Source organism: Miscanthus floridulus, chromosome 3 (assembly GCF_019320115.1).
Source record: "Miscanthus floridulus cultivar M001 chromosome 3, ASM1932011v1, whole genome shotgun sequence".
Taxonomy (NCBI): domain Eukaryota; kingdom Viridiplantae; phylum Streptophyta; class Magnoliopsida; order Poales; family Poaceae; genus Miscanthus; species Miscanthus floridulus.
The window spans coordinates 149,183,943-149,254,576 of NC_089582.1; the positions used below are offsets into that span (position 1 = coordinate 149,183,943).

The window sequence follows — 70,634 nt, forward strand, 5'->3', positions numbered from 1 at the left end:
ATTACGATTAAAAGGCCAAGATCAAGCAATTTTCTAAAGGAGACTTAGCCTCGAAATAAAATCACCGATCAGGGCAGAGCAAGTTCAGCGGAAGGTCACCCAACTGGGAAGGGCCTTATCGGATCAAATGTTACGCGCTTGGTAATGCTTGTATTTTGGGGATACTAAGAAGAAAAGGGAAATTCGGCAGAGCAATCAAATGGGAAATATTGAAAGAATATTACCCTAACATTTGGATTGGTACTAAACAACCAATTTGCTCGGTCATCAGTTTTAGTAGCCGATGCCGGAAGGGTATCGTTGCTAGCAAGAAAGTAAACCCGAAGGGGTGAAAACTGGTACAATACGTATCGATTGTGCCGACAGAGTGATGTGCACAATATGAAGTACAAAACAAAGGAGAAATCACTCAAGACGAAGAAATTGTTTGCTAAATACTGCCTATTACAGGTTATGGGCCAGAAAACACTTTGCCTACTATGTCATCGGCTAGGGTATTGAAGGTCATAGAGTCGGCGGCGCTAAGGAAATCTTCAATTAGACGCTCATGATCCCCAGGGTGCACCGCATCCGGGAAACCTTGAGGAAGAAGCCGAAGATTGTGGCCAGAACGAGCCTATGCGGCAGCCAACACCGCAGTAGCACCATGACGAATGCCATGAAGAGCGACCTCCCTGACGCAATTCGGGATGTCATACAGGCGAACTATTGGGACGGCACCTCTGGCGTTGACAAATCCTACCGCGTACTCTGCAGCTAGTTGAAGGCTCTCTAGTTGGGCAGACAAATCTGAAAGGTTCGAAAGGGAGATGATCAGAATCCTGAAGGTGAAATTGAAAGAAAACGAAGGTTATGATATCTCACCCATAATTCTGGCCTCGGCTTTGGCCAATTTGTCATCCACTGAATCAGCCATGGGAGGCGATCGGCGTCGAGCCATGGCCAGGGTTGATTCTGTAAGAGAGAGACATTTGGCAAGTCCCTGGCTGTGATTGTCGATGGCAGCAAGCAGATCATCATTGCCAATCCGCCACCTTGGGTAGCAAGGAAGCTGGCGATAAGCTGTTGATGAGGAAGACCCCAGAGGCTGAATGGAGTCAGCCCTATAACCTGAGGCAGTGGGCGCATCATGAGCTGCACCCTCTTGACGATGAAGGCGCTGGCGTGATGATGCATATCCATCGAGAGCCCCCTCGGCAGACCTTGTGTTATTCTCCATGATCTCAAGCTTACAGAAAAAATAGGGACTATACTAAGGATGCCGAGGGATTGAGACGAAGCGGGTTGTTGCTCGACCCTCAGTCGTAGCCCGTATATATAGCTCGGGGAGGCAAAATTAGTTTCGTCAAAGGTATGGAATTGAAATCAGAGATAGAAATGGATCGACACTCTAGGAATTCAGGGGATGGATAACCGAGAGATAACAGATTCGAACTTATCACTTTCCTAAGTTACGAAGCATCGTGGGGCGGATGCAAAGAATTTGCATGGATCAGAGATCGACCCCACCAAGGCTTCTTTTGGATTGAAGGGAGTTCGGGTCCCCACAAGGCCGAGGATCATCATAAGCCAAGTTACATTGGCCCATTAGTAAGATTATGCCAAAGAAAAGGAAAAAGGTGCCTGACTAGCAGATACCCATCTGATTTCTCTAGGAAACCGCTGGAAAGAAGCTTGTGTTTTTCATGATAAGCATTTGATGGAACAAACAAGGGAAAAGTGTCCACACATTCTAGCCCTTGCAAACACTAGAATAGCTCTGTGAGCCTGGTGAGAAGACGCAGGTAGCTGATTCTCTTGCTCGACAAGGTGCTAGAATGAGCGACACAATCACCCTACGCACAAGAATTCTTCTAACCACTCAAGATCTTTATCACAAAGAGATAGGCCATGGAGGGTCCAGTGGAGTTGGGAGCACTTGGAAAGAAGGATGGAAGAGAAACATGACTGAAACGGTGGGTTGCTCTCACCAGGGGCGGGTAAGCGTTTTATAGCCGGCCCGAGAAGATGAATCCAAATGCCCATGAAATAGTGGTACTCTTGAAAAGGTTTTGAGGCACAGGCTCGTGAATGGATGCAAGCGGCGACAAACAGTGGGCCTCGGATCAAGGTTCTCTACCCGTGACTGTGGACCAATAAGGGATGCAGACATAATAATTTTAGAATAAAATTACTTTTATCCCAAAATTGGGGGGCATTTGTTTACACCAAAATTTGGAAGAAGGATCTCAGAAGCATGAGAGCTCCCAAGATCATGACAGCAGGGGATCAGCTGCGTGCAGATCGAAACCAGCTGATTTGGATACAACGCTAAAATCGGCTTTCTTCAGATAGCGCCAGCAGATAACAACGGAGGCTATGATTGGCACTGAGACGAGACATGCTGGACTCTACAAAAAGGGAAAGATTAGAGTCCAAGTTATCTTAAATTAAGAATGTTTTCATTATGCCAAAGATTGTATTGCGTCGTACTCGAGCAGGATTCATTTTTAGACTCCGGGTATAAATACCAAACCTCGGCTATTGTAAAGGACATCAACCAATCAAATACAAGTCAATTACTTTTTTTGGCTCCGGCCACCACTTAGGAGTAGAAGTAGGGTAGATCTCGGTGAGTTCTTCAGTAAGTATGACTGCATCGATCCGGTCGACCTCCACTGCTTATCTATAAGTACCGTCATAGTTTATACCTCTATTCGTATGGCTGCATCGATCTGATCGACCCCCACTATGACTCTGGTATAGGCTAGTTATCGACTCTTGTCTAATTCAAGTATGGCATGTGTGATTCTGCCTCACACCCCATTGCTTGAATTAGATCAAGGTCAAGTTATCGGCTCTACCTTAGTATGGCAGTCTTTGGTAGATTCATTAAGTTACCGATATTGCATATTGCTTTCATTGTTTATCTAATTAGAGCAATATCACTCTGCCCGATTGAGATTGATCTGGATCGGCCTTATATCTTGTTTAACTCATCGTTTGCTAATCTAAAACTGATCTAATCTATATTTTAAACGATGTGTTATGTTTTTATCGGCTGATTTGCGCCAATCTTAATAGTGCATAGCGTGTGGTTAAGGCATATTCGATCTTGAGTAGATCTATTAGTTAATGAAAACCGTTCCATGGCCCATCATCACGGCCTATGGGATTCTACCTCTCACCCCACTGTTGGCACCATAGAGTGGGGATCATTGGTTGGTAGACCCGTTCCTAAGGAGGCATGACCTTAACTGTGCTATGCCTAAATCGACTGTTTAGCTGATATCGAATGCTTTCACGAATTGTTCACATTACGAGATCATTGAAGTAGAGATAAGTTGAAAGACATGTTAGCCCCATGATCTTGTTATTATATTACAACCTGCATGATTCTACCTCATGCCCCACTGATATTAGTAATGAGTTAGGGTCGTCGAGTCTATTGTTGTTCCTACGGCCTGCATGATTCTGCCTCATGCCCCACTGGTCATGGCGATAGATGAGATCTAACATGTTTATTAGATTTATCTTTATGAAATGGTTAAGTGATGTTGAATTGTTTCTTTATACAAAGAAGAGTTCGGTAACTAATAATCATTGGCTCAGTACAAACCGATCACTGTTGATATCTTATTGCTATTGATTAATATTTGCTTAAATAACATTTATCCTGAATGATAACCGATTCTTCTTATACAACCCCATGAGCTTTAACCGATTCATTCTTGCGAATATGCTGGGATCGACTATTTAGTCGATCTCCTCTCATATCGACTCTCAGAGCCGCACATTCGAGACTGTCTGGCAAAACTGGCACGTTCCACCCTTAATTACTGATGAGCTTTCTCTCCTTGTCAATTATAGGGTCAAATTGACTGGCATGTCTCGGGTGGATTGCATAGGATCGACCACCCTTGCGCTGAAGCTAGGTGGATCTACTCCATCGAGTGGACTCTTCCGGCTTACTGCGTGAGACCTCGGCATAGAGATGAAAATTTTATGTCGACACCAATCAACTGGTCGACGACGAAGTCCATGAACCGAGCGGTCCGACTAGTTGATCGATGGAGAAGCTCGAGCACCAGGTGATCCAATCACCTAGACAATGATCCTGCAATACAAGCATGTAGAATGGGTAATACATGATGTAAAGATATATGAACTTTGAAGAAAAAATAGTGTATGTAGCTTGGCGATTAGTTGGAGCGAAGATGTATGTAATATAAATCGCCCGAACAATTAGTGTGTAGCTGAGTCTCTAGCCCTAACTAGCCTGTTAACCATAACGTGGAGCGCGGAGCCTGTGCACGTGTAGGAGGAACAAGCGTCGCAAAGGAGCCTCTACTGACCACCCATAACGCAGAGGGCAGACGCTCGTGCACATGTAGGGAGGATCCGGAGACAGGGCGGTCTCTGGAGGCGTCCAAGCATCAACAGGACAGTTCGGGGGTTTAGAAAATCGTTTGAAGAGCAAACATAGAGAAAACAGTTCGGAGAAACATTATGGCGATATACGGAGATTGGAGAATATTTAGAAGAATATTAAAACGTCACTTAGCTTTAGGCAGAAAGTCTGGTCGGCGACGTATGGCGTTATCTGGTCGGCGTGAGGATGAACGTCTTTAACCTAGTCGGCGAATCTGCCCCTCTGGCCATGTTGGTAAGCGGCGGTGGTGTTGGTGAACCCAAAGGATAGGGCCGTAACCCCTATAATTTCTCGAGCAGCTTCCGATAGATCTGATCGATTGATGCGATCAGATCATCGTTGTTGATCTACCTCCTCTAGTAGCGAGGAAGCGGGCGGTGAGTTGTTGATAAAGGTGACCACGAAGGTGGTTCCGAGATGAGATCTGTAGTCACAGGTGCTGATGTAGCCAGCAATGAATCATCATCGTGGACCGACATGGATCTCCACGAGATTGATGACGAGAATGCACTGTTGATTTGAGGTCCATCTGGCTCACCATGGATCAAGCGCACACCCCTACCTGGCGTGCCAACTATCGACAAAAGATGCTCGGCAGTCCACCGAGGGGTATCCCATGATGGTACATTTGTCGTAGAGGTGAGCGAGATCAGGAGCGAGATGGTAATACAAGCACCAAGATATAAGATTTAGATAGGTTTAGTCGTCAATATTACGTAATACCTACATCCTATTTTCTGATGTATTGCATTTAGATGTATGGATCGTTGTGTAGATGTATGTATCTTGTCCGCTAGGGGACCCCTGCCTCTCCTTATATACTCTAGAGGGGCAAGGTTACAAGGAAAGTATCCTATTTGGTACTATATAATATCTTACGGTAAACGCCTAGCAGCGCCGTACACGCCTTGATCTTGTGGATTGAACCACCTCCAATGGTGCGGCCCATGTCTTGTCTTATGGATACCGGGGGCCATACCCCCACATAAGGCCACTGGTGAGTTGTCGTTGCTCACCCGCTATCGCTACTGCCTTGTTGTTGTTGTGGCTCACAAGAACACCATCGCCATTGCCGCAGGGTGCCCGCCGTCGTGGAGAGGTCCTTCTATGGCGTCTTGGCTCGTGCAACCGCCGCCCATCTTCTCGCGTCGTACCCTAGGTGAGCGTCGGCCTCGTAGATAGGTCAGCGTGGGACCCATGTGGTCGGCCTAACCGCCAGTGCCACTGCTCGCCGTGCTGGCACACGCAGGGATGGACGAGGACCTTGCCGTTGTAAAGAGGAGAAAGTTCTGAGGGTTCCGTTGCAAAGTCGTTGTCTGTAGAAATAGTATGTGTAGTGTTTGCGCTATTGTTTGGTAATGCGAGGGCATTTTTGCAAGAATGGCAGCGCGCGTGGGATTTCTCGCCGTGGGTCGCCTCGCGCTACAGGCCGGCCTCACGTGGGCTACGCCTGGGGGGCGCTGTGCGCTCGCGCACGGACGCGCGCTGCATCGCGTGTGGGCCGCATTGGGCTGAAATCAGTTTAGTTTTTTTGTGAATAGAAATAGCTTTTCATTTATATTTTAGAGCTGATCTTTGGTAAATTATATAAAATCATGTAGGTATCCAAAAAATTGTGAAACCAATTCTGTGAAGTTCCTAAAATTGTGCTCTATATGTTAGTGTATCTAGTTCATATATATACTTGTCGATATTAGGAGCTATTAAATCATTTGAGAGTACTTAATATAAATAGGTTAATTATTGTAGGAATTTTTGTTCTAGATTGGTGATAGCAAAAAACCTAAAATTTTTATAGGAGCATCGTGGTATTATTATGTGTTCACTGTAATTTTTGTAGCTTTAGAATAAACAAAACATAAGGGTAGTTAAATGCTCTTTTTTCAAATATACATTAAATCATTAGTAAAAATAAAGATATATCCTTCAATTGTAATGCTAGGTGTTTGTTAGTTGAACCCCACACTTTACTTGGTAATGATGATAGTTAGCTTACTGCCTTAGTCATTAGAGCTAGCTTAGTGGCTTAGTAGATGTATTCTTATTTTAAGAGTTGTTGTTGCCAAAATCCTTAGTGTTGCATCATCATCGCATGCCTCTAGAGAACGAATTGGTGGAGGTCGTGGCCATCAGAGATCACGAGTTCAAGGATGTGATCGAGGAGTACGAGGAGGAGGTTCTCATACAGGAGCAAGCCTCGGAGCCACCATTGACTGACTTTGCTGACACCGCGCCTGCCCAAGGCAAGTCCCTGTGCATAACCCTTATTTTGAACGATCACTAGATATATACGTGATGTGATTTACGTTATAGGATTTATATTGAAACTACACGCATAGATAACCTACATATGAGTCCTACTAGCATAGGTCGAGTAGCTGCTATGCTTAGGCTATCGGTAGCATGAGTAACCAGCCGTTACTCACAATAGGTGATTATTGTTATCACTCTCATGATAAAATGGTGAAAAGAAATGGAGTCCGAGCAGGGATATGGTACGAGTATTGGTGGGTGTAAGAGGTTGTGTCCCGCAACCAACGGGACAAAGCTTGGTTACACTGTTTTCTCTGTCCGTGTCGGTTAAGGACCGGCCATTGTATTGGATTCTAGTCAGGTCATAGACTTATTATCCTGAGCACATACTTGCTTATATGAGCGGGAAGGCTCGTTGCCTCTCTTATCGTGGGTTCTGGCTTTTTTTGGATCGACTGATGGAGGCAGGGATGGTGGAGGTCTAAGCACTACACTAAGTCCAGGACTCAGGTGTGGGGGCTTGGAGTCCAAGTTTGGACGGGGACCTGGACCCCTTGACAAGAGAGTGGTGGGTTGGTCCTGCTTGTGCTTGTGGTACAAGTGGGGCATGTGTTTTAGGGCACCCAGCTAGGCTACATTGATTCACGAATCGCCGTGTAATACGGTACCACTTGTCTACGATCTAGCACTATAGTAAGAACTAGAAGATGAAAGGGAATGAATGGATCTAATTGCTCAACTCTTGATTGAAAGTAGAATAAGTGCTTACATAGAATGGTTAGCTAGCGAACTAATCATGACTGCTAATAAAATACATACATAAGGATTCACTACTAGTAATGTTTTTTTTGTAAAAAGGAAACCCAGCAAACCATAAAGCTTATCATATCCTTTAGAGTCGAGAAATTATTCCCACTAGTCGGGTACGTCTTGCGAGTATATTGTGTACTCAGGATTTGTTGACCCCTGTTGCAGGTGTAGCTTGACGAGTAGCTGTTATGTGGAGGATTCTTCTGGTGGACATAGACGGATCCTTGTATCTTATCGTTAGACGTTTATTGTAATTCCGCTATTTAAATTCCGCACTCTAAACTTGGTATTGTAATAATGTATTTCTAAGAACTCTCGTTGTATGAAATGGACTAAGTATTGTAAACTCGTTCTCATTATTAGATCCCGGAGGAAAAACGTAGATTGTTCGAGTTCTTCCTTGGGGTGTGCTCGACGAAACCGTCCGATGTAGCCAGATTTCGGGGTGCTTAGTGTCTGGTGGAAGACGGGCGCCTCCAAAAGCGTGCTATTTTGGGCGTTTCTGCCACACCAGGGTTGTCGGGTCCTTCTTCTCCTTCATGCGGGTCCCATCGATCCTATAGATGTCAACAAGGATGGCTCCATGTCGCGGGCCTGTTCGTCACTGGTGCCATGTGCGGGCGTCATCTGCCGGTCATGGCATTCCACTCTGTCCCGACGACGTCGTGGTGAACTAACGCGCCTATGAGCGTCCGTACGAGGATTAGGTAGAACAACATCGGCACGTCCGACACTGTTCTTGATGTGAATCCCTAGGTATGGCCCGTCGTGGCCACGGGTTATATCGAGGCGTGCCAGCCTCTTCTCTGGCATCAGAGTTTTGACCTAGCCCATACGCTTGGACCTGGAGTGGTTGGCGGCGGTATGGGTCCCCGTCGGACGAGACGGAACCCGCGTCCTTGAGGTCGGGCGAGACAGAGCCCGCGACCTTGGGGTCGGGCGAGACGGAGCCCGCACCCAAGGGGTCGGGCGAGACGGAGCCCACGGCCTCGAGGTCGAGCAAGACCTTTTAATGTGTCTCGAGTCATCCGAGGAAGTCAGCGTGGGCGCTAACTTCCTTGCTCTGGGTATCTCTACTATTGATACCCGACAGTATGCGATACCACACTAGATTGGAACGTGGAGAGGAGAGAGCATGGTTGGGGATGGAGCTACAATAGAGAGAGGGAGCATTTAGATGGAGCCATAGAGACCGACATGTGGGATAGTTGAGACATGTTTGGACCTAGAGGACACAATGTAACAAGTTTAAGGACCTAAAAGCAAAACTTGGCTAGGTGCCAGTTCAATATAAATTCGGGTATCAGAAAGACACATTTTAAGAGTTCAAGAAGGTAGATGACACTACGAGACAACTTTAAGAACCGCTCATGTATTTTACTCTTTCCATATAATTCAAGATTCATTAAATGTCTACGAACAAAAATGTCAATTTAGAATAATGTTGTTTCGGTTCGTTTACATATGTCATTGTCTAAGCTTTCATTTCTCAGGAGTCATGTGACAAGGTTTTGCACAACTTGCACGCATGCATGCAACGGAGGGTACTGCACGCATGGACTCGCAGCATGCAAGCATGGCGCCATATGTTCTTGCATGACAGGCCGTGTGGACTACCACCACGTACTGCCGGTCCACGTCCACCCTTCATGCACACGTACAATGTACATGCAATGCACAGACAAAGGAAACCTCCCTCCCTGCGCAGTCCTGCACTGCCACTGCACTCTGGTACGTGCACGCCCGCAGCCAATGCAAGTAGCCAACTCGATGCATGTTGAGTGTCTGTTCACAAGTCACAAGCTGCATATGCATACGGAGTACAAGAATTGTACTACGTAGTATACATGGCAATCGCCATGGAAACAAATTAAAGCAATTCATATCCGGCCGTCAGAGAATCGACCTGAGCACCAACCGAATTGAATTCCCGGCCCGGCTCGATCCGGCACGCTACTTGTTGCAACTTCTAATTCTAATATAATTCGCGACCTGATACATCCACATGCATATCACAATTCACACCCACCGACCCACGCACAGAAACGGCTTTGGATCGTTGAGCTAATCTCATAGGCGGACGGTCTGCTGAGACATCTTTTAACACGCTATTAATGTGCCATGTCCGTAGATAAGGCGTGTGGTCTTTGCACGCTGCTGAAGGCATAATAAAGTTTAAATTTAGAAATAGATGCATTCTTTGCTTCCTTTAAATCATCATGATACAATATATAGCCTCTTACGACAAGATTATTTTCAGTGTGTTGTCTTTTTTTAGACAAAAGAAGAAATATATTAGATAATAGCCGGGTACATGAACATATTACAAGCACTCTGAATTACACTACATATATACAGAAACTGATTTTCATCTAAATTGTACCATGCAGTGAATTGCTCCAAATCTCAAAACCATTGTGTCGTGTCACTGCTTTTAACGTTCTTATGTGTCACTGCTTTTAACGTTCTTATGAGAACTGCAATAAGATTATTTTCGGTGTGTAGTCCTATTATGGTGTTGTTTCTTATTAGGAACCTCTAAACCATTAATTATTGTACTCCCTCCGTTCCTTAATATAAGCCAATAGTTTTTAGCACCAATATTAACGCACGGCTTGAGGAAGGATATGAGACCGAGGAAAAAAAAAGGAAAATCAGGCCATCTTCTCTCTCCCAATCAGATTGCTTTCTAAATCTAAGGGATTGGTTGGGGCATGTGCTATGTACGGTGGGAAGGTTTCCAAACTAATCGGCGTGGTAGCTGATACGTACCTATATTTTGGAATTTTCTTTAGAAATCTATATGGCTTATATTAAAGAACGGAGAGAGTATATACTAGAGGTTCTTTCTATGACAATGAACTTGAAAATACGTCTCCAACAGTATGAGCCAACACTAGCTCTAAGTTTATAAAAATGGAGAGACTGCAGTAAATAGTTGTGAGATAGTAATGCGTTGTGAAATATGCGAAACTATCTCTTGAGTCCATGCTATCTTGCTTTTAACACTATTTTATTTAACGATTAAAAAAATGATTCTGCTGACTCTAACCTAGATCATTGAAGACGCCCTATGGATTATGCATGGTTTTCTAACACTGGATATTGTGTCCAAGTGGCATGTCCAAAATAATACAATTTTTATCTTTTTCTTCATTAATTCAAATTCCCCATTAGCGTGAGTATATTATTACTCACTGGGACTAACATAATAACTAATAACCACATGATGATGCAACCTGCCTGTAGAAATAATCAATCGTTCATGCTTTTCGTTGACGGAATTCAAACATTATTGTCGGCGTATTAATGGCCTAATAATGTGCATTATCCAAGTGTCAGTAGCAGTGACCCCTAGTGTCGCTAATTAATGCTGCTGACAGTACGACGGAGGCGGTGGCTATGCCGTTCTTTAGGATAGGCTAGAATTTATTTTGAACGAAATAGGCTAGAATTTTGGAATTGGTTATCTCTGTGGTTTATGATTGTACCCTCGACGTGGATTGTTTTATCTTTGGCTACAAATTTTTTTAGTAACCAGGGACTGATGCTCTTTGTGAAGCCAGAACTCTACCCATAATCTTAAGTACATGTCTCGACAGCCATTAGCCATGCAACCTCGCTCTCGTTTAATGATGGATTAAATACAGAAAGACCTACTACTACCTTTGCAAGTTGCATCTAGCATTGCCGTGCCCTGATGCTGATGGCCTCACAAATAGAAGAGATTGAGATATCACTTGTCCACGACAAAAAAAACCTTTCCCCCGAACAAACATCTTCGCACGTTCATTTGGCTGTGGCTCGTCGTAAACGAGCGTAAATTTTTAACCGAAATAATATTTTTCTCTTACACAAACAAGCCAGCAGTACTTCTTCACGAACCAGCAACGATACGAACTAGCCAACCGAACAGGCTGCTTGCCAATTGTACTGTATTTGTCAGCATTTAATATAGGCCATGTTCGACATATTCGGCTTGTTTGGTTTTTTTAGCTGAAACAGCATTTTTTCTCAAAAAAAATCAGCTGAAACTATATTTTTCGGTCAGTTTCAGGCCAGCTAACAAAGCCAGACAGGAGGAAACAGAATCTATTTCACCCCCGACAAACTATTTTAATGACGGCCGTGAAATGCGCGCATCACCTCACACTGTGTGCTGTGTCCAGTGTTGGGGCCGTGAAATGCGCGCATCACCTATGCTATGACACGACGAGCGTGTGCCCGCAGCAACAGGCCAACGACAGCCGTACATTTCGGTCTGATCAGACTGATCTGGTGATGATTTCCAATTAGGAGACCAAACCAGCTTTCCAAGAAAGGTAGTAGTGTACACGGCAGGCCTGACAGCGTACATGTACTTTAGTACTATGTACTAGTTCAGTGAGAAATATCTCGGTGTACGTACCCACACGTACGCGTACACGTACACGTAGGAAACTCGCTCAGAGTCTCGGTGCTTTCCTCGTTTCAGAAAAGATTGAAAAAAAACACTTTTTAAGGGAGTAAAGCAATTCAAGTTTAACTAATCTAAACTGTAATTCCCTGCATTAAAAATCTGTACTATAATAGAAAAAAATGAAAATACTTTTTACCTAAAGAGTTTTACTTATGTGGTATTTAAATTCAAAGGCTAAAATTTAGCGTGTCATATCGGGTGTAACATTGGAGTGTCATGGGAGAGTGTTCGGATAGTAATAATAAAATAAATTACAAAAGTCCTCAGTAATCTGTGAGACAAATTTATTAAACCTAATCTATGTAATTAGTTATTTTTAATCTATATTTAATACTATCCTGATACAGACTAAAGTGACAAGACCTTAACCACACCAGTCGGAGGCGGTCTGTACAAGTGACAAGGTAGACTGTGACTTGTGAGACAACGTCACGGTCAGGACTGCTGGACTGCTGCTCTGGAACAGGCCACAAAATGGGGTAGTGCTACGCCCACTCGGCAGAGTTACGCAAAACGTAGTACTCCCTCCGTCATTTAAACTTGGACTAAAATTACATTCATAATACAAAATAAATATTATTAGATTAGTTATAGAATATATTTTCATAATAAACTTATTTAAAGACATCAATATTAATATTATTTACTAAAACTTAGTCAAACTTAAGTTAGTTTGAACGGCACGGATTCCATAACTGCATTTTTTTAGACGAGGGGAGTAGTATACTTCCTCAGTCCAAAAATAAATATATTTCTAGAAGTTTTTCAGAGAAGCTTCATGTTACTTAAAAATTATATATTTACTTCTATCAAAAACTATTTCAACATATAATGGTTGAACTTTGGAAGCAGAGAAAGTAAAAAGGACGTACGACAATTAGATGGATTATGCCTACAACTAAAAGTATAATTATTTTGGAACAAATTTCAAATGCTAAAAGTGACTCTAATTAGATGGATCATCATACCTACAACTAGTAGGTACTCCCTTCTCAAAATAAATACCTACAACTAGAAGTGACTCTAATCAGATGGATCCACCTAGTTGCAGTAGGTTTCTCTTAATTTCTCAACTTCCAAAATGTAATATTATATGTTGAAATAGCTTTTGGCATAGATAAATATGTACTTTCAAGTTACATTGATCTCCTTAAAAATTCTAGAAATGTGTTTATTGTAAAACAGAGGGAGCCTAGCTTTCAAAGTTGACATACAGCTTATTGTTGGTGAACACGTTAGCTACCACTCAAAAATAACGTACTTAGAGCACCTCCAAGAATTTCCAAAACCTACTATCAATCTTGATTTTTTGGGGGCAAGATTGAAAAAACATGCTCTCCAACAACTCCTCGTCTCAACTCCCAATCTTTTCACGCGGAGATATTCGTGCGCATATCAATCAGCTAATCTAGAGATGGAAGGACCTAAGGAAGAATAAGGACATGGTTCCCAATGCAAACTTATAAGAGAGAAAAAAATATAAAGGTGGTTGGGATGATCTGAAAACAGTCCAAGATTCATGATGCAAAAAATTCGATTATTTATTAGGAGCAAAGATTTTAGAAACGATTGGATGTCGCTCCCAACTTTTCTTTAGCTATTTAGATAACGCATTGGGTTAGTGATTGTCTAATTGAACTGTTGGAGATGCTTTTAGATCCCATAATAAAAACGAAGGCAGATAGGAGTATATATGTACTCTAAGCTAGGCATTTCTAGCACTAGTATAGTGCCTGTGCTAACGCTACGACTTTATTTTAGGGATGTACATGAAAACAACCAAACAACGATTTTTGTTTCCAGAGTTTAACTTTCACACAATTGTATATGACCATGTATATACAATCCGAGAAACACTTACACGTAACAAGGCATAATAAAAGTTATTTCTCGCATTAACCATATAATTTACAATCTGCCTAAGTCCTTAAACATGTCTTGGAGATCTTCATGGACACTTCATGCAAACTTCATCCCAAATAATCAAAGACGATGTACCATGCTTCTTAAAGTAGATATAGCTTCTTAAAGTAACTCTATAATTCACTTTTGATAAATAAAAGAAAAATTGTATTTGATCTTTTTTAAAATTAAATAGTAGATATAGTCGTAAATATATGTGCGCAACCGCGATAGATATTTATCTGGTTGTTCCTCGGTTTCTCCCTCTCTCCCATCCTGTTTTTCTTTCTTCAGATGATTTTCGGGTATTAGAAAGCTAACTAATGAAAATTATTGGACAAAAGAAAAAAAAACATTTCTTCTTGGCATAATCAACTGATTTATCAAGTATGTTTTAAGTACTCCATCTGTTTTAAATTGTAAGTCGTTCCAGCTTTTCTAGATACATACTCCCTCTATTCCAAATTATAAGTCGCTTTGACTTTTTGGTTCATCCATTTTGCTATGTATCTAGACATATTATTATATCTAAATGCATAACAAATTAGATGTACCGAAAAAATCAAAGGCAACTTATAATATGGAATGGAGGAAGTAGTTTTTACTATGTATATAGACATAATGTATATTTAGGTGCATAGCAAAAGCTATATATCTAAAAATTAGAACAAAACTAATTGTCTCTAGCCTGTGTGTTCTATTTCATAATGACCTTTTATTTTCATAATCACGCCGGTTCGTTTATTTTGTAAACTCGGTCGTGGCGTGTAGTGTGTTACTTTTGTAACACAGTGGTCTAACTCATCTCTTTGGAGGATGAAACCGGATATTTCTTGTATTTGTTTTAAAAATAGGCAAAACCAAATGTGCTAAACCTCATCATCGATCTCCTCTCTGTGGGCCCGGACTGTAAGTGACCCGTTTTGCTTCCTTGTCCGTTGTTTGCATTTTATGAGAAGAAAGGGGTAGACCTTTCCGGGTTTAGCCACGCTGCTGATGCTCAACTGCTCCTACTGACGCGTGGGGTCACCAACCCCGGTCCCACGTGTTTTTGATGAAAACACGCGAGTGGCTATGTTGGCAGGTCTGTCGCCATTTCTTATTGAGGCAATACCAGAACGACACAGAGAGTTTTGGAAGGGGCGCGTCAGATGGGACTGGGCTCGGCGTGGTTTTTTCCATTATAATGACAATTCTGGAAATTGCCTTGATCGGAGTCACGGATCCCTCCTTCCTGTTTGCCTTGACTGACTTCCATATTTGCCTTGATTGACTTCTATTGGTTTCTATTTTACTGTAGACTGCGGGATGTGCTGAAAATTGCCTTGATCGGAGTCACGGATCCCTCATTCCAATTTGCCTTGACTGACTTCTATATTTGTCTTGATTGACTTCCATTGGTTTCCATTTTACCATAGACTGTGGGATGTGTGAGGCGTGCGTTGAAGCCTGGGTGGAGGAGATCCAAATAACGTTGGCCATCGGATCAAGTTAATGCATGTGAGAAAGAATTAGGAGCCATAGATTTTAATGATACGGTAATCCTAGATACAATTTTGTTGGTGCACAATGGTTGTAGTCTCTCAGCGGGAGACTTTTTTTTAGACCTAGTATAGTTTTGATTCGTCCCTTGCGGTAGAGATAATTATTAATTTTTGGAACTGTAGAAGGCCCTGTTTAGATGCGAAAATTTTTGGCTTTTAGCTACTGCAGCACTTTCGTTTGTATTTGACAAAAATTGTCAAATTATGGACTATTTAGGCTTAAAAGATTCTGTCGGTGTTTTGGACCGAGGGGTCCTCAACCAACCAGTAAATGTGAACTGCGTGCCCCTAATCCCGGATGGTGATGCAAAGAGACACAAGGTTTATACTGGTTCAGGCAATCGATGTCCTACGTCCAGTCTGAGAGATAGATCTTGTATTCCTTGCACCGATGTGCTCGTAGTAGGGGGTTACAAGCTAGGTGAGAGAGGGAGCTAGTCCCAGGTCTCGGCGAGGTGTCGTGTGGGCTGCTTGAGACGTTGCTCTCAGGTAGCTGGGGAGTGTGTGTGTTACCCAGTGTTCTTTTTCGTTAGACCTCTCTCTCTAAGTGGCCCAAGTTCTCTCCTTTTATAGTTGAAGGGAGGACAAGGATAGTACATGTGCTAACTACACGGCGTCGTGCCAATAGGGGTGGCATGTCCGAGCCCTATGGCCTGTTCCTATGGCGGCGTGGTCGTCAGAGTGGTCCGTCCTTGGAGCACTGGGGCGGCGTGCTAGTCCCATCCGATCTTGTCGTCGTGGGAGCCCCAGGACTACCTCGGAGTAGGTGCGGCGGTGAACGTGCAAGCCGCTGTGGACGGGCTGTGCGCAAGACAGAGGCTTGGTCGATGCCGAGGCTGCACTGTAGTGGGGGGTCTCAGCGGACATGAACCCCGAGATAGCCGAGACCTTGGTGCACAGTGCCGAGGCCCCGAAAGAGCGGCTGATCTGGTGCGCTGGCTTGGAGGCGGTGATGACCCAGGCCAAGTTGTCCGTGCGATGTTGTTTTCGAGGCGGGGATCATGGGGCATAGTGTAGTGTGGGCGCTGATCGTGGGCACAGCGTCAGAACACAGTGGCCGGTAATCCCCGCCGTGCCCTGTCCCAGCCGGTATGGCGCTGATGCGACCTCAGGTCCCATCGACCATTCTGCGGTGTCGAGCCATCGTCCGGCTGAGACCGCGGGAGTGGTTGATGTATTAATGGAACATGACGTGCTGTCAGGAGGGTCGGTCGAGGTGGGGGGCGATGGGCTATGGATGAACCGGCCTCGAGCGATACGGAGAATGAGGCCTCGCGCGAGACAGAGATCGGACTCCTTGCCGAGGCCTTCCGCGAGAGGCCTAGCGCAAGGTGGAGATAGCGTCAGGACACCAAGACCTCCTGTCTGAGCCTCGAGGTGGGGCGGAGAGCCTGGTAGGCTCGGACGTAGCCGGTGAGGAGCCTACGGCTTAGCTTCTAGCTCTGCTTTTTTATGGGATTCAAGTGAACCTTTTGATATTTGCTCGGGGTACCCGGTTCTACGGTACCCAACAGTAGCCCCTGAGCCCCTGGAGGAGTGCGTGCACTCTCCTGGGGGTTTGCCGAGGCTTGGTTTATAGCCGCTCCCGTAGGAATTGGGTTTTGCTTCTTGAGGTTTCGGTTGGTGCGCGTGAGCGCACCCGCTGGGTGTAGCCCTCGAGGCCCTGGAGGAGTGGAGTTACTCCTCTAGAGGCTTTTTTCGTTTTCACGTTTTGAGTGAGGAGTTTTTATCGTATTTGCCGAGCCCACAAGTGCAAATTCGAGTTGTGGGGGTCTCGACGAGGTTGTAGGAAAAGCCCTCTAGCCTCCGCACGGAGCGAGAGGTTCGTCAGGGGTCCCCCTAGCTTTTGGTACGACCCTCACGCTTCCTTTTTGATCGGAAGGAGGGGTGGAATGTGCCAGGCTACCCTCGATGGGTACGAGCGTGGGCACTTTCGGTGAGCTGTTATCGGGTGAGTCCGAGTGGAGGCCAGTGCCTCGTTCGCTAGGGGACGGCTAGTGGTCTAGAGACACACTCCAAGAGTACCGGAGGGTTTCTCTAGTGGGTGCCGAGGCCGTTTGCTGGGCCTCGGTGGCTCGGTGCCTCCCTATGGTGGGATCCCATTTGGAGACTTCCCTGTCGATCTCGAACATGACTTAGGACACCCCGAGCAATTGTTTGCTCGGGCCTCGACCATTCGTAGGCTCGCCCCAAAGTCGTCCCTGACTCTATTGCCCTAGGGTGGCTGTCGAAACCTCCGAGGGCCCAGCCTTCGAACCCTTGGACCATAACGGGCTCGGTGCCCTTTATCGTATTTGTAACGAGACTTCTAGCGCGAACTTAGATCGTTTATCTCTGTCTTGGGTGCAGGAAGAGCCCCTGAGCCTCCGCCTAGAGCGCAAGGGTGATCAGGGGTCCCCTGGCTTGTTTATTCGACTCTCTCATGTCCTTTTCGTTGGACAGAGGGTTTGTTTGCCGAGCCCATTCGGGTGCGAGCCGGAGCCGCTGGGTCTCGGCATGGTTGCAGGAAGAGCCCTAGCCTTTGCATGGAGCGAGAGGGCCATCGGGAGCTTCCCTGGCTTTTTATACGCCCCTCACGCGTGAGGGTTTGTTTGCCGAGGCCCCCTTGGGCGTGAGCCCGGGTCGTGGGGTCTCGGCATTTCTATAGGGAGAGTGAAAGGTCCTTGTTTGGTTTTGGTAATTGAGTGACAACCTAGGTGGACTAATTGTGTTTATGTGAGATACACAGGTGATTAGTCCACAGGTACATGTGTGTGAGCAACATATGCCATGGAGGTGAAAATGACTTGGAGATGTTACAAAGCTCACACATGTGATGATGAAGGAGCTTAAATGCACATGAGACATGACATTGAGTCATGTGATCAAGGTGGAGAAGATCAAGACAAGACTTGGCTTGATGGACCGGTTGCAAGCGTGAAGGGCAAGTCGAAGGCTTTGGAGTGATGGACCGCGTGGCGGTGAAGCTTGAGCAAGACTTGGCGCCGATGGACGATGGCAACGGTGAAGAGCAAGTAAAGTTAAGATCGATGAACCAATATAATCACATGATGATATGAAGTGGATCATATCATTGTTGATCGTGTTGGTGCATGTGTTGCATCGACATTGAAGGAGATGGAATGGAATGCGCAAGGCAAAGGTATAACCTAGGGCATTTTATTTCACCGGTCATAGGTGTGTAGAAAAGTTTATGACCAGATTTAGGATAGATGGCCGTACTATCAAGACGGGCAAACTTGTTTGCATATTGGTCATCTAGTGCCACTCAAGTGATCTAACTTTGCATCGTTGCTAGGATCGAGTGGCGTGGCAAGTTGAGTGGCTAACATCCTTTGGGAAATGATTGTGAAAAGCTAACACACATACATAAGGTGATACACTTGGTGGTGTTGGCATATTTACAAAGGAGGTGGTGTTTGTAGGGTTGAGATGGGTTTGGGTCCCTCTCTCCCTCCCGCCGAGCTTGCAAGAAAATGGAATGCCTATTTTCTATTGCGTCGGATGCAAGTTCCTGTGGTTGGCACATTGGAGCAAGGGTGAAGAAGTTAGAAGTGAAAATGAGTTGATCATGAAGACGTTGGCGTCGGTCAACTGACCAGACGCTGGGTCTGAAAGCATCGGATGCTGGCAGGGTGCGTCTGGTTAGGCTGACGTACGGTGACGTAGAAGCTAGAGTGTGACCGAACGTTGGGCTGCGTCTGATCAAGTGTGACCAGATGCGTCCGGTCGAGGTCGGTACCTTACTGGAAATGACCGGACGCTGGGGGTTCAGCGTCCAGTCATTTGTAGCTACTGCGTCCGGTCAGGTCAAGTGACCATTGGAATCGGGACACGTGGTCGTCTGCGGGCGATCGGACGCTGAGGTCCAGCGTCCGGTCAACACGACCGGAGCGTCTGGTCGACCCGATTTTTGCCCAGTGAAGGGGTAACGGCTAGTTTAGCCCTTGGGGCTATAAATAGAAGTGGCCTTCGGCCATGGCCATAGTAGAGCACCTAAGGGGACTTTGTGTCCATGCTTGAGAGTGCTTGGGAGCCCTCCATCTCACATATACTTGATAGTGATCATTCGATTATGTGAGTGAGCGATTCTAGTGCGATTGCATTGTGAGGTTGTATCAAGTGGCACTAGGTGATCGAGTTGCAAGCCGGTGGTGCTTGTTACTCTTGGAGGTTGCCACCTCCTAGATGGCTTGGTGGTGGTCTCCGTCGAAGCACGCAAGAAGCTTGTGCGGCGCTCCGGAGAAGTGCTTGTGAGGGGCATTGAGCTCACCCCACGGGAGCCACGAAGAGCAACTCTAGTAAAGCATGTCATTGAGCTACCCTCACTCAAGGGGTAGGTTCTTGCGGCGCCCGACATGCAGGCTTAGCGAGTGATGCTAATTAGCCGCCGAACCACCAAGTGAGCGGTCGACATAACGGGGACTAGCATGTTGGCAAACACGTGAACCTCGGGAGAAAAATCATCATGTCAACCTTGTTCTTCCAGTTGGTTTGTATCCCCATTACACAAGCTTGCAATTACTTTTATACATATTAAGCTTGTGTAGTTGCTCTTGTAATTAGATAGCTTATGTAGCTTGCTAATTACCTTCTTGCTTGTGTAGCATAGAAGTAGCTCCCTTGCGTGGCTAATTTGGTTTTAGTAACCTTGTTAGTCACATTGCTTAGTTTATGTAGCTAAGTATTTGCGCTCTCTAATTAGGCATTGGTTGCCTTGTTATTGAGCATTGCTAGTGAGCTTTGTTAGCTTTGTGTTTTTGCTTACTAGCATGTGTAGGAGCTCTCTTGTTGTTTAAAATACTAGTGGCATAGGTTTGTGTAACCATGCTCCTAGAATTGTTTAGGAGAGCTCTAACTAGCCCGGCACCTTTGTTGCATAATTGTTATCTTTGCAAGGTGCTAGTGAACATATATAGTGGGGTATAGTCTTAGCTAGACTGATAGTTTTAATTTCGCATTTGTATCGGTTAGCCAACGCGATTAAGTTTTAGAAAAGACTATTTAGCCCCTCTCTAGTCGCCGTCTCGACCCTTCAGAGAGCCCCCTAGCCTCTGCACTGGGCGAGAGGGCCGTCAGGAGCTCCCCTGTCTATTTGTACGACCCTCACGCTTCCTTTTCGCTCGGAAGGAGGGTTTGTTTTGCCGAGCCCCTTCGAGTGTGAGCCGGGGTCGTTGGGTCTCGACAAGGTTGCAGGAAGAGCCCCTTAGCCTCTGCACAGGGCGAGAAGGCCGTCGGGGGTTTCCCTGACTTTTTGTACGACCCTCATGCTTCCTTTTTGCTCGGAAGGAGGGGTGGAATGTGCCTCGCTACCCTCGGTGGGCACGAGCGGTGGCACTTCCGGTGAGCTGTTATCGGGTAAGTCCGAGTGGAGGCCTATGCCCCGTTCACTAGGGGACAGCTAGTGGTCCAGAGACACACTCCAAGAGTACCAGAGGGTTTCTCCAGTGGGTGCTGAGGCCATTCGCTGGGCCTCGGTGGCTCGGTGCCTCCCTACGGTGGGATCACATTCAGAGACTTCCCTACCGGTCTCAGACATGACTTTGGGCGTCCCAAGCATTTCGCTTGCTTGGGCCTCGGCCCCGTATAGGCTCGCCTGCAGTCATCCTTGACTCTGTTATCCTAGGGCGGCTGTCAAAACCTCTTGGGGCCCAACCTTCGAACCCCTGGACCGTAATAGGCGCAGAGCCTGGTTCCTTCATATGAAAGGAATAGGCCGTGGGGAATATCTTCCCTATTGGCTCGGCAACGGGTGGTGCGCCTTTTGAGGCAGTTTCCTGGGGAGGCGAAATGACGCCTGCTGCTATAGTGGCCGAGCGTGATGTGGTGGATGTGATGTAACTGTTCTCGCATTTAATGAGAAAGACGTGGGCGCGTGGGCCGGCGAAATCGGCTTGTGGTTAACTGCGCCGGATCGGGGGGAAACTTCCCCGATTTCATCGCCCGTTTGTTTCGCCTCCCCCCTGCATAAATACTCGAAGAGTCTTGCCCCTCTTCACCTTACCTTGCCTACATTAGCTCTGCCTTTGTCGAGCCATCGCTAGAGCAGCGGGTGCAGGGAAGAAGAAGGGTGAAGAGCGAGCCTAGGGAGAAAGCAAGAAAAAAGCGAGAGCATGGGAGGGATCGAAAAACTCACCGTCGCATCCAATCCCTCCATCGCACTCATGGCCAGCGACATCGTTGTTGTCGAGGCAGACCCCTGGGATCCATCGAACGTTACCGAGGAGATGCTTCAGTCGCTTGTCGACGGTGGACTCCTCCGCCCGGTGATGGACCCCACCAGGCCAGAGTGGATTGCTCCGTATGGTGAGCTAGAGCCAAGGCCTCGCGACGGCTATGTCATGAGCTTCGTCTCCTTTCACGAGCGTGGCCTCGGCGTCCTAGCGGATCGGTTTATGCGGGCACTCCCGCACTACTACGGCGTGGAGCTCCACAACATCAATCCCAACTCCATCGCTCAGGCGGCTATCTTTGTTGCCGTCTGCGAGGGGTATTTGGGGATTGCTCCCCATTGGGAGTTGTGGCTCCACCTATTCCAGGTGGGGCACACCACCAAGCCGACGGGCATGTCAGGTATGAGGAAGGCGACGAGGGCCAGCGGCTGCACTCTCCAAGTGCGCCAGGACCGCCAGCACCTCTACATCCCAGCCCAGCTCGCGTCCTCCAACCGCCGGTGGTACACAAGCTGGTTCTACCTTTGTAACAATGACGGAGGACTTCCCTCTTACACTGGGTGGATTGTGGGGAGCTGCCCGGAGAGGTGGAAGTACGGCATCCCGAAGGACGACCAGCCCAAGCTACAGCCGCTTCTGGAGGGGTTGGCGAGGCTGTGGGGCCATGGTCTTACCGTGGCTGTGGTCGTGGCCACCTTCCACCACCGGAGGGTGCTGCTGCTGATGGCTCGGTAGCGGCGGCTGTTCGAGATGAAGCTGGGTGAGCCCATTGAGGGCATCCGGATGTCCTCCTCCGCCCTTTCCGATGAGGAAATTCTTCGTCGGGTGGGGGAGACAGTAGAGGCGAAGCTGAGGGGTGGCAACTTGACCCCTATCGCGATGCGACCATCGCGGGGGTTCCTCTCGCTGGTAAGTCATGTGCCACTGTAGCCTCCGAGCCTCCTCAGTCTCCTCTTACCCCTTGTTCCCTCATGCGCGTTTGTCGTTCCTGCAGGGGATGAGGGACATGCGTTCCTCTCCGCCGCCCGTTCCCGAGGACGCGAGGCGACGGGCGATCAACCGGGTGCACGCCGACACACAGAAGAAACAGAAAGACGCCAAGGCGGTGAAGCGCACAAAGCAAATCCTCGCGCGCGAGGAGCTGGATAAGCGCCGCCATCAACAAAGGAAGGATGGTCTCCCGTTGGAGGAATCCCCATCGCCATCGCTGTCGACAGAGGCCTCGGACGGGGATAACGAGGGGGAGGTGGGGCGAGGTCATCTGGACCATCTCCCTGACGTAGTGGAGGTGGTGCCCGGGGCGTTGGCAAGCAGCCTGGCACTCCCGGGAGGAGGAGGAGAAGCGGACCCGGGGTCAGTGGTTGCCCGCTCTGGGGCTGAGGCCGACATGCCCGAGGCACGAGCGTTGGGCAAACGTGCCGTCAGCCCGGTGGGCTCAGCGGTCGTGGTGGAACAAGTGGCGGTGGAGGCGACGCCACTGCCCCCGTAGAGGACCGAAGAGGCGCTGGGGTCCATTGAGGACCGACCGGCGCCAATGGACATAGAGGCGACACCTCTGCCGCCGCCACCTCTGCCGCCGCCGCCGCCTTTGCGGACGAGGGCTGCCGTGGCGAAGCGGTTGCCGCCCCGCTCGAGGTAGGTGTATTTTGTGGGGTCACGGTACTTTCTGTTCACTCTTTGGTCTCGTGCTGACCCTGTAGGTGATTTTTTCCTTAGTCGGAAGTGACCTGCGGACGAGCTTCCCTTGGCACCCCTTAAGGCGCCCAAGGCGAGCCCCGGCTCTTCCGCCCACTGGGTGGCGGAGGCACAAGCCACCATACAACGCGGCGCGGTGTCGGTGAGGGCCGACCCGAAGGAGCCGGCTACCCAAAAAGGGGCTGCCGAGGCGACCCCGACACCAACGGGGGAGGGAGTGCTTCCGCCCCGCGAGGGCAAGGCTCACGAGTCGGATGGGGCCAGCATGCCCTTGGTTGCCGAGGCCCTTGGGGTCTCCGAAGCTGTGGCGATGGAGGCCGGGGCACCAAAGACCGCTGAGACCACAGTAGCCGCGGTCGGTGTTTCTACGTCCACCGAGGCCATGATGGCGGAGGCCAGAGCCTCCGAGGCCATCGAGGCCATAATTGCGGACGCCGGAGCCCCCGAGATCACCAAGGCCATCGTGATGGCAACGAGGCCATCTGTCTAGGAGGCAGAGATGAAGGCGGCGGAGGCCTCGGTGGCTCCCTTGGTTTAGGGCCCACCGTTGTTGCGAGAGAGCGCTCGGGAGGCGGAGGTCTATCTGATCTCCTCCGATGATACTTCCTGGGCGTGGGAGGTGGTCGACACCGAGGAGACCAGCGCCGTGGAACAGCCAGCGCTGATCTTGGATGAGGGAAGCTCGGCCCTCATGAGGGCACGACCTAAGCCTTGCCGGTGGGATCACCCACGGGTACTATGGCGGAGCCAGAATGACCCTGAGGGGGAGCCTCTGTTCGCCCTTGAGGACGCAGCCAAGGGCAGGCACTGGGGCACCTTCGAGCAATACCGCCAGCTGGCGGAACGGGCACTATGGATGGCGCTGTCCGTGGTGGCCGGTGAACTGCTCGGAGTCGCCCAGGTTCGCGTTTTCATTTCTCGCGCGACGTTGTCTTTTTCTAGGTTTTGTTGCAATCAATGACCCCTATTCTGCTTCCCTAGGAGCACGAGACCCGGTCCCTTAGGAAGTCGGTCTTTCTCTGGTAGGAGAGGGGCGTCTGGGACCAGCTTCAGCGGCAGGAGGGCTTTCTTGCCGGCGCCAACAAGCTCCTGTCGGCACGGAGCGCGGAGGTAGAGGACCTCCGCCTTCGTTGTGCCGATGTGAAGGTCGAGGCGGTCATGGCCTAGATGCAGCTCACCCCTCTGGTGGTGCGGGTCAAGGAGTTGGAGGAGGAGCTCACCCGTGCGGTCAGCGATCAGGATGCCTTCAGGGGCTGAGCCATTGAAGCCACGGCCTCGGCCGCGGCTCTCGCGGGGCAGCTAGGGGTGGAACAGAATGCGCACCAGCTAACGAAAGGTGCCTTGGATGAGGCCCTTGCTGCAGCTGAGGCCTCGCGAACTGAGGCTATGGTTTGGAGGGGGACGGTCGAGGGTGAGTTTTAGTCCCCTCATTTTGTTTTCTTTTCCTTATGTTCGCTTCCTAACTCCCTTGTGTGACGCAGAGCTGGGGAGTGAAGCTTCCAAGGCGGCCGAGGCTTCTCGGGTCGAGGCCCGATGCTTGAAGGAGGAGGCCGAGGCTTCCTAGGCCAAGGCCCTGCGCTGGAAGGAGAAAGCCGAGGCCTGTCAGGTCGAGACCCGACACTGGGAGCTGAAGGCCAAGGGTGAGTTCCGTGGGCTTCCTCTCCTAATTTAGGTTGTTTTTCCCTCGCTCAACCTTACTCTGTTCTTCATGGTGTAGAGTCAGAGGTGGAGGTTACTCGGGCAGCCGAGGCTTCTAGCATGGTGTAAATGGTGCTCGAGATCGAGATTGGGGAGCACGAGGCGTTGAAACGTGCTACCCTTTCCACCTACGAGGCCTTGGAGGTTGAAGGGGTCCAGTCAGGCAGCTCCCTAGAGAGCCGTTTGATCACGCTGAGTAGCCAGATGCGCGAGCGGCTTCGGGGAGCGCTGCACACGGGTGTCAAGTGCGCGCTGGCCGTCATCTCTTCTTACTATGTCGGTGTCGACCTCCTAGCCATCAGTGATGGGTATGTCCTACCTAATGATGACGAGGAGGCCAACACGGTGGTCACGAAGCTAATGGAGGCAGCGGAAGGCCCTGGCACGGCGCTAGCGACGCTCTTCAAAGAGGAGGTGGTTCCTCCCCTACCATCTACCGGTGCTGAAGGCCCTGAGGCTTGACCTGGGCCTAAGGGGCTATGTAAAAACAGAGTAGAGTAGGAATTATCTTTGCATCGCAACGCTTGTGGTCGTCGAGGCCTTTCTTTTTGAAGTATTTGTGTTTCTTGGTTGTTTTTCTTGTGTTTCCAAGCCTCTGCCCTCTGTTGCTCCTGATCAAATTTCGTTTGCAAAACACCGCCTTGGGGCCTAAGCTGTCCCTTGGGTGAGAGGTAGTGAGGGAGTGCCATAGCCTAGAGGCGTAGGCCGTCTCGTGACTCTACCGGCCTCTTGCTTAGGAAACAGACTTCGGTACAAGGGGTTTTTACAACCGATTTGTTAGAGCGTGTTAGAGACTTGGTGTAGGAACTTTTTGAAAAAATGACTAAAGAATGGTACGTGGGACTTAGGGGGAGTCCCCCATCTAGCCCCCGAGGGAGGCTTGGTTCTGCTGAGGCAGAGCTGAGTCTCCCTTACCGTGTTATTGTATTGCCGAGACCCGCGATGGGCTCGGGGGATTTCTCAAAAAATTATACCAACTAAAGAACGCTTTTTAATCGTATTTTGAGAAACAACATATACAATGCTTGGAAATTTAGGGATAAAAGCGACATAGCTATTCTACGTTCCAAGCGTTGGTGAAGACTTCGCCCTTCTCGTTGGCTAGCTTGTAGGTCCCGGGCTTCAGTACTTGGGCGATGATGTACGGTCCTTCCCATGGCGGGGTCAGCTTGTGGCGGCCCTTGTTGCTCTGTGCTAGCCTCAACACTAGGTCATCTACCTTCAAGTCTCGGCCTTGGACGGGCCAGGCCTGATAGCGCCGTAGGGTCTGCTGGTATTTAGCTGAGTGTAGTAGCGCAACGTCTTGGGCTTCCTCTAGTTGATTGAGGGCGTCCTCTCGGGTCGTGCGGTTGCTTTGTTCGTTATAGGCTTGTAGCCTTGGAGAACCATATTCCAAATTGATGGGGAGGATGGCCTTGGCCCCATAGACCAGGAAGAAAGGCGTGAACCTGTGGCTCGGCTTGGGGTATTCCTCAGGCTCCAGATGACCGATGGGAGTTCGGCGAGCCATTTCTTGCCAAACTTTTTCAATCGGTTGTAAATTCTTGGCTTGAGGCCTTGTAGGATCATGCCGTTGGCATGTTCTACTTGGTTGTTGGTCCTTGGGTGTCCTATGGCCGACCAGGCCATGCGAATGTGGTGGTCGTCGCAAAACATCAGGAACTTTTTGCCAGTGAACTGTGTTCCGTTGTCGGTGATGATGGTGTTGGGAACCCCAAACCTATGGATGATGTCAGTGAAGAATCGCACTGCCTGCTCAGATTTGATTCGATTGATCGGACAAGCCTTGATCCATTTGGAGAACTTGTCGATTGATACCAGTAGATGGGTGTAGCCTCTAGGGGCCTTTTGCAGAGGCCCGACCATGTCGAGCCCCCATACGGCAAACGGCCACATGATGGGGATGGTTTGGAGGGCCAGGGCTAGGAGATGTGTTTGTCGAGCATAGTACTGACATCCTTCGTATGAGCGTACTAGCTTGGTGGCATCGGCGACCGCCGTCGACCGGTAAAACCCTTGGCAGAAAGCATTTCCTACGAGCGTTCGAGGTGCCGCATGGTGCCCGCAGGCGCCTGCGTGCAAGTCCCAAAGTAGGGCTCGGTCCGCCTCGGCAGTGATACATTGTTGGAGGACACCTGAGGGACTTCGCCTGTACAATTCGTCATTGTAGAGGATGTAGGTCTTGGCTCGGCGCGCAAACCATCATGCTTCGGTCCTGTCGCCAGGAAGCTCCCCCCGATCAAGCCAATCGAGGAACAGGGCTCGCTAGTCTGCGTCCTGGTCAGTCTACGGAGGCTCGGTGTTGACTTCCATAACCTTAGGCTCAGTCAAAGGGGTCTTGGCAGTGGAGGGGGCGTCGAGTTTCACCATGGTTTCCACAGGTGGGCCCTCCTCTGTTACCAAGGTGTAGTTAATGAAAGGTTTGTGGAGGTCTATGGCAAAGATGTTCGGGGGGACCAGAGCCCGTGTCGAGGCCATCTTTGCCAGCTCATCAGCGGCCTTGTTGTACTTCCATGCGATGTGGTTTAGTTTGAGACTGTTGAACTTGTCTTCTAGGAGACGTACCAACTTGCAGTAAGCCTCCATTTTGGGGTCGAGGCAATTTGACTCCTTCATCACTTGATCTACGACGAGCTACGAGTCACCTCGAACGTTGAGACGCCGTGCCCCAAGTTTGATGGCGACTTGTAAGCCATTGATGAGGGCCTCGTACTCGACCATGTTGTTGGAGGCGACGAAGTGGAGCCGCACCATGTAGCGCACGTGTACTCTAAGGGGCGAGATGAAGAGTAGACCCGCGCCTGCCCCGGTCTTCATCAGGGATCCATCGAAGTACATAGTCTTGCACTCCATCTGAATTTGAGCAGGTGGTAGCTAGGTGTCTGTGCACTCTGCCACGAAATCGGCCAAGACCTAAGACTTGATCGCTTTTCGAGGCGCAAAAGTCAAGGTTTCTCCCATAAGCTCGATGGCCCACTTGGCTATCCTGCCTGAGGCCTCCTGGTTATGAACTATCTGAAAGCTCTAGTTTGGTTTTGGTTAATTGATGAAACCCTAAGTGCTATCCTAGTTTATCAAGATGATTATGAGATAGGTAGCACTACTCCAAGTGATGAAGCAATGGCAAAGATCATGACAATGGTGACGGCATGGTGATGGTCAAATGCTCAAACTTGGAAAAGAAGAAAGAGAAAAACAAAAGGCTCAAGGCAAAGGTATAAAATGTAGGAGCCATTTTGTTTTAGTGATCAAGACACTTAGTGAGTGTGATCACATTTAGGATAGATAGCCGTACTATTAAGAGGAGTGAAACTCGTATCGGAATGCGGTTATCAAAGTGCCACTAGATGCTCTAACTCATTGCATATGCATTTAGGATCTAGTGGAGTGCTAACACCCTTGATAATATTTGTGAAAATATGCTAACACATGTGCACAAGGTGTTTGCAGGGTTGAGATGGGTTCTCGGTGGGATTCGGCGCTTTCGGGAAAATGAAATGCCTATTTTCTATTGCGCCGGATTCAAAATTCTTGGTGATTGGCACATTTGAGCAAGGGTGAAGAAGTTAGAGTTGAAATGGTGTTGGTCAAAATGATGCTGGCGTCGGTCTACTAACCGGACGCTAGGTCACTCAGCGACCGGACGCTGAAAGGTTGCGTCCGGTCGAGCTGGCAGAGAGGTCGCCAGTTTTGGTGTTGCACCGGACGCTGGACCTGAGATGCACCGGACGCTGGTTTCTACGTCCGGTCAAACTGACGGGTCTGCACAGTGGCTAAGGGTTGAGCACCGGACGCTAGCTGTGTCCGGTCAAGGTGGACCAGACATGTCCGGTCGAAAAAACATGCCTTAGGGAGCTTACTGGAAACGACCGGACGTTGGGGCTTCAGCGTCCGGTCAGTTTTGCCAGAGCGTCCGGTCAGCTTCATAGCCGTTGAAATCTGATGAACAGCGTTTGAAGCTAGTGACGCGTGGCGTCCATCGGGCGACCGGACGCTGAGGGCCAGCGTCCGGTCAGTATGACCGGAGCGTCCGGTCAGAGCGCGTTTTGCCCAGTGAAGGGGTATAACGGCTCTATTTGATGGGGGCTCTATTTATAGCCCCATGGCCGGCTCAAGGGATAACTCTTGCACATTTTCATTGACATAGCAACCTTGTGAGCTTAGCCAAAACCCTCCCACTCATCTCCATCATTGATCCATCATCATTGTGAGATTGGGAGAGAATCCAAGTGCATTGCTTGAGAGATTGCATCTAGTGGCACTTGGTATTCGTGTTGCGCTGTGGATTTCGCTTGTTTCTCTTGGTGGTTGCCACCACCTAGATAGTTGGAGCAGCAGTGGAGGATCGGCATGAGTTGGTGATTGTTTGTGGCTGTCTCCGATGATTGTGAGGGGAGTTGTACCTTCCTCGGCGGAGCGTCGAAAGGTAACTCTAGTAAATTGCTCGTGTCATTGAGTTACCTCACTTATGGGTAGGTTCTTGCAGTGTCCAATCGTGTGGACGAGGTTTGTGAAACACCTCTTAGCCGCCGAACCACCAAGTGTTGGTCGACACAACGGGGACGTAGCGTGTTGGCAAGCACGTGAACCTCAGGAGAAAATCAATTGTCTCTCTTCTTTGGCATTCTCCCGGTGATTGGCTATACATTCATCTTGTGATTGGTTCATCCCCTACACGTTGGTATAATCACTCTACTCACTCATTTACATTCTTGCAAACTAGTTGATACAAGCTCTTTAGTGTAATTAGAATTGAGAGCTTGCTTTATTATTTACATTCATCTAGTTGAGCTCTTTAGAGTAGCAAAGTTGAGAGCTCTTAATGAGTAATTACATAGCAAGTTTGTGTGCCTAAATATTCATTGCAACTAGAATTGTTGGATAGGTGGCTTGCAACCCTTGTAGACCTAGAGCAAGTTTACATTACGCTATTTGTCATACTAATCAAATTGCTCTAGTTGATTTGTAGATTTTTAAATAGACTATTCACCCTCCCTCTAGCCATATTAGGACCTTTCACTATCTCGCCCAGGGGGAAAGATGACACCACAGTCACTGGGTGAGACTCAAAGTAGTGACGCAGCTTGCGTCGGGCCAAGACTACGGCGTAGACTAGCTTCTGGATGTGGGGGTAGCATGCTTTGGTCTCGGAGAGCACCTTGCTGATGAAATAAACAGGTCGTTGAGTGGGCAGAGCATGCCCCTCTTCCTGCCTCTCTACTACTATGGCAGCACTGACCACTTGGGTCATTGCGGCGACGTAGAGTAAGAGGGCCTCATCCCTGGTCGAGGGTACCAGGACAGGAGGATTCGCGAGCAGCGCTTTGAGCCTGTCGAGGGCTTCTTCGGCCTCGGGGGTCCAAGAAAAATGCTCGGATTTTCTCAAGAGTCGGTACAGAGGCAGACCTTTTTCGCCGAGGCGCGAGATGAAGCGGCTCAGGGCCACAAGGCATCCCATGACTCTCTATACTCCCTTGAGGTCTCTAATTGGTCCCATGCTGGTTATGGCTGAGACCTTCTCTGGGTTGGCTTCGATGCCGTGTTCTGAGACTATGAATCCCAAGAGCATGCCTCGGGGGACCCTGAATACACATTTCTTAGGATTGAGCTTGATGCCCTTCTCTCTAAGGCATTTGAAGGCTATCCTCAAGTCATCGATGAGATCCTTGGCCTTTTTGGTCTTGACCACGATGTCATCCACATAGGCCTCGATGGTCTACCCGATGTGGTTGCCAAAGACCTAGGTCATGCACCGCTGGTACGTGGCCCCTATGTTTCTGAGGCCAAAAGGCATAGTCATGTAGCAGTACATGCCGAATGGTGTGACGAAAGAAGTCACAAGCTGGCCGGACTCTTTCATCTTGATTTGATGGTAACCAGAATACGCATCAAGGAAAGACAGGGTCTCACACCCTGCAGTGGAATCAACGATTTGATCGATTTGGGGTAATGGGAAGGGGACTTTTGGACAGGCTTTGTTCAAGCCGGTGTAGTCTACACACATCCTCCATCTGCCATTTTTCTTCTTGACTAACACGGGGTTAGCCAACCACTCTAGGTGGGACACTTCCTTGATGAACCCGGTCGCCAAGAGTTTCTGCACCTCCTCGCCGATGGCCCTATGCTTTTCCTTATCGAAGCGGCATAGGCGCTGCCTCGCTGGTTTAGAGCCAGCCCAGATGTCCAAGGTGTGCTCAGCGACCTCCCTCGGTATGCCCAGCATGTCCGAGGGACTCCATGCGAATATGTCAGCATTTGCACAGAGGAAGTCGACGAGCATGGCTTCCTATTTGATATCGACGGTGGCGCTGATCCTTAGCGCCCGGTCATCGGGGCAGGCGGGGTTGACCAGGATGAGCTTGATGGCCTCTACGGGCTCGAACATCCCTACGCGATGTTTGGAGTCAGGCGCCTCGCCACTAAGTTGGTCGAGGTTGGCGATGAGGGTCTCAGCTTCAGCGAGGGCCTTGGCGTACTCGATGCACTCGACGTCACAATCGTATGCGTGTTCGTACATGGACTCAATTGTGATGATGCCGCTGGGGCCTGGCATCTTGAGCTTGAGGTAGGTGTAATTGGGAACTGCCATGAACTTGGCGTAACATGGCCGCCCCAAGATGGCATGGTAGGCTCCTCCGAATCTGACCACCTCGAAGGTAAGGACTTCCTTACGGTAGTTGGAGGGGGTGCCGAAGTAGACGGGAAGGTCGATGCGTCCGAGGGGTCGCGTGCGTTTCCCTGGCACGATGCCGTGGAAGGGTGCGACGTCGCCTCGGAGCATCGATCGGTCGATCTCCAAGAGCTCCAGGGTGTTGGCGTATAGGATATTGAGGCCGCTACCTCCGTCCATCAACACCTTGGAGAGTCGGGTATTGCCGATGATGGGATCGACAACAAGTGGGTACCACTCGGGATTCGGAACATGGTCGGGGTGGTCATCTCGGTCAAAGGTGATCACCTCTTGAGACCAGTCGAGGTACCGGGGAGTGGCCACCTTGACCGAGAAGACCTCTCGGCGTTCCTTCTTTCGCTGTCGCGCCGTAAGGCACGCCGAGGGTCCGCCGAAGATCATGAAGGCGTTGCGTACCTCGAGGAACCCATCGTCCTTGTCATCGTCCTGGTCGCCCTTCTGCTTGGCGTCATCGTCGGGGGGCCCGAGCCTGGTGTAGTAACACCGTAGCATGGAGCAATCCTCAAGGGTGTGCTTGACCAGGCCTTGGTGGTAAGGGCAGGGTTTGTTAAGCATGTCGTCGAAAGGTCTGGGACCCCTAGGGCCTCGGGGATTCTTGCATTATGCGGCCGCGACCCGATCGGCCCCCAGGACCTCCTGCTTCCCCAGGCGCCCCTTCTTCTTTCTCTTGGGGAGGCGGGAGGCTGAGGCCTCGGGGGCTTCATCCCTCTGCTTACCCTTGGCGTCGCTATCGGGGAAGATGGCTCCAATAGCCTCCTCACCCGAGGCAAAGTTGGTGGCAATGTTGAGGAGCACGGCAGCTGAGTGTGGCACGTTCCGACCTAACTCTCGAACCAAGTCTCGGCAGGTGGTGCCGGAGAGGAAAGCCTGGACGATCTCCGAGTCGCCGACGCTGGGCAACTCGGTGCACTGTTTGGAGAAGCACCGGATGAAGTCTTGGAGAGACTCATCCGGTTTTTGGCGATAGCTTTTAAGATCCCAGGAGTTCCCAGGGCGCACATATGTGCCTTAGAAGTTCTCGACGAAGATCCTAACCAAGTCGCGCCAGTCGTGGATTTGTGAGGGAGGAAGGTGCTCGAGCCAGGCTCGCGCTGAGTCTGACAAGAGCAAGGGGAGGTTGCGGATGATGAGCAGGTCATCGTCCGCGCCACCTAGCTGGCAGGCCAGGCGGTAATCGTCAAGCCAGAGTTTGGGGTTGGTCTCGCCGCTATATTTCATGAGATTGGCTGGTTGCCGAAACTGGGCCGGGAAAAGAGCAGCGCGGATGGCCCTGCTGAAGACCCGAGGGCCTGGTAGTTCAGGAGAAGGACTGCGGTCCTCCTCGCTATCATAGCGGCCGCCTCCGTGTGGGTGGTAACCCCGAGCGAGCCCCTCATTGTCGTGGCATCGTCGCCTGCTGACTGCCTCATGGTCTCCCTGCACCTCGCGTCGATTGCCGAGGCAGTCAAGAAGCACGGGGACCCTGTGGGCTATCGGTGCTCGAGCGGGCTCGGGACGAACCGAGGCTTCCTTATCCTGTCGAGGTGGTGCTACGAGCAAGTTCGAGGCGCCCCCGTGCCATCGGGAGGCAGAACTTTCGGCCTGCGGTACCGCGGTGGTCTCTAGGAGATCTCAGAGCTCGCCACGGACCCACCACCCCTCCGTAGTAGAAGGCTCGGGCATTGCGCGAACCAACATTACCGCAGCCACGATGTTCTGGCTGGCACGATTGAAGACTAGGGGTTGCTCACTCCCTTCGTCATCGTGGATGCGGTGATGCACATCGCGGGCCCTCCGTTGGGCTCCTCCACCTTCGCCGCAACCTCACTGCTCCTGTTCGAGAGAGTCTCGAAGCTGCTATAGAAGAAGTTGGTCTTGTTCGACCTTGGCCTGGAGCTCACGGAGTTGTTCTAGGTCTGGGCGTTGAGGTCGCGCAAGAGCAGGGTTCTCGTTTCGTGCGGCCAGTAGGACAATGCGCGGAGGTGTGGCGGCGCCTGTACCTGGGCGAAGCGGGGAACGGCTGCCCGCCCCCTCGTCCTCTTCGCCCGCCCTCGGTATCCCAAGCCCGACGTGAAAACACTCGCGAGTGGGGTCGTAGGTGCCCTCGTCGTTGGAGTCGGAGCGGCCGAAGCAGTAGTCGCTTGTAGCCAGGAAATGGCGCATTGCTCCAGGGTCGTGGAGTTCAGAGAAATCCATTCCGGGCCACGCCTCGTCCTCCTCCGAGGAGTCAGTGTGGGCATCCAGGTCGAGAGCGAAGCGCTGGCTGCGTCCCAAGGCATCCTCGTGAGCGGCAGTGTAAGCGTAAGCATAAGAGGCGGCGGCATTTCTCAACCCAAAGGGGTATGGGGATGGTGCCGCCGTCAGGCTCTGCTCCGCCGGAGTCGGGTTCTTAGGGGGTGGTGGAGCGGAGCTTGATGACTGGGCGTTGCCGCGTTCCACCGGTGTTTCTCCTTGTCCAAGCACAGGCTAGACAGGTCCCCGACCAGGGACCTTGCACCAACAGCTGGTCGTAGGATATCGGCGGGGAGCGGCGTGTCGCCCTGGATTTGCGTAGCGTCGGGGTGATCTTGCTCGTGTCGTGCCTAGCAAGCGCGGCGAGAGCGGCCGCCCGGGCGCTGCCTGCACCTAGGCTGCCGGTGCGTGACTTCATCGTCGGTTGGTGGGGCTCGAGGAGTGAGAAGTACCATGTCATACTCATGCCCTAGAGACATGAACTCTAGGCTCCCAAACCAAACCACCGTGCCGAGACACAACGGTCGTACGGGGTCTGCCATGCGAAACTTGCTGGGATGACGAAACTGACACGTAGAGTTCCCCTAACTGGCGCGCCAACTGTCGGTGTTTCGGACCGAGGGGTCCTCAACCAACCAGTAAATGTGAACTGCGTGCTCCTAATCTCGAATGGTGATGCAAAGAGACACAAGGTTTATACTAGTTCAGGCAATCGATGTCCTACGTCCAGTCTAAGAGATAGATCTTGTATTCCTTGCACCGATGTGCTCATAGTAGGGGGTTACAAGCTAGGTGAGAGAGAGAGAGAGCTAGTCCCAGGTCTCGGCGAGGTGTCGTGTGGGCTGCTTGAGACGTTGCTCTTAGGCAGCTGGGGAGTGTGTGTGTTACCTAGTGTTCTTCTTCGTTAGACCTCTCTCTCTAAGTGGCCCAAGTCCTCTCCTTTTATAGTTGAAGGGAGGACAAGGACAGTACATGTGCTAACTACACGGCGTCGTGCCAACAGGGGCGGCATGTCCGAGCCCTGTGGCCTATTTCTGTGGCGGCGTGGTCGTCGGAGTGGTCCGTCCTTGGAGCATTGGGGCGGTGTGCTAGTCCCATCCGATCCTGTGCGTCGTGGGAGCCCCGGGACTACCTCAGAGTGGGTGCGGCGGTGAACGTGCAAGCCGCTGTGGACGAACTGTGCGCGAGACCAAGGCTTGGTCGGTGCCGAGGCTGCACCGCAGTGGGGGGTCTCGGCGGACACGAACCCCGAGATAGCCGAGACCTTGGTGCACAGTGCCGAGGCCCCGAGAGAGCGGCTGATCTGGTGCGCTGGCTTGGAGGCGGTGATGACCCGGGCCAAGTTGTCCGTGCGATGTTGTTTTCGAGGCGGGGATCGCGGGGCACAGTGTAGTGTGGGCGCTGATCGTGGGCACAGCGTCAGAACACAGTGGCCGGTAATCCCCGCCATGCCCTGTCCTAGCCGGTATGACGCTGATGCGACCTCAGGTCCCGTCGACCATTCTGCGGTGTCGAGCCATCGTCCGGCTGAGACCGCGGGAGTGGTTGACGTATTAATGGGACATGACGTGCTGTCAGGAGGATCGGTCGAGGCGGGGGGGGGGGGGGGCGACAGGCTATGGACGAACCGGCCTCGAGCGATACGGAGAATGAGGCCTCGCCCGAGACGGAGATCGGACTCCTTGCCGAGGCCTTCCGCGAGAGGCCTCGCGCGAGGCGGAGATTGCACTCCCTATCGAGGCCTTCCGAATAAGGCCTCGCGCGAGGCGGAGATAGCGTCAGGACGCCGAGACCTCCTGTCTGAGCCTCGAGGCGGGGCGGAGAGCTTGGTAGGCTCGGACGTAGCCGGTGAGGAGCCTACGACTTAGCTTCTAGCTCTGCTTTTTGATGGGATTCAAGTGACCCTTTTGATATTTGCTCGGGGTACCCGATTCTACGGTACCCGACATATTGGTCTCACCAATTATGGTCAAACTGTGCCATTAGTTTTTCTTTTTATCTATATTTAATGTTCTTCCGCAAGATTTGATGTGACGAGAAATTTTGAAAAATTTTAGATTTTGGGTAGCATCTAAACGGGGCCTTAATAATCTGGACCCGAGTGCAACTTTTCCTCCGCATTCCCTGACAGAATCAGACGCGAGCACGAGGCGAATAAGGGTACAAACAAGAGCACAATGCAGCTGCAGGCGCGGGACGTGAGTTGAGGACGTGCACAGGAACGAGAACGAATGCACGAGATATTCGGAGAGCAGTTGAAAATCCAAGGGCAAAAGGCGAAACGAATCTGCTGTCGCCTGTCGTTTCCGGCTGCCTACCCACCATACCCACCCAGGTCCAAGTCGAGGCTCGCAGGTCGCAGCTCACTGCACGCTGCTCCTTTTGCCACCCTTTTGGCAGAAAGAACACTGGCTGTGGCTCCTCGTAGTCAGCTGCCCCAGGCAGCATCATATGCATGTGTATCCGTCCGTCCAATGGACAGCTGCGACATGCTTGCAGCGCAGTGTGGAATTGGACGGATGGGAGACGGTCAGACGGATCAACGCCACTCGCCACCGATTCAGGGGCATGTGCCCGGTGTCAGGCCCTGTCCTGTCCTTGCAAGGACAGTTCACGTTCACGGCGCATTCTTCCACCTCAACGCTAGGCCGATTGATGTTTGGAGCGAGCGAGTTGGAATGGTGTGTTGCATTGCAGCTGTAGGTGGCCGACGGGCCCCGAGTGACAAGCGCCACTGTCTGCAAATCTCAGACATTCACGGGGGAGGCCCCATCAATGCGCTGCTGGTGGCCTGCTTTTACGACGGCGACCGTGACCACGACGGGACGGCAGGGTAACATGCCTATGGCGGTCCGGCGGCTCCGTCCACTGGCAATGAAGGCCGGATCTGATCGGCTGGGAGCGGCTCCCTCTCATATAAACACGGGTAGCACAGTACGAATCAGTCAACCGAACAGGCGAAGATTACCTACCCGTCGGCTCACTCCATCTAATCTTCACCCTAGCTAGTATAGCACATGCCGCCAGCTTCATCTCCGTGACGGGGAACAGTGTGGGCTATGGCGTTCCAACAATGAATGCCACTCGCATGCCTAATTTGCGAGTCGCCGAGACGACGACGTCCTTTTGGTGCTCAAAGTTTGCGCATCCAACCGGAGCAACGTACCCATGCAACGCAATGCATGGTCATCCCATCCATGAGAGAGCCTGTGGGCATGGTGGTTGTTGGCCTATCTATGCCCTCTCACCCCTCAGGATCAAGACCCTGCTCTGTTTCTGGTTCGTCATTGATGTGCATTGTGGAAGGCAGCACTAGTACAGCGCAGAAGAGGGCGCCATAGCTCCAAGCAAGTTTTTTCCCCCCCTGCTCACTCACTCATGTGGGTCAGGTAGTCGAGGTCAGGTCACTAGACAGCAGCAGGAGATGGATGGAGGGAATAGTAGTAGTACTCCGTAGCCACTAGCCACAGCCCCCACTCCCCATGTGGCTGGCTGGCACTTGGACTCTTGTTGGGACACGGCCCAAGTTTCCGGGACGAGACGAGACCACCTCGGCACTGTGGAGAGAGTGTAGACACATCAGTGCTACTGCATACGGGTCTTCTTCACTAAGGCCTTGTTTAGTTCGCGAAATTTGGATTTTGGGTCTACTGTAGCATCTTCGTTTTTATTTAGCAAATAGTGTCTAAACATTGACTAATTAGGCTTAAAACGTTCGTCTCGTAATTTCCCACCAAACTGTGCAATTAGTTTTTCTTTTCGTCTACATTTAATGCTCCATGCATAGGCCGCAAACATTCGATGTGACAGGTACTGTAGCAACTTTTTGGAAATTGGGTAGCAACTAAACAAGGGCTAACCTCTTCTCTATTCCAAGAAAGCTACTTGCAAGCAAGAAATACGCTCAGCATTCATCTCAGGCAGCTCACCTGTTGCTGATCGAATTCCTAAACACAGCAGGCGAATCCTGAGATTGACTGCGCAAGCAAGTACTACCAATGATAAGCTTATTACTCCCATGTAAACTGTCGGTGGACGCGGTAAGAATTTACTAGAATGAAGGAAAGCTGCATGTCATCATAACCAAATACACTCATCCTGAGATGACGACCAGAGGATGAGAGCGTCGATGGAGTGCCCCTGGATGAGCGCCCTGGTTGTTCCATAAAATGCCTCAAAGAAGGTAACCTTACCCATTCAGAGAAGAAGTGACTATATTAAAACAAACTAGATAATCAAACACGTCCTGAGACTGGCCAGACTTACACAGTGCAGACAACCAAAGCACACCACACGTACCAGAGATGCTTCAGTTCGCCGTTCTCTATGCTCAAGTGGCAACTTTGGCCGACCTGTATATATAAACTATAATCTGATAAGTCCCTCTATGAGACTATGACCGTACCTTTTGAATAATACAGAACACAATTAAAATAGTGGGATCTGCCCAGGATCATCATATCATATGGGCCTATGCGTTCACAAAATATTAGATGACATGCACACTACTAGCAGCAATACACTAAAAGCGGCTAATCATACCATAGAAAAATGAAAGGCAACCTGGAGCATAATATATGTCAATGCACTTGCTTTTGTCATACCTTAGTTCCACGCTGGCAAGCATTTTAGGACTGACAAGACGTTTGAACACATTATTACTTAAGTGGCCAAACCTGATGCAAGTTGGGATTTGAATGCTGCAAGTTGAAATACAAGGAAAGTCACCCACGGTATATTTTTCTAGATGTAAAGGATATCCATTGGCAACCATCTCAATTGGTTTCAGGTCTGCCGGAATTTTCCTTTTGCGCCACCAGTCCACACATGAGAGTAAGCTGTCAGCAGTCGTCTGATAAGTGCTCTGGAGACCGAAGAACGAAACATGAGAGCAGCTGCATTGTGTCACGCTCAAAAAAAAAAATTTTAGGCTGTGTTTAGTTTTTAAAAAGTTTACAAAAAAATGCTACAGTAGCCATCACATCGAATCTTACGATACGTACATGGAGCATTAAATGTAGACGAAAAAAAACTAATTGCACAGTTTGGTTGGAAATCGCGAGACGAACGTTTTGAGCCTAATTAGTCCATGATTAAACACTAATTGACAAATAAAAACGAAAATACTACAGTAGCCAAATTACCAAATTTCGCCAACTAAACACAGCCGTGAGAGAGGTTCAGTCAAATAGGAAGTGATGCAAAAGTCATCATACTGTTTCTTGTTTCTACGGCAGCTCAACTGGACAACTCGGCAGAAGGAGATTAGACGGCTTGATATGAAAGGGCATCTTTCGGTCTCCTTTTTATCTTCCCCAGGGTAAGGTAGCCTTATTTCAAGGATCATGATTCATGAAAAGAAACAAGTATCCAATGTATATCTATCCCAGTGATGAGTGGGTCCGGCATTTGTCAGTCCTATGCTGGAGCAAGATGTGCCTTTTGATGCTCCTTTACACGAGCGGGGAACTAGCAAAAGCAATTCAGAGATATGTAAAACAGTCTTGTGGCTAAACAATTGTGTGTGCACAGAGAATTGTTTGTTTGATCACCATCCACTGGACAAGCAAAAAGGTAGGTCGTACATGCAACAAAAGTGGTTATTAGTGCTACCAGGAAACAAAGAGTGCATTGGCCTTCGCTATTATTTCACATTTTGTTTAGTTACTTTAGTAGCACTTCACTACAGAGTTCAGAAATTTATTAGTTCATTCATACCTTTAAAACATCTCAGAGTTCTGTTCTATTCTTGGAACATCTCTCCACCTCCATCCACACCAAAGTCGACCAAAGGACCAGTTGGGCCAGGCCATGGAGGCCCAGGATGGCAGCAAAGATTTGACCTGAAAATATATAGCAACGAACACTAGTGTTAACCACCCATGATTTCCTGTTCGGCACCAGCAGACTATGGGCCTAGGAGAGATACCCAGAAGTGACACCTTACCTGCCAATAGATCATACTTGGAACGAGGGTCCATCTTTGTACGCTGTAACCGGATGTAGCTTCATGACCCAAGTTTTCAGGGAAGCTACAAGTCCTGAAAACAGTGCAGCTTTGGGCTTTTCTAACTCTGTCACTGCCTCGAAATGATGATAGAATGAAGAGCTAAGAACAAATAGTTTCTTCATATATAGACAACACTTCCCAGATACTATTATGTCACGAGCTGCTGTCCATGAACTAGAACAGTGTAGCTTGAAACAAAAGAATCGCGGAACAGTTCTACCAAAAAAGTAGCTAGTACCATGAAGAAATGTTTCATAGAACATCTTGCTGATGAATGCCACATAAGTAGATTTTAAGAACAACACAACAGTCTCTGGTATCAAATGACATGCAGAGCAAGTAGAGCCCTGCGAAGGTCCTGAAATGATCGTTTGGTTTTACACTACATAATAACTTTGACACAGGACATTGTGAAAAGACATACATACAGAAACAAGACAGCAAAACCTGGCTTACGTCAAACAAGATGAAAATTGTAAATTAGACAGAGGTGTGAACTAAGCCACCTTGTGGTAACTTTGGGAAAAGCAAGCTGAAAAGACTGGTATTTGCACTCATGTAAGGAAGAATGTAATATCTGATGCTACTTGCAGCCAGGAACACAGAATTTTCTGGTACAAACAAGACTCTGGTAACGAAGAAGAAGAATGTACAAAATCAGCTTCAGCTTTAGGCAAACTGAAAATCTAACACAGGGTGAATGTATCTCTGGTCAGCAATGCTGCAACTGGTCTCGCATATACTTGGAACATAATATCTTACAAGTAAAGTTTTCATTACACATAGCCAGTAAATTTAAATCACATGTGAATACAATTATACAAATACAATTGAACCTGAAGCGACATTGCTACAATACAGAGTATTCAGTATAGGTTGAGTAATGTCCAAAGTTCCAGAATTGACTAATATGGTTAGTTTCATCACCCTGCAGGTTACATATCACACAACTTTGTTACACAATGATGAAGATGAAAAATACTGTACCGCAAAAGAGTAGAAGCATGTAAAATGACAAAAGAATTCCTATATCCTGATTTGATCAAAACAAAAAACATAATCCATTGAAATTGCCAATTGAAATTGAAATCATTCTAACTTTTCTTTTGTGCCACCGTCCAGAAGAAAACAGCTACATTAATGGTAAAGAAACAATGATCCAATGGAGCACTAAACAATTCTGTATGTGAGTAATTGTATTGGCAAGCCCAGCAAAAAAACTCAACCTACGGGGGAAAGACTGCCCCCACAGTATTGCATTAAGAAGAAACTTCTCGCGCGCTGGCCGAGATGTGCCACCGAGCACCCAGGACATGCGCCTGCAGCCATATGCATCTTGCTGAAATCGACTCAGGTGGTTAGACTTATAACTCAGGAACACAGCTAACGACGGGTGTTTTTTTAACCCAGGCCTGTCCAAATTCGCTCCCACGGGGAGTCGGACTCTTGACCTAAGGTGCTACTAAAGCTCCTGTGATGCTGTGACAATAGGCTACAGACCCGTTTGCAACAATAACTCATGATATCTCGGAGACACCCTATCTAAGTAAAGTAGAACGACTAGGTGCCCATTATATCCATAGAGATAGTGGTAGTTCCGTGCTTCTGTCTGGTTGGATGGCAAAACAAAAAGGTTGTGCCGTTCCCGACAACCATTTTGGTTCATCAAGGAACTTTGTGAGAAATGTGGAGAGCTCCTGTAATGGATATTATGACATTTCGATCTACTGCATTTCAAAATAGAAAACAATTTTCTTTGTTCAGTTTAGCAATCCAAGAAATAAAATGGCTGAACACCACCAAAAGGTCACCCATCAATCACCAGGAAAAATGGAAAGGATATTATGGCACATCCAGTCCCACATGGAAGAATTGGCTGGCTTCAAGAAAACAGTATGGGCCATTGTATGCTGATCCAGATTCATATAGCAACAAACCATAGAAAACACACACACACACACATTGCTGTGCATACCAATTTAGCTATCTGGTGATTATCTTCAGAAAGTACGTTCCAGTTGATCTTCCAATTTAGACATTTTCATCACCATGAGACTGCTCATAAGATCGTGTTTCTTGAGGATAGAATGGAGACATAAATAAGCTTGATATATCCCAGCATTCATCAGATGCCAGTGTATGCTGTAAGCAAAGCGGTCAAAGAATAATTAGATTCCATAGACATACCACATGCAACAATTAACAATTTAAATGAACAGTGAGCATCCAAAAATGGGGAAAGCTAAAAAACGTATCAGTAACACCGCACATAAGACAGAAATAATGTTTGGATGTCTTAAAACAGAATGGTTCAAAATGATAGGGGGGCAGACCCAGTGCCGGAGGCTCCCACATGAGTGGGGTCTGGGGAAGGGATAAATCGAGACAAGCCTTTTCCCCGCAAAATCTGCGGAGAGGCTGCTTCGAACCCACGACCTGGTGACTCAGTGAGACAGCTCTCACCACTGCACCAGACCTGCCCTTCAATGGTTCAAAATGATAGCATAAATAAATCACACAAACTATTTGAAAATTTTCCCCCAATTAAAACTAGGCGTGAAATTCAAACAATATGCATAGCAGGGCAAAACCCATGAAGTTATCTAACTTACATTGTCATATTCAGGAGTTATCCCTTCTGTGCAGGCCTGATAGTATCCTGAATTCAGAGACCATGAAGGCCTATAAGGTTCAAGTTGATCATAAGGCATGTGCACATAGGGTTGTATCTCATATGATTGTCTTGAACTCTCCAAATTATCAACATCATTTTGGCTGTTGTAAGTCGAGAAGTTCTACACCAGGACCAAAATATGACTTAGTTCAGAATAGTGAGGACTGATAAACACAAGATGTGTTACAGATACATAAGGTTCTCCTGAAGAAGCATATAATTTATCAATAAACATAATCCAGGAAAGTATGTTCCTTAAAACCCAAATGAAACACAAAGCAATGGGGCTGCCAGATCAGTAACAAACCTCATAGTACTCCAACTTGTGAGAAGAAACTGTTTCTGGAGGCTCAACATGAATATGGAGCGGTTGTTCACCAAAATGCTGATTGTAGCTAAAAATAGGTTGAGACGAAATTTTACTATCTTCATCATAAGACAAGAATTCCTACATGTTATATTCAACAGCTATTAGAAGAATAGAAAATATGCTGCATCAGTTTGGAAGATTCAGAAGTAGTTGGTCGTAGAACATAAAGAATGGTTATGTTTATTTTGGAAGCTACAGATGAAACTCTTTTGTTTATGAGGCAAGCCACACTTTCCTATTAAAGATAGCACAAATCACGTGAGGTGGAACAGATGTGTGTGTGTGTATAATTTAAAATTGCTTTGTTAATAGACAGAACTGGGATGCAGATGGCTAACTCGTTCACTAACGGATAAATTAAACAATTGTATTTCACATAACTGAAAATCAAGATTACAGTGACGCTGACGCATAATTGAGCTAAGCGCCCATGTTAGCGACATATCCAGGCATGATAATAGATCAAAGGCATTTCACCCGGCTTTATAATGAAAGCCCACGATCCTGCGCTGGGAATACCAGCTTACAACAGAATTCAGACAGCTCATAGAGGGGAAACAAGTTTAACTATCCAGGCATGATAAGCACCTGGTATTGAGATTCCTCCTCTCTGTAGACATCCTGGTAGCTCTGATTAGGAAACCAAGTAGTCTCATCGGGAACACCATGAAACCTGTTGTGTTGTTCATAGGATCCATCATATGAAGTGTAGGTAGGCTGTTCATAAGGTCGATCATATGAAGCGTAGGTAGGCTGTTCATAAGATCGGTCATATGAAGTGTAGGTAGGCTGTTCATAAGATCGATCATATGAAGTGTAGGTAGGCTGTTCATAAGATCGATCATATGAAGTGTAGCTAGGCTGCTCATATGAATGCGTCTCCTCTTCTGCATTACCATACCAAGACGATCGCTGTTTCCAAATAACAAAATAGAAGGGGAATCCCCCATCCGTCAGTAAGAATGGCAGCACAGCACTGGAGAGAGCTGAGGAAAATCCAGAACGGCACGACGCGCGTGTATTTGCTCACGTTGCTCTGAAACTGCTCCTGGCCGGCGTCGCGCCACTGCACAGTCCCGGTGGCCGGCGGCGCCACCTCGACGACGACGGCGTCCTCGACGCCCCCCTTCCTGTTGGCGTAGACGGGGACCCCGAGGGAGTCGACCCCGATGCGGCGCTCCCCGTAGCCGTCGCAGTGTCCGAAAAGGTAGTCCAGCCCCCGCATGCACTGCCTCCAGTAGTCGCGGTGGCGGGCGCGGGCGCACGCGCACGCGCACGCGGAGCGGCAGCGGCAGTGTGGCACCAGCGGCGGCGGCAGGAACGGCCACCCGCGGAACACCTCCGGCGTGGGGTACAACGGCTGGTGGCGCAGCGCGTCCCCGTAGTCGTACGGCTCCGCCGCGGGGGCCGGGGCCGGGGATGGTGGCGAGCTCGGCCGAAGGGGCTGTGGCGCTGGCGATGGCGCCGGGGCGGGTGCGGGTGCGGGCGGCTGAGGGAGCGGAGATCGCGGAACCGGCTGCGGGGCGGTGGGGGCGGGCGTCGCGGCGGGAGAGGCGACGGGGTAGCAGGTGGCGGAGGAGGGCGGAAGAGACGAGCCGTAGGTGGCGGTGATGTCGTAGCCGCCGGCGTAGGGGTGCGGGTTGTAGTCGTCGAACTCGTCGTCGTCTAGGTAGTCGGCGTTGGCAGCGGCGGCCGCCATTGAGGATGGCGGGGTCGAGGAGGAGGCGAAGTGAAGGTGGTTGGACTCGAACTCGAAGTGGGAAGAGCGGGGGGGCTGGGGAGTGGAGGGGCAGCGGCAGGAGGCGGCGGCGGCTGCAGCGGCTGGTGGCATGTTGTTAACCTCTCGCCACTTCGGGGTGATGGCGACGTGAGAGCGAGAGGCGTAGGCCAGAAGCGATCGTGGCGTTGCGGCATCGCGGGGAAGAGGACGGAGGCCACCGCCATTATTGCGCTGCACCCGCACTGTGGGACCGGCATCCGGATCACGATCATCGTGCGTCAAATAATGGTGTACGGAGTGGGGTGGAGCCGACGAGCCGTCCTCTCTTTCTCTCGGGTGCTGCCGTACTGGAAGCCACCCGTCCGTCAAAGTCAAAACCGCACGGTGACGGCACCACATGGCACGTGCCAAGTTGCCACGTGGGGAGCTGGGATAGACGAGTCAACGGTGATCGAGTGCGTGCGATCGGACTACGCTTGCAGAGTGAGGCGAGAGGCATCAGCTCCGGGCCTTGGGGACGTAACGTTGACGTGACGGATACGTTCGACCTTTGATTCACCTCAAATCAACGAATCTTTAGGGATCGGTGTGACTTGTGAGGCCTTCAGGGCAGAGATTCCTCCCCGCATAGGAGTTAATTTGTTTGCGTTGTGTGGTGATTCTGGAAACTTTGCTAGCGCGCCAATAATGCGATGCAGTGTTGGTGGAATTTGTGGTCATTGCTGCGCGCATTACACTATGTTTTTAGAGCTTATTTGATATAATAGCTAATCGCTAGCTAGCTAAAAATTAGCCTTAATATATCAAATAAGAGGACTAATAGGTGGACTACTATTTTAAATCAGGTCTCTGACTAGTTGTTAGCCAACTAGCTAGCCCACCTAGCTAATTTAAACTATTTTTTAGTCTAACTAGTATAACTCATCTAACGTGCCTTGGTACCTAGTCCAATAAAGCAAAAAAAAGTTTAGATGGGTCCTAGTGATGTTGATCTGTACGCCATCCTAGAGAGCAGGTATTAGCTTTAGCCCAGGAACAGTTTCGGGGACTAATTCCTCACACGGGGCAAGAATGAGGAGAAATTCTTGGTTGTAAGGGTTTATTTGGATGTCCATGTATTCAACTCAATTAATGTGTGTTGGATTGAGGTAGATACATGAGCATTTAACAAGGTTTAAGTTTTGACAAGGGTGGGGTTATAGAATTTTCCTCCCCGTGGAAATAAAGATAGGAGGCATTCCCCGATGGGAAGTTTTCTGTTTCCACCTGAGGGCTTAGTTGGGGTCTAAGATAGAACGCAGAAATGGGAAAAAATGCCGTGTTCCAAAGGGGGCCTAATTGAGGCGTTGGGCTGCCTGCCATCCCGTGAGCCGGTATTAGCTTTAGCGCATCCTGCTGGGGGCCTGCGAGCTACAGGGTCTACGACCCAGCTTTGCCTTGGAGGAGCCTCGCGGCCTCAGGTAATGCTTTGGGCTTAGTAGGCCCAACAAAATCTGTTACGAGCAGGCGAGCTGAGCCTACTTTGAGAACTCGGCCTGCTGAGACATAAGTCTTGGCCCAATACAAGACTAGCTGAACTTTATACCAACATTTATTTATTTTTTAAAAAAAGACTAACGGCCCACTGCCCGTTCGCGTGCCGGTTTTCTACAGTTTGCTAGTCCACCGTCTGCCTAACCTTTTTGCTTTTTAAAAGAAGTCGTGAGGAGTACTTCATCAACTTATATACTCCAAAAGAATTAATTTTTGAAGGTGAACGGTTCACCGATCCACATTAATCTCTCTCGTAGTCTGGGTTACATTTAACACAACATCTTTCTCCTACGCTGCTATTAATACTCCAAATAACACTACTTAGTTAGGCTTCTCAGTAATTAGAGCTATTGAGCTTCAACAGTTTAATAAGAGGTAGCATAGTCTTTTTTATCCTTTTTGCTAATCTATCCTAAAGTCACTAGAAATTCATTCTTTCAGGACAGAGTGAGTATTGCCGATGCCGTATGCAAGGTTTGGCAAGATCTTTTACGTTTTGGCATAACCGATCCGATAGTCCGCTAGCTTGTGCTACGATTTTCATTTTGCCATCTGAACCAGGTGGAGTTCTCGAGCACCTGATTCTCAGACGAAACCCGAGCACCTATTTGTCGTCACGGCGACGCCAGTCAACGTATGGAAAAGGTCAGCTGTATGGTAAATCCGTTCACAATCCATCACCGCGGTGAACCAGTCACAAGTTTTCCACCAAACACGCGGGGTCGCGCGTGGACCCAGCATGGAGACGGACGGAGTCCCCGGGGCCCGCCGCAGCACTTCGGGTGCCCGGCCAAACTCTGAAAGCAACCCCAAGTCCCCCACGCGACGCGCGCGTCCCGGAAGCCTCCGGCACCGGCACCGGCACGGCGAACTCAGCAGCACGGGCACGCACCGTCGCCGCGCGGCCAGGGCCAGTATAAAAACGCCGTCCCATTCCAAACCCGCCGGTTTCCCACCCCTTGGATTCCGCACACCACAGCCAGCCGGGCGGTTCGGCAGGCAGAGAGCACCTCCCCTCCCCGCGCGATTTTTTTTAATTTAAACATTTTTTTAAACTAATTTTAAATCTAACTTTTTTTTTTCAAAACTAACACTTTTGGCCGCACCTAGTGCTATGGAGCGGCCGCATGGTGGCGCGGCAGGAGACTGACGTGGGGACGACCGAAAAGGCTGACCATTAACGTGGCAAGACCTGTCGCGCCACCGATCTTGGCGCGGCAGTGCCACACCCTGATCCGTGGCGCGGCAGAGCATAATAAAAGCCACGCGGCCAGTCCCGTCTGAATCGTGTCCTCCTCCTACTGCTCCTCCTCTTTCCGTTCGAACTCATTCACATCAAAGTCATTGCTTATACAGCCTACTGTAGTTGAATGAAACTGCTCCTGCGTCAACTGACCATCCAAATCCATGTTATCCTGAGCTGTTTCCCCTTCGACCCCTAATTCTTGTTCATTGCCTCCAACACCATCAATGGACGGGCCGTCCTGAACACCCTGCATCTTGTACCCATTCTCGACCACCACCTCAGCCACGGGCATATTAGAACCTTGGAGCACCCTAGTGTAGCGGGACCAGTGACCAGGGTCGCACAAGGGTATGAGGACATAGTGTGCCCTAGTCTTCTCAGTATCAAACATCCCCTTCAGTGTGAAATCATTGCCAAACTTTGTATTCAAATGGACACAAATGTCGTTGAAGCTAGGAGGTTCATCAAACTATTACAATTCTTCTTCCATATCCTCAAACATACCATCTTCTCTCCTAACACTTCATTCGTATAAAACTCTAACACAACAATCCATCTACAAAAGTATTTCAAGAAACTTCATCAAGTCATCGAAATCGTCGTACGTAATGTCCATAGAAATATTAATACCCATTCTAACTATAACTATACTACCTAATCTAATATTAACATCTATACAAGGCTAACAACAACAACTAATTAGACTAAATCCAATGTATAACTAGACTCACTAACTGTATTAACTAAACTACATAACTTTACTATCTATACTAACTAGACTAACTAACTTTACTAACTATACTTTACTAATTATACTAACTTTATTTATTTTACAAACTTATTATACTAACAATGTCGATTCAATCAACAAATACACTAGGGGAGTACCTCGCGGCAGCGACGCTGGTCCTCGCGGCGGTGGCGCGCTAGACCGGGCCAGGAAATGCAGGTAGAGGCCTCGGCGGGCGCGGCGGGCAGCCGCCGTGCGTGGCCAGAGGGGGGTGGCGCACCGGCATGCGGGCGCGGCGGCCGGCGTGCTCGGCGGCGGGCGGGCGCGGGCAGGCGGGACTGGCCACGGGGCTTTTATTCGGCTCCGCCGCGCCACGGATCAGGGCGCGGCACTGCCGCGCCAAGATCGGTGGCGTGACAGGCCCTGCCACGTCAACCGTCAGCCTTTTCGGTCGTCGCCACATCAGCCCCCTGCCGCACCACCATGCATAGCAATAGACACGATCAAAAGTGTTAGACAATGTTAAATTTAAAATTAGTTTACGCATAGTGTTAAAATTAAAAAGAAAATTCCCCCGCGCAGCCGCGCTTGCATCTCCCCTGTCCATCCGCCCGCGGCAGATCCCGAGGCGGCTCGCATTTCCGTCCGCCTCCAACGGCCGCTTGGCCACGCCCCGCCCCGACGACACGCGATCCCAATTCCCAGCCTGAGCGAGGTCAACTCAAAGTATGCCCGCGCCCGCCTTAAACGTTGCCTTCCCTCCCCCTCACCCCGCCACGACGCAGTCGCAGCAGCAGCAGATCCACCACCGACGCGCGCGCCGCGCGCCCCGACGCGGAGCGCTGGATCCCGCGCAGCAGGAGGCGTCCAACCCGTCGCCGTCGCCCCCGGCCCCCACACCCGCCGCAACCGCAAGCGGCGGCCGCGGCGTCCGCTACCGCACGCCCTCGTCCCCGGACCTCCTGCTCCTCCCCACCGACGCCGCCAAGATGCGCCGCTACTCCGCGCTGCCCAACGGCGGCCGCCAGGAGACGCTGGCCGACCGCGCGCACCGCTACCGGGGCGTCCTGCTTGTCGTCCTCGCCCCGCTCGCGCTCGTCTCCCTCGTCCTCCTCCTCATGCCGCGCTCGCCAGCCACCACGGGCGTCGCCAGGAGGCCCGGGCCCGCGGGGGCTGACAAGTACGCCGTCATCTTCGACGCCGGGAGCTCCGGCAGCCGCGTCCATGTCTTCCGCTTCGACTCCAACCTGGATCTCGTCCACATTGGCAGCGAGATCGAGCTCTTCGTCCAGGTACGCTACCTGTTCGTCAATTGGATCTGGATCTGGTTCGCGTCTCGTGATCTCAAAGCTCCCTCGTCTCTCGCCTGCAGAAAAAACCGGGACTTAGCTTCTATGCCAACGACCCCCGGGAGGCCGCCGAGTCGCTCGTCTCTCTCCTTGATGAAGCCAAGCGAGTGGTGCCCACGGAATTGCGCGATCAAACGCCTGTCAGAGTCGGGGTGGGTGGCACACCGTACCACTAGGTTGTGTAATTGATGCTTCATGGTGTTCTTACTGTATTAGCTTCCTTCTCTATGCGCAGGCCACCGCAGGGCTGAGAAATTTGGGTGCACAAAAGTCCGAGGCAATATTGCAAGCGGTAAATGGTTCTTCTAGCATAACCTTTCAATAATGTCGTCACTGCATTCATCAGTGGATGTAGCATGCTCTCTCTAAATGAATCTGTGTGTTTTATTACCATGGTCATCAAAATTCTGTTTAACTCAAATTTGCTGCTGCTGTTTCTGCCAATGGTGCAGGTTAAGGATCTTCTTCGCGAAAAGAGTTCCTTTAAAAACCAAGAGGATTGGGTTACAGTTCTTGATGGAACGCAGGAAGGCACATACGAGTGGGTATGATGCTGGTCTTATCCATCTGTTGCTCTCGTAACTGTGTCCAACTAAAGGGCAGACCCAGTGCCGGAGGCTCCCACATGAGTGGGGTCTGGTGAAGGGAAAAACCGAGGCAAGCCTCCCCCCCGCAAATCTGCGGAGAGGCTGCTTCGAACCCACGACCTGGTGACTCAGTGAGACAGCTCTCACCACTGCACCAGGCCTGCCCTTTTATACAATGTTGCCAATGCTCAAGATTGATAAGATTAGCTAGTGTATCAGCATTCTTGATTTGGACAAAAGTGCACCACTTATTACAAAAAATGCTTCTTTGTGCAATCTATCTGTCAATCCTTTCAGAACTGCTGTCTGCCAGGCTGCACAATATAATAAATAAATATCATATAAGTGATAGTTCAAACCAATTCAGATTCATAGGATCTAATTAGTTTTTAATTCATTCAAATCTAATGCAATAAGTTGGCATGATAGAGGCTTTTGTTTTGACATAATGACATCTCATCATCAAACATTCTGATTACCCATTTCACTTCAGAGGTTTAGGAATTATTCACGGGTTGTGTGAGATTGTTCAGGAATTGCTCATGATTCGTGCTTCTATATTCACACTTTAGTCCCGCAACAAGTAACAATTATTATTTTTCTACCAACTTATAGGTTACTATCAATTATCTGTTGGGAAACTTGGGAAAGACTTATGCAGACACGGTTGGTGTAGTTGATCTTGGTGGTGGATCTGTCCAAATGGCATATGCTATTGCAGAGAAGGATGCAGAAAAGGCTCCTAAACCATCTGATGGGGAAGATGCATATGTGAAGAAACTGTTCCTCAAAGGAACCACATATTATCTTTATGTTCATAGGTTAGTGTTGCAAATTATTGAGCTTTGAATTGTTGCTACCGTTTTAAAGTTCTAATTAGGTCGCCTGTGGCAAACAGGCATAGTAACAGACACCAGCTAAACCAATTTAAGCACCTGATGGTGGTTCCAATCCTGCAAATCCCTTGTTTCTCCTATTTTGATTCATAGGTCATAATCCCCTACAAAGCTGAAAATTGGTGTAGTTCTGAAAGTAGCAACTTAAGGGAATTGTTATGTGATGAAAAAAAAAAACAGAAAGAAAACACTACTCCTCGGTAGAATAAACTTAAGTGAGCGACATTAAAAAAACATTGTTTTAGTACTATTTCCTGACGTAAAGTCATGCACTGGTCATTTGTATAATTTTTTTGGGCAGTCTGTTGGGAATTACATGATATGATTATACCTGCCCATAACATCATAAAATATTTCTGGAAACATTTTTTTGCAGTTATTTGCTTTACGGGTTGCTAGCTGCTAGAGCAGAGGTCTTAAAAGCTGGCAATGGCAATGGTTACAGCAACTGTATGTTAGAGGGATTTCAAGGTATGGTTGCTTCTACCCTGGTCTCTCTATCATGTATGTTTCCTGTCTGTGTATACAGTCTTGAGTACCTCCACACCAACGAATTGATGTTCTTTTTGTTAAAAAGATGAACTTTGTCAAGTTGCCACGATGTTTTGTTTGGGAAAGGGTCATCGCTTGATGTCCCACAAATTAACTCTATGCCAGCAATCATTCTCTATGATTAATAAAACCTATGCCTATCTTATAGTACCTTGATAGTCTAGTTACAGTGCTGGTCACAACTGTGCTAGAGATTATGGACCCAGTTGGATTGCATTTTTTGTAACTTCTAGATACCTCACCATCTGATATTTTGCTGATTTGTGGCACCTGATATAATTGTGTGTAATGATTGTAGGGCAATACAAATATGGTGACGATACATTTGAAGCATCTGCCTCACCTTCTGGTGCTAGTTATTCAAAATGCAAGGATGATGCAGTGAAAGCTCTGAAAGTTGATGAAGCATGCACCCACATGAAGTGTTCTTTTGGTGGCATTTGGAATGGTGGTGGTGGTGCTGGACAAAAGAATCTCTTTGTAGCATCGTTTTTCTTTGATAGGGCTGCTGAGGTAAGGTTATGGAACAATTGGTTCTAGTAGTTTCGTAGTGTCCCATCTGAACTTTGAAATTAATTTTCTTGTTTTCCAGCCGTTGTTTTATCCTTGTTACGTTTGTAACCATTTACTGGTGTCTTTTCAGGCTGGATTTGTGAACGCCAATGCAGCTGTTGCTAATGTTAAACCCTCAGACTTCAAACAAGCTGCCGAGCGTGCTTGCAAGTTGAGTGTGAAGGATGCTGAAGCTACCTTCCCCGGTGTCCAAAAGGATAACATTCCATATATCTGCATGGACCTTATTTATCAGTACACATTACTTGTGGACGGATTCGGTATGACCTGGTCTAACGAAACTAATCAGAATAGCATAAAGGTTGTAAGCGCCTTCTCACTTATTTTGCAAACATTCTTGCAGGTGTTGATCCCGACCATGAGATGACCTTGGTAAAGAAGGTCCCTTACAGTGATGCATATGTTGAAGCCGCATGGCCGCTTGGCAGTGCCATCGAGGTGGCATCTTCATCATAGGAAGGAAACACAGTTTAGCAAGGTAACATCGGACGGCATTGTTGTCATGAAGTTTTGCGTTGAGATTCCCCCCCCCCCCCCCACCCCACCCCCCTGATCACTTACTGAATAATCACACCATTTTGTCACTCAATCCATTCATCCTCCTATACGGTACGGTAGCTCTACATATAAGGCAATTCTCTGTTGTAGTGTTGTACTTGTTTCCAGCGGCCATTGTAAGCCCTATTGTTATTAATATCTGTATACTACTAATGCAAGTAAGATGAGAGCCTCAATCATTCTTTTTGACCTCTAGTATACTGGGATGCGCATGATAATAAGTGCCATCATTCGCTCACTGAAAATGCATACATGTATGGTCCATTGACCGAAATCTGACTCACGTCTTTGCCCTTTGGATCTGAAACCATTATGGCCGTCATTGTGTTTACCGTCTTGTTCGAGAAAAAATGTGTTTACTGGCTGCCCTTTGCATGGTTGCTGTTGGAAAACAGTATTAACTGTGTGGGCCTGAGCTGCTTATCTATTGCTGGCTTGCTGTGCCTGTGTACTTCCTCTGCATCCACCAGGTACAGACGATGCTGCGGCAATTTCGGGCTCGATGGTGTATTGGGCTTCGCCCGGTAAACATGGGCTTTACTGTATTGCTACTGCCTACGCAATTTTGCCTGTCGTATGCAAATATGCACGGTCTAGCTTTCAGAGGTGCAACTCCTCTGTGTTGATTGAGGGAACCTGAGAAATGCAGGAGTACGCAGTGCCATCGAGGTTGCATCTTGTTCATAGCCATCTTGTTCAATGTTCATAGGCTGGGTGTACCGGAAATCACTATTAGTTGAGATATGAATTCATTGGTGAGTTCACATGGTCGTGGATGGTGGTTTTCCTTGATCTGCGCGCGCTGAATTTACCGTTTTGAAGCCAACGGAAGATGCAGGGGCTCTCTGGTTGCAACCCTGTCAAGCAGGTTTCAACTCTGCCTGGTAAACAAGCAAACAAATCCATAGTGATGGTGGAAGTTTTAGGAGCAGGACATAGGGGTATCGTATCGGTGGGGGAGGGAGTTCCATGGGCACAGATTGTTGGGTTAATCTTCGACACGAAACCCCTCTTAACCCTTTCGGATCAAGCCCTGATCGTATACAGGCACGTGCCTCGGCGGCCGTCTGGCGTTGTGCCTCCGGCCACAGCCATCATCGTAGCCTTGCTCTGTCGATTCGGAGAAGACAAGCGGCGGCAGATCACTAATTTACTCCCCCAGATCATTTTAGTTGATCCAGTTTTACCCCTTAACAACACTTATTATCTCTATTTCTCCATGTTGAGTTTTAGTTGAAATTTTGTGAGACGATAGAAGACAGCAGAATTTATGTTAGAAGAATACATCTTAATTTTTTTGCCATTATTTTGATAGGTTAGGAAATTTAATAATAAATTAACATTAGATATATGGAATTGTATTCACAATTTATTTTTCTAAGACAAAATATGATGTCCTTGATCACCTTATAAAATTTAAGATTGAAACACAATTTATATGTAGAGAAACAAAAAAAGACAAATCGTGATAAGGTGTAAATTGGACCATTAAAATAGAGAGAATACATCGGACGAAGCATTAGTTAGGCCTTGTTTAGTTCGCGAAATTTGGATTTTGGGGCTACTGTAGCACCTTCGTTTTTATTTGGCAAATAGTGTCCAAACATTGACTAATTAGACTTAAAACGTTCGTCTCGCAATTTCCCACCAAACTGTGCAATTAGTTTTTCTTTTCGTCTACATTTAATGCTCCATGCACGGGCCGCAAACATTCGATGTGACAGGTACTATAGCAACTTTTTGGATTTTGGAGTGGAACTAAACAAGGGCTTAAGGGGATATCTGGACGTAACATTTTTCTTAGAATATTATATGAAACATAGTTTCATGATATACTTATTCAGTGTCGCAAATGTCAATAATCTTCTCTATAGATATCACCACCAGTTTGATTTAGGATAAAGCTAAAATGCCGGGTAGTTTTGTTCATGGACTGAGATCGGACTTTTATGTGGCTGGTGGAAACACGAGCGGTCTCCTCAGGCCCTCGCGTCGCTCTCCTTTGAAGGCGACTCGGGCGGCGCCGCAGAATCCTCGGCCTTCGGGCACAGATCAGTAGTATATTGTTAGCCGCCGTTGCCTGATGAATTCGGCGGATTAAAAAATGGAGGCTGCAGAAAAGGATGGATAGAATGAAATGATTCTCTGGCTGGTATGATGTGAGCAACTGAGAACTCCAGGAGATTAGGATTCCAGATAGACAGGTTAGCTTCTCAAAGTGGAAGAGAATATAGAATATACCCTATGAAGAACTGAAGAGACCAAATGAGAGTCCAAATAAAAGCCGTACGTGTGCGCTGCGTTATTAGTGTTTTTCAAGGTATTTTTTTTTAAAAAAAAACTGTTATCACTGAAGCATGTGTGAGCTCGTAGTACAAAATAATGGCACTAAAAATACTCTAATTTCAGACAACGAAGCGCTACTAGTAGCACATGATTAATCTCCACTGATTCGGTCCCACCAAAATCTATCGACAGGATAAATGTATATATAAAATAAGAAACAAATAAATCATGGTGTGACGTCCGGTGGCACCTGACTGCCATTCAGCTTTAATTTGCTTCCACTTGACACTACTTCTCCATTTTCAGGTGAGTGGTGACGCTGACACGATGGGTTTTTTACTGGACGGAGTTTATCCGGATGTCAAGTTTTTCCACGCGGTCAGCAGGCACGGAACGAATTGCGCTTGTTCTAGAGCCTGTGCCACACGGTCCAATTCTTTACCCCCATTAGCTGCTCAAATTTGTACTACTAGTGTTTTTTACCTCACCCATGACGGAAGCATCATCAGATTCCCTGAACACAGATGAGTTTTATCCTTGGTGTTGCTCCTCTAAAAACAGACCACGCAGTAGCAGGTTACACAGAAACGCGACAAGCAAAACTGCGTAAGCAGCTGCCGTGTAGCAAGCGTCGTCTGCAGCCGGTAGCAAGCTGGCCTGTTCGTTTGGCTGATAAGCCATGACTGAAGATATCGTTGTTCGTCGGCTAAAAAAGTAAAGATATCGTTGTTCGTCGGCTAAAAAAGTATGGTTTATAAACCAAGCGAACCGCGCGTCGTCTGTAGCTGGTAGATGCCTAGTTGGAGTGGAAGTACACAGGCATAGCAAGTTAGCAACAAACAGCTCAAGCTCAGGCAGTCTTTTCTGCAGCCACAATGAAAAGGACAGCGAGTAAACACAACGAGATCATCTCAATGGTTTCAGATCGAGAGGGCAATGCAAAGCGCAGGCTCCGTTAGACCGTTACAATACCCGACGTGATAAAGTCCGATCCCTTTTTTTTAGCAAGGATAACAAAAGCTTTGCCATGATTTTTATTAGATAAGAAAGAAAAAAGATAAGTGTCCGTCCAGTTTTTTTTAACAGAAACAGAACCAAAACCATACAAAATGTTTCACTCATCCTGCTCAACTCTGTTATAGCACCCGAACAACTCACGCCACTGCCGGCTCCTGGTCGAATCCACCCAACTAAAAACTCAAGAAAAGAAGGAACACAACGACCCGCCACGCGATCTCAGAACTGGAACGCCTGGCCATGCCCCCGAGGAGGAAACCTGCAACTTCCAGCACGAAAAGAGAAGAGGTCGGAAAGGACGCCTCCAAGAAGGGAACGGCGGCATCATCCAAGCTTTTGCCCCGATCTCCAGCAGCCTCAACACCATAGCCGTCGAAGACCCCACCTTGCCAGGGAGGGTGGGTGCAGCAAAGATTCAGCAGCAGCCTCACACGTCCGTCGCCCCAAGGACGCCGCCTAGGAGAAGTCCCAGGAGAAGCCCACCGGAGGGTCCGCCCCCGCCGGAACCGGCAAAACCGACCAGTAGCAAGCAGATCCGGCCAGCTCCGCCACAGAGGCCAGCCCGAGGAAGGGGGAAGGCAGCTGATGGGGAGAAGAGGGCCGAGATCAGCCCCGGTCGCCCAGCCTACTAACGTCCCTGCCCCTTGCTGAGCCGGCCCCGCGTCCACCACGCCACGCAAGTTCTCCAACGGCCTACACACCGAAACTGTCGCCGTCCTGCACCAGCCTCATAGCACCTCCACCGCCAGCGCTCCACCGGAGCAGGTCCGATCCAGTAGTGAGTAGTGGAGGCGGCGGATCTGTGACCATCACCACAGCCTGGCACCGCCAGCCGTGCCACCATGGCACCGCGGGAATGCCAACGCCAGGCCGCCGCCAGCCAGTGCCACCATGACGCTGCTGGAGCACACCCAGCCAAGCCACGGCCGGCCATGCCACCATGGCGTCGCCGACGAACTGCCGCACCACCGTCGTCTCCGCGCACACACACCGACAGCCCGAGCAACGTCCGCAGCCCCAGCCACCTCCGGCGCCGTTCCCGGCGCCCTAGGCCGGAGCCGCCGCCGCCGCCAGACCGGAGCCCCGTCCAGACACAGCCGAGGGCCAACCACCACGACGCTGCCAGATCCAGCCGGAGCACCACCGAATTCGGCGAAGAGATGGCCTAGGCAGACACGACTGCACGCGACCTCCGGCGATCCACGTGGAGTCTAGTCACCGGAAGTACTGCAGGGAGGCGAGCTCATCCGCCACCACCAGATCCAGCCATCGGCGACCGGATCCAGCTGCCGAGCACGTGGATCCGTCCACCCCAACGTAGGAAACGGCTGCGCCAGCCAGGGAGAGGAAGGAAGGAGAAGGACACCCAGCCGCCGTCGTCCCTGCCCTTCGCCGGAGGGGATATCTGGACGTAACATTTTTCTTAGAATATTATATGAAACATAGTTTCATGATATACTTATTCAGTGTCGCAAATGTTAATAATCTTCTCTATAGATATCAGCACCAGTTTGATTTAGGATAAAGCTAAAATGCCGGGTAGTTTTGTTCATGGACTGAGACCGGACTTTATGTGGCTGGTGGAAACACGAGCGGTCTCCTCAGGCCCTCGCGTCGCTCTCCTTTGAAGGCGACTCGGGCGGCGCCGCAGAATCCTCGGCCTTCGGGCACAGATCAGTAGTATATTGTTAGCCGCCGTTGCCTGATGAATTCGGCGGATTAAAAAATGGAGGCTGCAGAAAAGGATGGATAGAATGAAATGATTCTCTGGCTGGTATGATGTGAGCAACTGAGAACTCCAGGAGATTAGGATTCCAGGTAGACAGGTTAGCTTCTCAAAGTGGAAGAGAATATAGAATATACCCTATGAAGAACTGAAGAGACCAAATGAGAGTCCAAATAAAAGCCGTACGTGTGCGCTGCGTTATTAGTGTTTTTCAATATTTTTTTTAAAAAAAAAACTGTTATCACTGAAGCATGTGTGAGCTCGTAGTACAAAATAATGGCACTAAAAATACTCTAATTTCAGACAACGAAGCGCTACTAGTAGCACATGATTAATCTCCACTGATTCGTCCCACCAAAATCTATCGACAGATAAATGTATATATAAAATAAGAAACAAATAAATCATGGTGTGACGTCCGGTGGCACCTGACTGCCATTCAGCTTTAATTTGCTTCCACTTGACACTACTTCTCCATTTTCAGGTGAGTGGTGACGCTGACACGATGGGTTTTTTACTGGACGGAGTTTATCCGGATGTCAAGTTTTTCCACGCGGTCAGCAGGCACGGAATGAATTGCGCTTGTTCTAGAGCCTGTGCCACACGGTCCAATTCAATTCAGCGTTTTACCCCATTAGCTGCTCAAATTTGTACTACTAGTGTTTTTTACATCACCCATGACGGAAGCATCATCAGATTCCCTGAACACAGATGAGTTTTATCCTTGGTGTTGCTCCTCTAAAAACAGACCACGCAGTAGCAGAGCTGTAGCAGGTTACACAGAAACGCGACAAGCAAAACTGCGTAAGCAGCTGCCGTGTAGCAAGCGTCGTCTGTAGCTGGTAGCAAGCTGGCCTGATCGCTTGGCTGATAAGCCATGACCGAAGGTACCGTTGTTTGTCGGCTGAAAAAGTATGGTTTATAAACCAAACTGTAGCTGGTAGATGCCTAGTTGGAGTGGAAGTGTACAGGCATAGCAAGTTAGCAACAAACAGCTCAAGCTCAGTCACAGTCTTTTCTGCAGCCACAATGAAAAGGACAGCAAGTAAACACAACGAGATCATCTCAATGGTTTCAGATCGAGAGGACAATGCAAAGCGCAGGCTCCGTTAGACCGTTACAATACCAACGTGATAAAGTCCGATCCTTTTTTTTAGGAAGGATAACAAAAGCTTTGCCATGATTTTTATGAGATAAGAAAGAAAAAAGATAAATGCCCGTCCAGTTTTTTTTAATAGAAACAGAACCAAAACCATACAAAATGTTTCACTCATCCTGCTCAACTCTGTTATAGCACCCGAACAACTCACGCCACTGCTGGCTCCTGGTCGAATCCACCCAACTAAAAACTCAAGAAAAGAAGGAACACAACGAGCCGCCGCACGATCTCAGAACTGGAACGCCTGGCCATGCCCCCGAGGAGGAAACCTGCAACTTCCAGCACGAAAAGAGAAGAGGTCGGAAAGGACGTCTCCAAGAAGGGAACGACGGCGTCATCTTTTGCCCCGATCTCCAGCAGCCTCAACACCATAGCCGCCGAAGACCCCACCTTGCCGGGGAGGGTGGGTGCAGCAAAGATTCAGCAGCAGCCTCACACGTCCGTCGCCCCAAGGACGTCGGCTAGGCGAAGTCTCAGGAGAAGCCCACCAGAGGGTCCGCCCCCGCCGGAACCGACAAAACCGGCTAGCAGCAAGTAGATCCGGCCAGCTCCGCCACAAAGGCCAGCCCGAGGAAGGGGGAAGGCAGCTGATGGGGAGAAGAGGGCCGAGATCAGCCCCGGTCACCCAGCCTACTAACGTCCCTGCCCCTTACTGAGCCGGCCCCGCGTCCACCACGCCACGCAAGTTCTCCAACAGCCTACGCACCGAAACTGTCGCCGTCCTGCACCAGCCTCATAGCACCTCCACCGCCAGCGAGCTCCACCGGAGCAGGTCCGGTCCAGTAGTGAGTAGTGGAGGCGGCGGATCTGCGACCATCACCACAGCCTGGCACCGCCAGCCGTGCCACCATGGCACCACGGGAATGCCAGCGCCAGGCCGCCGCCAGCCAGCGCCACCATGACGCTGCTGGAGCACACCCAGCCAAGCCACGGCCGGCCATGCCACCATGGCGTCGCCGACGAACTGCCGCACCACCGTCGTCTCCGCGCACACACACCGACAGCCCGAGCAACGTCCGCAGCCCCAGCCACCTCCGGCGCCGTTCCCGGCGCCCTAGGCCGGAGCCGCCGCCGCCGCCAGACCGGAGCCCCGTCCAGACACAGCCGAGGGCCAACCACCACGACGCTGCCAGATCCAGCCGGAGCACCACCGAATTCGGCGAAGAGATGGCCTAGGCAGACACGACTGCACGCGACCTCCGGCGATCCACGTGGAGTCTAGTCACCGGAAGTACTGCAGGGAGGCGAGCTCATCCGCCACCACCAGATCCAGCCATCGGCGACCGGATCCAGCTGCCGAGCACGTGGATCCGTCCACCCCAACGTAGGAAACGGCTGCGCCAGCCAGGGAGAGGAAGGAAGGAGAAGGACACCCAGCCGCCGTCGTCCCTGCCCTTCGCCGGAACCACGGCGTCCGAGCTATGTCATAATTTTACCACTGTAAAAATTAGGCCTGCCTGGTACAGCTCATGTGAGCTGTTTTATTTATCAAACGTTCTCACGAACACCTGAGTTAGGATGAAGCTGAAAAAAAGTAGCTAGTTTTCTCCCTTATTTCTCTTTTCCATCCATGTATGAAGCTGTTAGTAAAGCTGTTTTGCCAAACAATTTTTCCAAAACAGCTCAGCTTCATCTAAAAAGTTGCTCATGAGTCATGAAACTGTTTTCTAAAAAAAAAATTAGCTTTACTTGTGAAGCTAAGCTGTGCCAAACAAGCCCTATGTACCATCACCATCCACAAGACTGTGTACAACACCTTATTTTCATTCCAGAAATTGCAACTGTTGTATCGCCGTATCTATTTTTTCGCATACATTCTTTTGCTGTATTTAATTTTCGCAAGCAACTAAAATATATATACTCTTGACTAAATAAAAGTAGTGTAGTAGTACATGGATCCATCAAGCTCCAGCTACCTTTGCACTGTGCCTGAAATGAATATAGAGTACAGTACTCTACATATATAGGAGGAAAAAATGGGATACATATACCATACGCCTAACGTCGTCGTTCGTTCAATACTGGTTCCAGTACAATAGTGCTACTGCTACAATTGTTCTTCACCGCACGACCCATCTTATTAATTAATGGCCTCCAACCAATCCCATCCAATCCACGAGCTCAATCCCCTTGCTTTCCATGTCGCCGCAGGTTGCTAGCAATTCCGTAGATTAATTTGACGATCCATCATATCGATCAGTTGATGCAGTCGTATGCACGGAAGATATATGCCTCCAAGGCTCCAACAAAGTCAGCTACTAGTAGAAAAGGTGTATCTAGAATTGAGGAAGCATGTGATGGTTGAGGCCGCTGCCGAGCACGGACGACGTCGTCGCCGGCAAGCCGCGGGCGGGCTGCGGCGCGTCGAAGCAGGAGCCGCTGTTGAGCCTCTTGGCCGCTGGAGAGTGGTGGTGGTGGAGGCCAGCAGCGGCAGTGGTGATCATCATCCCGGCAGCGCACTCGTCCGGGCTCATCATCATCATCATCGCCGCCTTGCGCTTCCCGCCAGCCGAGGCGGCCGGGGGCGGCGAGTAGATCGTGACGTCGGAGCCGTCGCCGCCGACGGCCAGGAGCTGGTTGAGGGAGGGGTGCACGGCGAACGGGGCGTGGTGGTCGGCTATCTCGGCCGGGGCGTCCAAGATCTGCGCGAGCGTGTGCTCGTCCAACAACAGCTCGGAGATGGAGGGTATCTTGGGGAGCCTCGGAAGCGCCGCCGCGGCCGGCTGCGGGTGCATGACGGGCGTAGTACTTGTAGTGCTAGCAGCACCGCCGCCGATGCCTCCGATGGCCGGCGTCGCGACGTAGAAGCTGGTGCTGCTGCAGAAGTCGTCGAAGCAGCTGCCGCCGGGAGAAGTCTCGTAGTGGTCCAGGTGCTCGTAGTCGGCGAGCGGCGGCACCATCGGTGACGCCTGGCTGGACTTCTTGTAGATCCGGCAGAGCACCCAGTCGTCCAGCTGCACGCAACACAAACAAGGCAATGTCATCGTCACCGTCGTCGTGTCGTCATGCCCCCATCGCTGTCAACGCGTTAGTCGTGTGAATGTAATGCATGCATCTTTTTTAATTTGCGTGCACCGGCAAGCTGCCATTCACGGCGATAGGATGCTAGCTAGTGCCTGCCGGTAGATGTGACGCTGGTTTGGCTGATGGCTATGATTGATGGCTAGGTATAGCGCTTTTGGTCAGTTGATGCTTGGAGATTGGAGAATGAAGAAGAATTCAGTCAGTGAGGGCAGTTTGGTCATCCTGAAAGGCAGCGGAGTGTGGTAACCAAACCAACGGCGACTGGCGGTGCAACGACATGCCTCCTCACACAGAGAAGATATGCCGGCGCGCGCGTGCGTGCAGGTGCAGGCGACCGGCGTGACCCACGAATATTGTTCAAGTCGTTACGAACGAATCAAATGAAAGCGGGCCATGCATCACCATGGATGGGCCGGATGATGAATGAGGTCGATCGATGAACATACCCTCATGGAGACGTTCCTGAACTTGGACGGCGGACGGTAGGCGGCGGCGAGGCGGTACTCGTGCATGATCCAGTTGGTCTTGGAGCCCCTGGGCGGGCGGCCCTTGTAGAAGACGAGCGCCTTCTTGACGCCGACGGCCTCGCCGGTGGCGGCGTCGTGGATGGGCTTGTCGGTGCCGGTGGCCTTCCAGTAGCCAGACCCCGCGGCGCGGTTGGGGCGGCTGCCGTTCGGGTACTTGCGGTCCCGCGGGCTGAAGAAGTAGTACTCGCCGTCGCCGTACAGCGCCTTGGCTGCCATGCCATCAATAAAGTCATTAGGTCTCTGTCGTTCATGATCGGAGGCATGGCGGCGATCGATAAGCTCGCTATCTAGGTAGTAGCTTAAATTATTACCCGGGAGGTCCCATGGGTCGAACTTGTAGATGTCGACGTCGGCGATGATGGGGACGGGGCACGGCGCCGACGCGGCGCGGTTGCGGAGGTAGTGCAGGATGAGCTCGTCGTCCGTCGGGTGGAACCGGAACCCCGGCGGCAGCTGCGACGTCGCCGCCTGCGCCGCCGACATCATCGTCGTCATCGTCTGATGATACATATATCAATGGATGGCCTAATAATCCGATGATCGATCGAGTTGGGAGCTAAGCTAAGCTAGACCTCGGTCCTGCAGCTAGCTCGATCGAAATGGAGTCGCCGTAGGACCGACTGAACCTCTCGGGGACGAAGGGGTGGGCCGCTTATATGCTCGCGCGCGCCTTGTCCGCTAGCGCCGCGTGACGTGGCCCGTGGCTGGCTCCCTCGGCATTCCGTGGGCGCCTCCAGGGGCAGAAGCGGCATCCGTGTCGTGCCGGGCTGTCGTCCGATTCGTTACTCCTCACGTCCGGCATGACTCGATCACCACGTGTGTGTGAGAGAGGGAGGGAGGTCGTTGCAGCGGCAGCGGTGATGACTGGCCGGCCGCCTGCTGGCCCTGGCCCAGCCCAGCCGCCGCGGCGCCGCCCTTGCGGCATGCCAGCATATGCATATGCTCATCAATCTCGTGTGATATCTATCGCCACTCCTCCACCATAACTGCTTGCTACTCGTGTCACTGTGTACGTAGTACTTTGCGACACTGTATCTGTATGTATTGCAGCCGGAGATGCCACTACAGGAACAGGAACAGGAACAGAAACAGGAGTGGTGATGATATTAAGGTTGGATATCTGCATCTAATTAGCTTTTTAGTAGTATGGAAAGAGAAAGAAAAAACTACTTAATTAAATATACACGCATTATTATGTTAGGCTTTTCTAGCAAAGCGTAGTACTCCTCCTCCAGTCCTGCAAAGAATATATAATTCCCGAGGACTCAAACCATTTTATTTAAATTCAACCAAATCCATACGAAAAATTGCATCAAATCATAATTTCACCTAAATTTTATTAGATTAATCATTGAATATATTTTTGTAATAAATTAATTTAGAGATATAAATATTGATCATATTTTATAAATTTAGTTAAACTTGCGAAAATCTTGACTTGGTTGAAATCTAAAATTTCATTTTTTCTGTTGGGACATAGTGACATATAGGTCTCTGTACATTCATGTGTATTACATAGTACTGGGTGATATTTCATCCGACTTATTGATGAGCCCAAGAATTGCGAGTTCGTGCGCACAGAGAAACTTAGCTCAATCATTGGTAGTACGTGGTTTCGCAAATAACAAATTTTGTGCCCATGCGAAAACCGAACACAGTACAGTACCAAGCTAGTATAGTAGGCAACGAATTCTCAACGCTAGGCTGCACGCGTTGTTCTTGGACTGATAATTAGTAACAAAATATACTACTACTAGTAGCATCAAGGAAGACCGGTCGTATACGTCACATCTGATCCAGTGGCAGTGGAGGCCTTGTTTAGTTCCCCTAAAGTTTATTTCCTGTCTCATCAAACGTTTAGGCATATATATAGAGTATTAAATATAGACTACAAAATAACTAATTATACAGTTTACGACTAATTTGCGAGACGAATCTTTTAAGCCTAATTAGTTAATGATTTGACAATGTGATGCTACAGTATATACATGTGCTAATGATGAATTAATTAGGTTTAATAAATTCGTCTCGCGGCTGATGGATTCTATAATTTATTTTTTTATTAGTACTCGAACACCCTATGTAATACTTTACGTGACATCCGATGTTCCCTGGATTTAAACAAGGCCAGCTAGCGCTGGGTGTTGTACCGGACAAAACTATTAGTTGAGATATGAATTCATCAGCGAGTTCACATGGACGGGGATGGTCCTTTTCCGTCGAAAGGCCAAACTGTTGACTCCAACCAACAAAGTGGGCACATATACCCACACATATTATATGCAACTCCATCACTTGGAATTTGGCTGCAGCTGACGTGTGGGACAGTGCTGTTCATTGCTGGATAATATATTCCCCTCCTTGTCACAAGTGACGTTTTTTCAACACGTACAGTCATACAACAACCCTGATCCACTCCAGAGTGTATTTGGGCCCGTGGCTAAAAATTACCTCATCTAGTAACGCTTATGCTCCCAATAGGACGTTCGTCCGTCCGCACGGACCCAGACCACGCCGCGCACCCAAAGACCGACTCAGTGACTCGGCGACTCGGCGTTGCGGCTGCCGTGTATGGTGCCGCGGAAGGCGAGGACGATGTCTAGAATCGTCCGAAATAGCACATTTACCAAAAAGTTTGTTTTTCATCAGACACTAAGCACTTCAAAATCAGCTACACTGAGCGGTGTCCATCGGGCACACCCAAGGGAGAACCCGAAAGATCCACATTTTTCCCAAAGATCTAGTAATGAGAGCGAGTTACAATATCAGTTCATTTCATACAACAGAGTTTCTTAAAAAATATATTATTACAATACAAAATACCAGAGTACGGAATAATAAACAACGAAATTTTAAAAATAACAACTAGCAATAAGGGTGATGATCTGTCTGTGCCCACCAGAAGAATCCTCCACACAAACGGGTACTCCTCAAGCATCACCTGCAACAGGGGTAAATAAACCCTGAGTACACAATGTACTCGCAAGACTTATTCGACTAGTGGGAATAATTTTCCGACTCCAAGGAATATGATAGGTCTTATGGTTTGCTAGTTTTCTTTAGCAGAAAGCAACACTAGTAGTGAGTCATTATTCATGTCTTATTATTAGTCGTATTAAGTTATCATCTAGCCAGTCTATATAAGTACATGTTCTATTTTTAAGCAAGAGTTGAACAATCAGTTCCATTCTTCTCCTTTCAACTTTCAGTTCTTACTACGGTGCTAAACCGCAGACAAGTCGTACCGGATTTCTCGGCGACTCACGAATCAATGTGCCCAGCTGGGTGCCCCGAAAACACACGCCCCGCTCGTACCCCAGGCACAAGCAGGACTAACCCATCACTCTCCTATTCCGGGTGTCCAGGTCCCCGTCCAAACTTGGACTCCAAGCCCCCACATCGTGAGTCCCGGACTCAGTGTGGTGCAAAGACCTCCACCACCTCCTCTTCCCATCAGTCGGTCCAAAAAAGAGCCGGATCCGCGACAAGAGAGCAACAAGTCTTCCATGTACCCATACCCAAGTATGCGCTCGGGACAATAAATCTATGACTTGCCTAGAGCCATATGCAACGACCGGTCCTTAATCGACACGGACAGGGAAAAAGTGTAACCAAGTTATGCCCTGTTGGCCGCAGGACACAACCCCTTACACCCACCAGTATCCAATCCATATCCCTGCCCGGTCATCATTTTCCTTTCCACTATTTTATCATGAATGTTCATATTTTATTACCTATTTGCGAGTAACGACAGGTTACTCACGCTACCGGTATCCTGAGCATAGCAGCTACTCGGCCTGTACTAGTAGGACTCATGGATAGGTATGTTTATGCAGGTAGTTTTTATAAAATACATGTAACTTAAATACACATCACATATATATATTTAGTGATCATAAAAATATGGGTTATGCTCCGGGGCTTGCCTTTGGCAGGCGCCGGGTCAGCACCAACAGGCTCCTGGGCTCCCTCCTGCACGAGGATCTCCTTCTCGTACTCCTCGATCACCTCGTCGTACTCCGGCTCACCAATGGGCACGAAGTCTACCAGTTCGTGATCTACATGAAATGATAATGCAATGTTTAATAATATGACAACAACAACTCTTAACCTAAAAGTACATCTATTAAACTACTAAGTGAGGTCTACCCACTAAAGGCTAAGCTACGTACCATCACCACTAACAAGTATGACACATGACATACATTCTTATAGCAACTACATGTATTCTTACTCCTAATACCGATTTAATCTAGATACGATAAAACAAGAGTAATAACTATTTTATTTAATAACCCATTCTAAGGCTACAAAATTTACAGCAAGTATATAACAACCTAGTGGGCCTACTGTAAAATTTTTGTGGCTATATCTATCACCAATTATCCACAATTATTCCTACAAGTATTAACCTACCTAATATTAGTTCTCTAGTTTTGAATTTATGGCCCAATACTCGTCATAGCTAACTGCAATCCAATTGTACTATCAAGTAGATGGTATTTTTACGAACCGAACAAAATTAGTCTCACTATTTTTGGACTACTACGCAATTTACTATGATTTCTTAAAGTTCAGCTTGAAACTAATTTGAATAAGCATTTCTATTCTTCTAGAAATTAAGAAACCGAATTCTACACTTCGGCCCAACCCGCGTGGCTCGGCCCACCATGGTGCGGCGCGTGCGCAAGCGAAGCACAGCCCACGTGGGGCGTGGCCCAGCCGGCCAACGGCCCGCAATGAAAGAGGCCCGCGCGCGACGCAAATATGCAAAAACACTCCCGAACTACTATGTATTTACTGCGAGCTCTAAAGAACTATTCCTCCAGTCTATGGCTTTACAGCTACACCCTCCCCTTTCTCCTTCTTTACCGTGGCGACGTCTCCCGGCACCCGTGCGCGCCCTGGTGCGACGACGCGGGCACCGGGCGGCCACGCCAGCGTCACCCGAGCCTCCAAGGCCTAGCTACGGGGCCGATGATTACCTCCACGACAACGCATAGTGTCTGGAAGCGATACGGCGAATAGGGGCGTCGTCCTGGGCTCCCTCCTCGGCGGTGGTCCTTGACCTGCGATGGCGGTTACGTTCCCATGAGCCACAGCGAAAACAAAGCAAACCAAATAGCTAGCGAGCTCGAGGCCCTACCCACAGAGACCCTAGAGGTGACGGTCTGGCCGGAGAAGGCCAGAGCTGAGTTATAGTGACATATAGGTCTCTGACCCACACTGGGTGATATTTCATCTGACTTATTGATGAGCCCAAGAATTGCGAGTTCGTGCGCACAGAGAAACTTAGCTCAATCGTTGGTAGTACGTGGTTTCACAAATAACAAATTTGTGCCCATGCGAAAACCGAACACAGTACAGTACTAAGCTAGTATAGTAGGCAACGAATTCTTAATGCTAGGCTGCACGCGTTGTTCCTGGACTGATAATTAATAACAAAATATACTTGTCGGTACAGAAAGTGACCAACTAGTAAATATTTGTAGTTTTGCTGCACGTTGTGATCGGAGGTGGCATAGCACTCAATGACCCAGGATTTATACTGGTTCAGGCAACGTGCCATACGTCCAGTGTGGGTCAGTCGGTGACTTTATTCCTGAGCCTAGGTGCTCGAAGTCTATAGTGGGGTTACAAACGAGGGAGAGAGAGAGATGAGGTGTCCGGTCGGTCCGGTCGGAAGGGCCGAGATTGACAGGAGTTATGCTATGAACGAAGTGTCCAACCCTAAACCTAAACTTGAAGAAGTCGACTTGGGTTCACTGCCTGTGTTTGGAGGGAGCACATCCCCTTTTATAGAAGAAAGGGATGGCTTTACAAGTGAGAGGGAGAGAGTACGGACGTTTCTAAGCCTTGTTGCCCACACCGATGGGGACAGGATAATGGTGGACGCCCACAATACTGTTGATGTCACTGTAGAATGTCAGATACATGTGGGAGGTTGAGCTGCTTTCTTCAAGACTGGAGAACATCGGTACCTGTAAAAATGTTGTCTTACCGACTAGAGGCATGGCTTTACCATGTTCACCTGGTACGGTGAATTTCGACGCCCACAATACTGTTGATGCCCAGAGGCACGTGGGGGGTCTTACCATACGGGTGTTTTGACCGGCGCCTACAATATTGTAGAGGTAAATATTGACGCCTACAATACTGTTTGTGGCAGGGCGGTTGTAAAGCACTATTCTGCAGGGTATGGTCCCTGGTGCCGTGGTTTGACTTGCGAGCCCCATCTTGCCTTCCTTAGTACACCTTCTAGTTGTTTCCGAGCGGGCGTCCCCGGTCGGATGGCCCTAGTCGGTACTGGCGCGCCAGTCGAAGAATAGCGATGGGTAGGGTTTTCTATGAACCTCGGTCGGAGACACGAGGTCGGAGTTGGAGGCGGTCCTCGGGTCAGGCTTTCCGGGTGGAGGCCGTGCTAAGGCGACCGGGGCCTGACGCTAGCGCTTTGATTGGAGAGGCCGTTCGGAGTTGGCCTAAGCCTGAGCTAGTGCTCCGGTCGGAAAGATGGGCTGAAGGCGGCCGGGGCTTGAAGCGAGTGCTCTGGTCTATTGAATTTAGACTCTCGGGCCGGTCTAGAAGAACAAAGGCCGTCCTCCTAGGCCGAGCCCTGGTGTGGTAGCCGGTCCCCGAGGGACCCCGGGTTTATGAACCCGACAGGAGCCCCCGAGCCCCCAGGCGATTCGGGCAGAATCGTCCTGGGGATTTTTGTCTTGCCGGTGGGTGTGCGCGAGCGCACCTGCGGGTGTAGCCCCTAAGCCCCCGGGCGATTCGTGCCAAACCGGCTGGGGGGTGTTTCTGAGTTTGTCAACGGGGGATGTTTTTTCTATTTTGTTAGTGGGTGCACACGAGCGCACCCGTGGGTGTAGCCCCCGAGCCCCAGGTGGTTCGAACCGAACCGGCTGGGGGTGTCATCTTAGTAGGCATGTATGCGTGTGTTTTTTTAGTTTTGAGACAAAATTTTGTTTAACCACGGTGTCGTTGCGCATCGTGGGATCGGGTGAGTCGGAGTCGTGAGCGAACCATGGCGTCGATGCGCACCATGGATAGGATCGAGGTGGAATTGTGAGTAGACCTAGGCGTCGGTGTGCGCCGTGGATCAGGAGAGTTAGTTTTAGTTAGTAAAGCCGTTATGCGAGTTTAGGAGTCACGGTCCTAGGAGCCATAGCCAGATGTCGCTGATCCTGTCGATGCGAGTTCAGGGTCGCGGTCCCAGGGTTTCTTTGGAGCACAGTGAAGCCGTTTGAAGCCGTTACACAAGTTTAGGAGTCGCGGTCCTAGAAGCCATAGCCGGATGTCACCGATCCTGTCGACGTGAGTTTAGGAGTTGCGGTCCCAGGGTTTATTTGGAGCACAGTGAAGCTGTCTGAAGCCGTTACAAAGACATTGTTAGTTTAGTTAAAGATCAGACGAGGTGGTGCTCGCGGGTCCTGGCGTCGGTGCGCGCCGGGGACCGGGCGAGTCGTAGTCGTGGATCTAGCGAGTTCGAGGTCGCCATCCTTGGCATTTTTCTTGAGCCCCCGAGCCCTGTCGGGCCTTCGTAGGGGTCGATGTGAGTTTATGTGCATTTACCCCATCCTTGGTTCCTCACAACCAGAGGGGCTGAGTTTCGTCTCCTGTCCCAATCGCTCGGGCTCGAAAGACTAGCTCAGTGAGTTGTTAACGGGTGTGATCAAGTGGAATCCGGGTCCATCGTTTGTGATGGGGTCAGCATAGCCCTCTTGTGACATTCCACTACTCCTTTACCTGCAACCCAACAGATGCCTAGGTCGTTCTAGAGACCAACCTGGGTGGCCTTTCGGCCTCCCCTCGATGGAGATTCTGTGGGCTTGGCGAGAGGTTTAGGATCAAACAAGAAGGTTGAGATGACCAGTCTACCAGACCAGATGAGGGCCACATGGGGCTCATCTGCGGTTTTCTCCCCTAGCTCTGTTTTGGTTGCTCATATCGAATGAGGCAACCGCCGCTTCGTGATGCAATCACGGAACGTTCTGATGCATTTTGCTGCATGTGCGATGCTTAGTTCCCGAGCCCCCGGACGGTTCATGTCCTAACCGCCTGGGGGGTTTAGGCATATGGTATGAAATGTGTGTATGGATGTATAAAATGATTATAAAGAAATAGAGGGGGTTTTACAGTGTTTACCTTTGATAGTTTTGAGTGACAGGGCTCGGAGAGCTTCAGTCGGAAATGTTCGACCAGGACCTGAGCTCGTCATTCATGACGGAGTCGGCGTGGCCCACATGG

The 70,634-nt window shown here is 49.4% G+C and overlaps 3 protein-coding genes across 4 annotated transcripts; 1 reads left to right on the forward strand and 2 right to left on the reverse strand.

Annotated features, from left to right (window-relative positions):
• Positions 1–40,468: 40,468 nt before the first annotated feature.
• LOC136547502 (uncharacterized protein At5g39570-like) lies at positions 40,469–44,840 on the reverse strand. Of its 2 annotated transcripts, XR_010781582.1 has the most exons (6): positions 43,932–44,839; positions 43,490–43,813; positions 42,839–42,979; positions 42,470–42,652; positions 41,833–41,999; positions 40,469–40,785 (listed from the first exon to the last, which is right to left on the reverse strand). XR_010781582.1 is itself a non-coding variant. In XM_066539442.1 (5 exons), the coding sequence occupies exons 1-5, from the start codon at positions 44,730–44,732 to the stop codon at positions 41,889–41,891; spliced, it is 1,560 nt and encodes a 519-aa protein (XP_066395539.1). In that variant the 5' UTR covers positions 44,733–44,840; the 3' UTR covers positions 40,792–41,888. The 2 variants fall into 2 exon arrangements, 1 of the variants encoding a protein (XP_066395539.1); XM_066539442.1 differs by lacking the exon at positions 40,469–40,785 and having other exon boundaries at positions 40,792–41,999; positions 43,932–44,840.
• Positions 44,841–48,768: 3,928 nt separating this feature from the next.
• On the forward strand, positions 48,769–52,948 carry LOC136547503 (probable apyrase 2). Its single transcript, XM_066539443.1, has 9 exons — positions 48,769–49,422; positions 49,503–49,631; positions 49,715–49,771; positions 49,932–50,024; positions 50,682–50,887; positions 51,339–51,433; positions 51,813–52,027; positions 52,158–52,347; positions 52,431–52,948. The coding sequence occupies exons 1-9, from the start codon at positions 48,859–48,861 to the stop codon at positions 52,541–52,543; spliced, it is 1,662 nt and encodes a 553-aa protein (XP_066395540.1). The 5' UTR covers positions 48,769–48,858; the 3' UTR covers positions 52,544–52,948.
• Positions 52,949–60,627: 7,679 nt separating this feature from the next.
• On the reverse strand, positions 60,628–62,989 carry LOC136547504 (NAC domain-containing protein 58-like). The gene is made up of 3 exons (XM_066539444.1): positions 62,696–62,989; positions 62,304–62,593; positions 60,628–61,787 (listed from the first exon to the last, which is right to left on the reverse strand). Exons 1-3 carry the CDS (start codon positions 62,892–62,894, stop codon positions 61,110–61,112), a joined length of 1,167 nt encoding a protein of 388 aa, XP_066395541.1. The 5' UTR covers positions 62,895–62,989; the 3' UTR covers positions 60,628–61,109.
• Positions 62,990–70,634: the final 7,645 nt, after the last annotated feature.

Bases quoted from the DNA above. Each gene is read 5' to 3' on its own strand.
- LOC136547502 (XM_066539442.1), bottom strand. From the start codon at position 44,732: ATGCCACCAGCCGCTGCAGCCGCCGCCGCCTCCTGCCGCTGCCCCTCC. The intron at 43,814-43,931 runs GTGAGCAAATAC...ATTTGGAAACAG, and splicing joins AGGAGCAGTTTCAGAGCAAC to CGATCGTCTTGGTATGGTAA. The intron at 42,653-42,838 runs GTTTGTTACTGA...GTCCTGGTGTAG, and splicing joins ACAAGTTGGAGTACTATGAG to AACTTCTCGACTTACAACAG.
- LOC136547503 (XM_066539443.1), top strand. From the start codon at position 48,859: ATGCCCGCGCCCGCCTTAAACGTTGCCTTCCCTCCCCCTCACCCCGCC. The intron at 49,423-49,502 runs GTACGCTACCTG...TCTCGCCTGCAG, and splicing joins AGATCGAGCTCTTCGTCCAG to AAAAAACCGGGACTTAGCTT. The intron at 50,888-51,338 runs GTTAGTGTTGCA...ATTTTTTTGCAG, and splicing joins TATTATCTTTATGTTCATAG to TTATTTGCTTTACGGGTTGC.
- LOC136547504 (XM_066539444.1), bottom strand. From the start codon at position 62,894: ATGTATCATCAGACGATGACGACGATGATGTCGGCGGCGCAGGCGGCG. The intron at 62,594-62,695 runs GTAATAATTTAA...ATGGCATGGCAG, and splicing joins CGACCCATGGGACCTCCCGG to CCAAGGCGCTGTACGGCGAC. The intron at 61,788-62,303 runs GTATGTTCATCG...TGTTGCGTGCAG, and splicing joins TCAGGAACGTCTCCATGAGG to CTGGACGACTGGGTGCTCTG.